Genomic DNA, 72089 nt, shown 5'->3' on the forward strand with positions numbered 1-72089 from the left:
GGGCCGTATTTAAGGGGTGGTTTGGAGGGGCAATAGCCTTGCCCTGAAATATCTTAAGGGGTGCCAATATTTTTACGGAGACTATAAAAAAGTTATTAGAAAAATTTAATTCAAATATAATATTATATATTATTATTATATAAGTTATTATATTATTATAATAACTTAATATTGTTATTTGTTTCCCAATCTATAACCGCCGAATATTAAACTTCGGCCTCCGACTTCCGAGAACGGTCACGGCGGGTATTGTTTATTTTTAGCCGTATCGCCTGTATTGCCCATACCACTGGTTAGACCATAGACACAGTATTTACGGTGTGCTATGGATAAAAATAATACCCATACCCATAGTACGATAATAATAATATTGTTTTATCGTTTCGCGTTCATTCGTTTCTTTAAGTTATTGTAACCGTATCGGCTGTCGTCAATAATTAGACTGTGTTCTGCCTTCTGAGTAGTGCTGTTTTGATAAGACCACAGTAATACTGACTTACTAGTTGCTATGCTTAAGTTTCATTAATAACTTCATATTATATATTATACTTATACTTAAACTTATACTTATATATTGCTAATTAATATAATATAAATAATATAATGAATTAAAAAAAAAAAACTCAGTGGAGCTGCAAACAAGAAAAGAAAATTGCAAATCGAAAATAATATTTTGAAACCTCCTAAAATATTTGATTTTTTTTTCAAAAAAAGAAATAGAAGGTAAACATTTTCAGCAACTGTCAGTTATTATTTTTATGTTTTATAATCTAGTTCTAGTAGTTATATTTAATACATTTTTAAATAATTAATATTAACTTGGTTGATATTACATTTATAATAAGTTTATTGTATATTTTGTTGGTGTAAAAAAAAAATGAAGAAAATGGAAGGGCAGCTAGTGAAATTGAGAGTGTTGTATTGTCCAAGAAAACGAGTAGTCAAGTATCATACAACAACACTGGGGATATTGATAATTTACATAAACCAGGCTCCAGTGATATTCCAGTGTAATTCATATTTTTAAATATTCCTTTATAATAATATGTATTATATATATGCATTAGCATTTTATATTTACTAGCTGGAAAAATACTTGTATGAAAAATAAATTAAAATGCCAGTATTTTCAATTGTACCTAATTGTGTTTTCACCCAGTCTGAGTTATATCTATCATACGAATATGGTTTAGTTATTTATTAATATAAATTGTTATTGTCATTATAGAATTAACAATGAAGAAAATGAAGGGGCGGCTAGTGAAATGGAGAGTGTTGTATTATCCAAGAAAAACGAGTAGTTAAGTATCACACAACAACACTGGAGATATTGATGTGTTACATAAACCAGACTCCAGTGATATTTCAGTGTAAGTAATTTTACAATATTTTAAAATATTTCTGAGTCAGATATAACATTTTCATGAACATTTTAGTAGCTTACCTTTGTTGACTGGTGTAAATCTCCTATGTAAAATAAGTAAAATTATCAGCACCAACGAACACTGTTTTAAAAAATTATCAATTGAATAGATTATTAGAGAATAAATTACTTAAATTTGTAACATATAGATATAGCAAATAGCGATTATTATTAATTAATGTTTTTTGATTTGTACTAATTTGTATTTGTACTAAAAAAAACGGCAACATACTTCTCAATTAGTATTGATTCAACCCCAGATATAACTCACACTGACCAACTTTCTTTTATTATAAGGTATGTATTACAAAATGGAGAACCAGTGGAACGTTTTATTGGGTTCATTGACGATGCTGGGCATAAGGCAGAGTCGTTAACTGAGGCTATATTTTCCATATTAAAGAAATATGACTTAAACGTTCGTTTTCTTAGGGGCCAGTCTTATGATAACGCCAAAAATATGTCTGGCATATATTCCGGTGCCCAAGCAAGAATTAAAGATGTTATTCCCTTAGTTGATTTTGTTCCCTGTTCCGCCCACTCGTTGAATCTCATTGGAACGCGTCTGCTAGTTGTTGCGAAGAAGCAATCAATTTTTTTTCATTCATCCAAAACCTATATGTTTTTTTCTCATCTTCAACTTATCGCTGGAGCTTATCAAAACAAACTTAAGAAAAGTGTTAAAAATACAGTAATTCTACTCTTAAGAGTTTATCAGATACTCGTTGGTCTGCTCGAGATGATGCTTGCCATAGTTTGAAAACAAATTGGGCTGGCGTGAAAAAAACATTATTCGATTTGAAACATGATAATCTCCAGAAACCACTTACAAGGTCAGAAGCTGAGGGACTACTTCGACAACTTAATAGACTAGAAACATCATTTATGACTAAGTTTTGGAATGATGTACTTCATACATTTAATAAAACTAGTAAATTATTACAGTCTGTTAAATAGATTTGAGTACTGTAGTAGAATTGTATAATTCATTAGTTGCTTATATAAAATCTGTACGAGAAATATTTCAAACCTATGAAGATGCAGCAAAAGAAAAATGTATAGATTGTAATAAAATTCCGGAATTTGAAAATAAACAAAGAAAACGAAAAAAACTTTTTGATGAATCCAATGATCCTGGTCATACATTTGATAGCCAAAACAATTTTAAAATTAATACATTTTATGTCGTTTGTGATAATTTAACAGTTGAACTCAACAAAAGAAAATCTGCTTATGACAATATAATATCTAAATACAGCTTTATTTTAAAAATATATGAACTAGACCCTTCAGAAATACGCGAAGATGCAAAAAAATTGAGAACTATCTATAAACAAAATCTAGATGAATCTTTGAACACATTCATTTTCAAAGTGTATTAAAATTAGCTATCAACCCTCCTAAGACCCTATTAGAAATGAGTAAATTTATAAAAAAAAAACAATTAGTTACAATTTTTCCATATGTTGATGTAGCTTTAAGAATGTACTTTTGTGTAATTTGGCCTCCAACTGTTCAACTGAAAGGTCTTTTTCTACACTCCGTCGAATAAAAAGTTATTTAAGATCGACTATGTCTTCAGAAAGACTTAATTGTCTTGCAGTTTTAAACATAGAAGTTACTCTTACAAAGAGCTTAAATTCCTCTGATCTGATGAAAACATTTGCAACAAAACAAGCTAGAAAAAAATAGTTGAAATAAAAATTATATTTAATATATTTATTAGTATGTTATAAATTGTATGTACTTATATATTAGCAGGGCCTAAAATACATCTGATTTCAGGGGACACACCACACACTTATTAATTGAACTGTTACTTTTGGGCTTTGAGCAGTGCCGGCGGTATGATTTGCGAGGCCCTGTGCAAATTATAAACGCGAGGCCCCGGACCTAAATCCAAATTACCATATTTCATTGGTAAATACATAATTAAAATATTTTAGCATAGTGTAATTAATAACAAAACAGCTTTTTTTTTTTAATTTTTATTAAATATTTTATATTTTCATCACTGTCAATAGTTATTATAACATAATATATAACATAGTCAGAGTCAATACTTCTATAGGTTATTGAATTAAAGATTAAAAAATACTGAAATTAAGTATATTAAAAAACATAAGACAATAAGTATAAAATAGCCAATAAGGGTGATTAAATAATAATCGTTTAAATTAAAACATTTTTTTTCTAGCTTTCTGTGCTGCAAAAGTATCTAGAATATTTTCTAAGCTTAAACTGTCCCCTTTTTCACTTTCTATGGCGATTAATGCTAAACCAGCTAATTTGAATTGTGACTAACTATTTCTTAGAAAATTTTTTATTAATTTTAATTTTGAAAAGCTTCTTTCTGCTCCTGCTGAAGCTATCGGAATTGTTAATAAAATTCTTAGAGCAACTTCAACGTTTGAAAATGAACCCAATGGCTTTTTAACCAATGTCAGTGTCTGTAAAGCTGTCATATTATTATCAACCATTTCTCGAAGAATGAGAAGTTCTTCAAATAAATCAATAGCATCTATATCTTTATCTTCGCCATCTGTTAAAATTATTTGAAGATCTTAGCAATGTTTTCGAATTTCTTCGTCAGACATAGTTTTTAACTTGCTTACATCATACAAAAATCCAAAATTCGAATTAAAATTATTTATTTGGTTAAATCGCTTTGACATTGACATAATCGCTGAATCCAAAATAACTAAAAAATATTGAGTGCGAAAATTTTGCTGTGGATCTTGAAGGGTTTCATCAACACTTCCATAACTAAAACATCTTTTCTTTTTTCTGTAACGTACTTCATTAAATGTAGGTTCAATCTCAATAGCAATTGCTAGTTGTTTGACAGTTTCCATTGCTTTTTCAAATCCGTTGTCTCGGTATTTTTCAAGAAATACAATAAGACCTTTAAGTATGTTAGTTGAAACATCTAATTGCATATTAGGATTTTGAAAATTTTTACTTACAATATTTACTTCTGTAAGTAGTTCATACCAAATAATTAGACTTAATAAAAATTCAAAACTTCCAACTTCATTCAACAATGATAATGCTTCACTTTTAGTAATTGGGTCATCGGACGTCTGTAAAATTTCACTTAATGCATGCATCACATTTTTTACTTGAAAACGTATGGCTTTAACACTATTAATCCGGCTTTCCCATCTGGTCTCGGACCATTTTTTTACAGTGTATGGATTACAGTGAGATTTAAATATGTCCCATCTATGAGTAGACGCTGAAAATAAATTATATATTCTACCAAGATATCCAAAAAATGTAATCGCTTTGGTAGAACTCTTAGCAGAATCTCTTAAAACTAAGTTTAGACTGTGAGCAGAACATGGTACAAAGAAAGCTCTTGGATTATTTTGTAATATTCTGGACTGAACACCTTTATAGAGACCGATCATGTTTGACCCATTATCATAACTTTGCCCTCTACAATTTGACAATGTTAAACTATATTCATCTAGTTGATTTTTTAAAGTATTTGAAAGATTAAGACCTGTTGTTGAGTGTACATTGATAAACGTTAAAAAATATTCTTTGATCGATATTATGTCCTCACTATTTTCCGAATTCATAAGAACTATTCTAATAACTATTAAAACTTGTTCTTGATGATTTATATCAGGCGTAGAATCCATTATGACCGAATAATATTTGGATTGTTTAATTTTACTTAGTATGTTTTCTTTTATTTTTTCAGCTATAATTTGTATCAACTCGTCTTGAATTTGATGGCCTAAGTAGTGATCATGAGTTTCTTTGTTTTTGATTCTGTTGATATGTTCACATATTACTGGATCAATTTCGGAAAGCATTTCTATAAGTCCAAGAAAGTTTCCGTTGTTCTTTGTAAAAATTACATCTGATTTTCCACGAAACGCTAGAGAATGTTTTGTTAAATATTTAATAACTGCAATAATTCTAGTCAAAACCCCACGCCAATGTCTTTTTTCTTTATCGAAAACAGCTAAAAACTCTTTATCGATAGTTTGAGATGAGGAAAGTCTATTTTTTAGTTCTATCCATTTTGTAATATTTATATAATGATTTTTGTTTCTTTCGTGACATTTCAATAAATGTGACAGGTGTCCCCAATCATCACAACCAACATTTGCCAGGGAGGTATTTAAAGTAGGCTCAAATAGTTTGCATACGAAACAATAAACACGATCTGCAGTTTTTGAATAAAATAACCACATTCTGTCCACTATTTCACCATTACTCATGGGTTTGCAATAATGAGCGATTGAAAATGTTCTCCCACTTTTTTTTTGGAGGAGAAACACAATATCTAAAATGCTTATTGGACCTCTCTCAACAATTTGAATTTGAGTTGTATGCGACATGCTTTGTGGCCAACATGCAGGATCATGCAAATCAACAACAAGAGGTTGAACACTATCGTTTTTAGATAACAAAATAGCATAATTATTGATATCATCATTGGCTATTGAAACTGCAATATTATTAAAAAAATTGTTGTCTTTTTCTTGATTACATATTTTAATTATTGAAGTTGATTGAGCAGATGAAGAACAGGAGCTAGTAGAAATGATTGGCGCTTTTATGTCATCCAAATTCTTAATATTTAAAAAACTATTATCAAATTGATCTTTTTCAATCGTACTATAAGAGGTTGAAGTAGAAGATATATTTGAAAAACTGGAATTGATGTTGTTTATAGAAACTTCAGAATGTGGAAAAGTAAAATCATCTTTACTATTATCTTTGAAGAAGTAGTTTATTTTAAATTAAAACCCGGAAATTTATTTAAAGCACCACATTGTTTCTTTAAAAATTCTTCTTGTTTTTTTTGTTTTATTCTTTTTTTAGCACCTGAATCAAAAGTCCTCCCGATGTCTCTACTACGGCCCATTTTAATCTATCAAAAATATAATTATAAAATTATTATTTACAATCACCACCCGGCACCCAGAAAGTCAATTAAAATATTAGTATAATCAACCTATGTTACATATGTAAAAAGATGATATTGTAATAAAAATAAGAATATGTAATATACATATAATGTCCTAATTTAGTTATTATTTTAGAAAATTTAAGAAATTTCCTTGATAGATGGAAGCACATATTATGTGTTCTAACTCAAGAATACATAATTATACTATTGTTTTATTTTGTGATTATACGTCATTCCTGTACAGGGTATACAATATATTAAAGTCAAAATTACGTTAATTGACGTCTTTACTCGTCTGGGCATAATAAGAAAAATTATATACCCTTGATTTTACTTGAATATAATTATGAATTTTAGAAGTAAGTATGTAGTTTGCTAATCAAACAACTCATTCATCAAACATCTCAACAGCTCAATGCTCATAACCAATAGGTACCCATGACACCGTTCTAAAAAAAAACGCCGTAAATCGGAAAAAAAAATAAAGAAATAATACTGTATTACGTTTAATATTATAGTTAAACATGTTTTTCCTAAACAAAAATGCCGATGAAATAAACTATGATTATTTATCCAGAATTTCATGTTCATAAGTAAACAATATTGCCGCATTAGTAATAAAATATAATCGGTGCTTAGCAAAATATCAGTAAAATTCAGTAAAATATTCTGAATAATTAATAGCTTACTTAGTATAAATATCAAAAGAATGCTATCTTGGTGAAAGAAAAATTGAAAATAAAATTGAATAGTTCCATTGTATTCATCAGGTATATTTCCATAAGAAATTATGTATTTTACTTTGAAAAATATTATTTTTATGAAAATAAAACAACCAAAAACTACTAAACATAAAATGTCATTTTCCTCAAAATGGCATGGAGGGAAATTTCGGCGTTTTTTCTAAGGACGGCAATATACTTAGAATTTTTATAAACAAAATTACAAACATTATTTTTATTTATTACTTCTTGTCTTCTTATTTTAACACTATTTACTATATTACAGTATTTAATGACATAATGAAGCCATGAAGGTACTATTTATTTATTAATTCGTATATTATATTTTATTATTATTAAATAAGACTCACCAATGTTTCTTAGTTGTCAACACTTAAATGTGAATACAGCAACGAAAACAACTGACGTATGTCGAGCATTCGTACAAATAATAAAATAATGATCACATAATTCTACCATTCACAGGAAAAAGAAATGATATCAAACTATCGTAACATTATTATATATGTTATACTAAATTAGAAGGATTTTAGTTAATATTATTGGAAAATCTAATTATAGATTAATATTATTAAGACTTATGAACTATTCTATTATTATCAACCGGTCACAACCCACGGGTACGTCTATATTATAATAATGACTTCAAGTTTGTTTTGACTACGTTGTCGATCAACCGTGCGTTTGTAAATAATAAAATCAATGATTATAAATTATAATATAACACAACAAAAAATTCACATTTCATGGCCGTACCCAATATTCTTTATAGACGATTTTATGAGTTACGAGAAATATAATATTATAATATCAACGTTTTATATTATTTTAACATTTTGATAGGCCATAAAATCGCAAGGCCCCAGACCCGTTCCATAAGTGCGAGGCCCTGTGCGATTGCACTTTATGCACACCCCTCGCGCCGGCACTGGCTTTGAGAGTTTTCTATAGCAAAAATAAAACCTGTGGGGGCTATAGGCGTAGTTAGGGGGCAGTCTTGTAAAGTATTCGAATTCTATTTTAAATACTTTTATTTGTATTTTTTATTCATTAAAAAATTTATTTTTCCGATCCAGAAAAATAGTTTTAAATTTGTTATAAGACATATTATAAATCATGAACATTTATTTTATTCTTTGAACGAAATATAATATTGGCCCATGATATGATTATTTTTATAAACACCAATGTGTGTAGTAAATTGAAAAATATTTAAATATTTTTGTATGTTATCATCAATTAGAATATAATTTATGTAACAAAATAGTTTATAAGAATATTCAACGTTTTTAAAAACAAATTTGATTATGTTTAGAAAATAATATTGGGTTTGTTAAATAAACTGTGATAATAAAATATTATATGTATATTATTATGTATGTAGATCCTTTTAGTTATATTTATTATAAGACAAAATAACTATCTAAATCTTTAAAATCCGATTTATGATTATAATAATCAGTTTAGTACTTTCATTTTTTTTAAATATTTTAACTTATTTTAGACATAAAATAAACAACAATACATATTTATAATATGAAATAGTACCTATACCTAATAATATAATATTATGACAATATTCTATAAATTACGATGCTCTTATTAGTTCACTTTTCAGTAGATATTAAAGTAAAAAATATTGTCTTTCAAGTTTCAATAGACACAGCATAGAATAATTTAAATATTTTATGTACCTTCATGTTTAGTTATTTTATACTAAGGCAGGTACCTAATTACTTTAAATTGACCCATTAGCATTTCTTCTTTTTTTTATAACAAACTTGTCCATAATAAAATAAGTAGGTAATTAATTTACGTTAACAAAATAGGTAACTAGTAAATTAAAATATTAAACGTTTAATGTTTGTTATTTTTAAAAATACTAAAAACACGTTTTAAAACTTGGGACACACTTTGATTTTCAGGGGACACAAAGTGTGTCAGGGGACATGGTATTTTAGCCCCTGTATATTAGTATATTCTGTTATTTTTTACCCATTATAATAAATTAATATTAGGTATTTACCAGTCACTGTATTTGATTATTATTATTTTTTTAATTTTATTTATCTAAATACTAATGGATCACACAAATTCCTATATTAAGTATTATTTACCGAGTAGTTTTAAATTTAACTGTAAGTCGGGGCGCTAAAATGTTGTTGCCCACGGGCGCCAAAATCTTAAATACGGCCCTGATTAACTCATACAACGTGCGATAAATATAAGCCAATAAAATTACGAGGATGACTCCCATCCTATTCTGCGTTGACCGAACGAAATTCAGTTTATTGTGATCATACCTTGTTATTTCGTCATGGTAATACCTATATACTTATTATTATTAAACATCTCAAATAATATTTTTATGGTTCATATACTGTACGTATTCAAATTTATAAAACAACAAATAGTAAACTAGTATATAGTAAATAAAACTTATTCTTACTTAATAATAAATCTTATTTTACAAAATACTACAATTTCAACTCAATCATCTAATTCTAATAGATACCTAATTTGTTGGCCCCATTAATAGAAATGTTCTGGTTACATATCTGAGTGTACAGCCAATACTAAGAAACATTTAGATGAATTACATTTTTAGAACATTTTTTTTAATAATATGTCATCACCATATACTATTTGATATTTATTATTTCATTTTGTATATTAGGGCTTAAATATTTATTATGTGATTCTGATTTAAGGAATTATCAAATACATTTGTCGGCTTTTACTTTATTTTTGAAATTTCCCTCAATTTTAAATGACACTTTAATGAAGCAACGAATTTTCCAACCGAATTTCTTAATTCATTAGATCCCCCTGGATTTCCACGGTACAAGTTCCGATTGAAAATAGGAACTCCGATTATGTTGCTTCAAAATCTTAACCCTCCCAGATTGTGCAACGGAACGCAGTTGCAAGTTACGGCTATGCATAATAATGTGATCGAAGCTACAATTCTTACGGTAAAGCCGCCGGGGAGCTTGCTTTTATTCCTTCAGACTTTTCGATTGAGTTCAAAAGAGTGCAATTTCCAGTTAGAGTTTCTTTTGCAGTCACCATCAATAAGTCCCAAGGGCAGAATATGTCAATCGTTTTCAAAAGCACCAGGAAAAACTGAAATTTTTACGCCAAATCGGTGTTCGACAAAATCGATTTTGGTTTTTGGTTTTTGGTGTAACTCTAAAACAAATGAACGTTTATACATGAAAATTTCACTGGTTGTTTATATTTGCATTTTCTATACACGATACAATTTTCAAAATATTTTGATTTGTTTTGAACTGTTTAGAAACATTTTCAGTTTCCAATATTATTAGTATTTTTTTCTATGAATGCCAATAAAACTTTATTTCTTGGGTAAAAAAGCTTGAAAATGTAATACAAGGCTCGTTTATACCCTATATTGTTACAATGACATTTGAAAAATATTAAAAATCTAGAGTATCAAAAATCGAGTCTTATACGTCACCCGATATAACTTCTCTACAACTTTTAATTAAGATATTTTGCTCTAAAACTATTCAGTAAGCCGTATTATTGGAATAAAATTGGCATTTTGACTGGACATTGTCAATACTGGTTTTAGAGCAAAAATCTTCTTATAAAAGTTGAAGAGGAGAGTTGAATCTGTTAAAGTATAGGACTAGATTTTTGACATTTTAATTTATTATACCAATTATTAACAAATCAAAAAAGTGAAAACTAAAAATGCAAAACAATTTTCTAACGAACCCAATAATATACATACTATATTATTGTGATCGTTTCGCCTTAAGGTATATTAGACAACATAAAAGATTAGATAAAGAATAGTATGTAATTTAAATCAGTGTCATACATCTAATTAAAATACGCTGTTGGTATACAACAAGAAAGCAAGGCCTTGAGATCACATTCTAATGGGGATGAACAACCTCACCTAAACATGTTAAGAAAGTAATCAATGATTAGTCATACACGAGCAGATTTACATACAATAAGAAAGGGGGTGACGATCTACGATCAGATGGCCGAGCACACATAATTAATATTTAGTATACAGTAGTTAAGCCATAGTACACATTTCTGAACAACTATATAAAAAAGCCGACAGTAGAAATATGAACAATATCATAGTCATGTGAATATAATATATAATTATTATTTATAATGTAAACATATATATATATCAATAACGCATAGTATCTGAATATTAACGGATGGCATATAACATATATGGTAAAGATAATAATGGGACATGATTCTCGAATAGCCAGGCGTAAGAATGAATAGATAATATTTTGAATCACTTCCTGTGAGGTCCACAAATATTTCGATAGACTAGGGGGAAGTAGGAGAGCAGGAGGCCCTATAAAACCAGACCAGAAACAGCCTTTACATTAGACGTGTATACTCATTCTACTTGCGAGCACCTTCACGCTGAACATTGTGTTAATTTTCGGACTAAGAGAGTTTTTTTGTGACAATTAATAAATTCAACTTATACTTCAACACCTGACTATTATTATTTCAACAAAATCCTATCAATCTAATCAACATCGGTCTTGCTACCTGCAACTTTATAATTCTAAGCGGTTAAGTCAACGGCTAGGTTATAACAATTTTATGGATTTTGAAAATGAAAAATTGAAAATCGAGTCCTCTAATTTGATAATGCATAACAACCCCTTCAAAAACATTTAAACATAATTTCTTTATAATATTATATATTATTTATTGTGTTAAAAATATAAGAATTTATAAAAATTATAACTTATCTCATTAAATAGTTAGTGTATTATGCCGGGTGCCCGGGTTTACATCAAGCCAACAAAACAGCAACTTTCTGTCTCGCATCAAATCGGAGACAAAATGGATACATTTCTGCGACACAATGCTCGTGTTTCTGGAGATGTGTGGAAAATTTACGGGCCTGTTCGAAATCAAGATGGGAAGTATGAGAGACGAAAAAACGATGAACTACGTTATGGTGTCGCGTCATGAGCGCGCGCCTTAAGAGCGAGGTCATTTGGTCGCGAGCAATTTAATGGCGGTACATAAATAGCGTAAGCTTTTGAGCGTGATAACAATATTCAGTACCTACTGCAGTCTCATAGTGTTTGTTAATCAGTTTGCTTGTGCTGTTTGGGATTTACACGTGTGTGATAAATATATTATAAATTATTAAATTAATTTAATTTAGTTAATATTATACGCCATCAGTGCCGGACTTACCTCTTCAGCCGCCCTAGGCTATTAGGACAATGCCGCCTCAAAATCGTATAATATGATTGTATAATCATTTTTTTAAAACCAATATGAGCTTCATATAAGTGTTATTTTAGTGCACAATTAAAAACTTATAAAATCAAGTACTCAAGAAACAGGAGATTTAATTTTAAAATACAAATACATAAATACAAAAGTCAAGATATACACTGGTTACTTTAAAAAAATTTTCTTCGTGCCTTTTGTTGGGCGAATGTGTTGATTCTATCGTCGAAATTTAGGGCTGTCAATATTTCAGCCTCAATGTTGAGAAGCATCAAACTATTTAAACGTGTTTCTAATGTCGCCGACCTTAAACAATTTTCTATACGTTTTAAACATGAAAAGCTACGCTCGGCACTGCAATTTGTAACAGACATGCAATTGAATAATCTATACGAGATGTCTATGTTTGGAAAAACAGATGTCAGATCATGATCACGTATGTGTTGGAGTAGTTTTGACGGGGAATCTTTCTCAATACTTTTATTTTTGCAGTATAATTTAAAATGAATCAATTCATTTGCAAATGATGACTCTAAATCATCTGTAAAATAATTTCGTAAAACTTCAGCTTCTTCTCTGAGATCAGTTTCATCTAATTCGCCAAATCTTAGAAGCGCTGTAAATTTCTGAAAAATGTCTCGGTAAAGCTCATATTTATTTTCGAGCTGATCTCTTATTTTATCCATGATGGGAATAAATGTTTTTATCTTAAAATATGATCTTCCGTTAAATTCAACTTGCCCCTAATTAGTTTCGTCCGCATGGAGACGTCGATATTTTTTCCTTTTCATCTCATTTTTATACACCTTATTTATCGACATTTTTAGGGCTTTTTCCTCGTAATGATCAAAATTATTACGAATATTTTTAGCAAGATCAACGAGAGATTTATACAGATCAAGCACTTCGCTCATACTCGTACTGACGTTTTGTATCTTTTGAGCACAACATTGAAACGATCGAGTATAACATTCCATACATTCACCATAATAGCCATTTCCAAATGTTCCAGCTTTCTTCTAAGACTGTTCGCTGTGTTTTTAGTTGCTGCTTTTTCCAACAGATTCTCTTCAATTGATATCAAAGCACCATATATTTCTTCCCAAAATTTATATAGCATGTCTACCGCATTGGCTCGTGAAGACCAACGAGTGTTGGATAGGGACTTAAGCGTTATGTTTTTTGAATTCGCAAAAGATTGTAATACATTCCATCTTGCTGGTGATTCGCTAAAAAAATTATATACATTTTGATTCAAACCGAAAAATGAAATTGCTTCAGGGCAGCAATCAGCAGCATGTGTGCCCACTGTATTTAATCCATGTCCAGCACACGGTGTAAAGTGTGCCAGAGAGTTATCTTTTTTTATGAGGGCTTGAAGACCCTTGTAAATGCCACTCATAATTGCAGCATTGTCGTATGGCTGACCTCTCAAGTCATTAAAATTTATTTGCAAGGTTTTTAGAGTTTCTTTCACAGCATTATACATATCTGTACCCGTATGTCCAACATTATCGAGTAATTTTACAAAACGTTCAACTGCTACACCATTTGGTAGTACGTATCTTAAAATAAAAGCAAGCTGATCTACGTGAGAAATGTCAGGTGTAAGATCAACAATTATTGAGTAATATTTCACTTTTTTCACCTCTGCAATAATTGTCTCCCTTACTTTTTTTGCCATAAGTTCAATCAATTCTTCATAAATCGTTTTTGACAAATAACTTGTTGAGCCACTACCTTTGTTTGCGTAATTTTTAATATGTTCGTTCATAAATGGATCAAATTTAGAGAGGAATTCTAAGAGCATTAAAAAATATCCATTATTTTTGAAACCGATTTTTTCTGCGTCACCCCTAAGAGGTAGTCCACGAGAAACCAATGTTTTGACAGCAGCAACCACTCTTTTTATAACTTCTCGCCAATATGATATTTCCTTATCAAGTTGGGCAGTCAAATCATGATCAATTTTTCCCAAAACAGATCCTCTGTCTTTCAAACTTAAAATACATTTCTTATGGTCTTGTGTATTTTCATGTTGTCCAACACAAACAGTGGCGTTCTTCCAATCATTTAATCCATCCGAATTACAAAAAGAATTCTGTCCATAACAACCAAAGAGCAAACAGGGGCCACAAAAAACAGATTTCTTGCTTTCTGAGTATATAAGCCATAAACGATTGGAGATTTCTTTATTGTGCATTTTTCTTTGAAATAAAGAAGCTGACATAGATCTATATTGATTCTCATTCGCATACTTTCACCTGGAAAGCTTGAAATCTGCGTTTTTATTCTGGTTACAACCGTGTTTTGCGATATAGCCACGAAAATAATCGTTTATAACCCACTGAGCAGGATCGTCACTAAATGTAAATAAACTTTCTTGTTTTTCTTGATTAGTTTCTGTTGTAGGCGCAGACGCAGGTGGAACAAGCAGAGATGGCCTATTAAGGCCGGTTTCTGGAATGAAAACTAGAGTCAGGTTTTTAATGAAATAATAATATGCTTTTAGTGTAAAAAATTATAGATATAATGTTAGAATCTAATTGCATTGTCCGTTGTGCAATATAACTAATAAATACTGAAATTCATTGTCAAACATCGAACGTAAATGTAGACCTATACCCTTTAAAATTGTCGAACCGTTATTTTCATCGGATTTTTTAAGTTCATCGATAGATGGTGTTGGTCTAATTTCTTCAGCTGACTCTGACGAAGCACTAGGCAGATCAATTGTTTTCGTTTTAAAAAAAGTTCCCAACTTGGGCACTTTCGACAGCACTTCCTCTTCGCGTTTACATTTTTCTTTAGCTAATTTTTTGTATTGATAGCCACTCAACCTTTTCCTTCCGTCCATTAAAAAAATTATTTGACTAATCTAATAAAAGCTATGAAAATTTAATACACAAAATCATAAACCACAATCATTATCATTAATCAATAATCGATACAAAACAATATTTTCATCACTCTTGTAATAGGGAAACGCATAAACGCAAATAGGGGACTAATACAGGACAATTGAATCACATTCAGACTCAACTAATGTGCCATATGTGGTACTGTGGTGGGTACCTACCTACAATTGTTTTCCAGCTTTTACACCTCTAAGTACTGCGCATAGACATAAGTTTAAGATGTGAGGGGCTCATTGTGTAACCCATATACCTAGGTACCTCTGACTATGAAGGTAGGCATGTATGTATTTTTTTACTTACCTTAATGTTTGTGTACATAATACTTGCATGGCATTTTAAAAAGGTTGAATTAATTTGATTGGTTATACCATACCTATTATTAAATACACATAATTATATAGTGCTATTAATAATAAGTTTACTCCTTTAATAAATGTGTAAAAAATATTATATGCAGACCACTGATGATGTAAGTGTAGTAATAATGAATTATACAAATTGAAAATTGAAAATAATAACAGGACTTTTCAATAATCAATGAACTAGACTACCACATTACCGAAAGCTTTAGTACCTACCTAATTTAAATAATCTAATATAGTGCAAATATTGTTTACCTGACCAGAAATAACTTTTTTTAAATATTAATATATTTAATTGGATTTATTAAGCTAAAATAAAAAAAACCATTTAAGTAAGTTTGGATCTACGTTAGGAAATAGTCCTTTTTATTTGTTAATTAAATAATATAATATTATAATGTTTAATATTCAAATAAATAATTTAAATCCTAATTGATAAATGATAAAAAAAAAGCGGGATATTTGAAATTGGCCAATGAGAACGTGGTATTCATAAAGCGCTCTGTGACGTCCTGGGTTTCCTAATACGCCTTCCGTCCATAATATAACCATAGTGACGTATTTGAAAAGTCATAGTGCACTATGAGGATGTACACACATAATATACTTGTAAATAAATACATACGTATCGTCACTTTTTTACTTATTTAAATGTAAACTTTATTTTTTTTTAAAAATGAAGTCTCCCCCTTAAGCTTTTGCAGCTTTGCCCTACATGGAAATGTTTTCAAAATGTTAGTCGATTTTTGAACCCCGTATGGGTATTACTTCAAATAATATAATATTTATATCGCCATCATTCAAAGGAGAATAAAGTCCTGTGGATTTAACATACAGTGGAACCTCGATAAGTCGAAAACCTTGATAAGTCGAAAAAAATTCCGTCCCCTTGCGAAAACCTCGATTACTCGAAAAAAAAACTATAGATAACTCGAACATTCTGTGCTCCAAACATGACGGATAATGACAGATAATTTTATAAACATTTTTCTAACCGGCTTGTCCGTTCCGATAATTTTATCTAATCGCGTTTATTGTGTTTATTATCGTATGTATTAACTAACCTTGGCACGTAACAGTATTTTTAATTTGTATCGGTATTGCCAGTTGCGATCGATCGATTACGCGTGTGCGGTGTCTGTGTACGGTAGTGAATGTAAAAATGCCTCGTAATTTAAAAACTCTTACTATTGGAGAAAAAAAAATGTTTTTGAAGCAGTGAAAAGTGGAAGGAAGAAGAAGGACATCGCTGAAGAATTTGGAATACCAGCCAGTACACTATCAACAACTATCTAACGTCAACAATCGTGAACTGCTTTAGAATGTGTGGATTTGTACTTGAATCTGAGAAAGACGACACATTGATGCTTATAATCGAAAATACTGATACGGATGACAGAGCATGGGCGATGATAGCAAGTCGTTATAGAATCGTGGAAGAAACGTTTGACGATTTTGTTAAAATCGACCATGACGTTGCTGTTTCTGGTATTCTGACAGACGACGATATAACTGACTCCGTCCGTGGCACTGAAGATGTTGATGACATCGAAGAAGCATCATCTGAGCCTGTGCATCGTGTTTCAATGAAGCAAGCAACAGCAGCCCTCATATTGCTAAGGACATTCACCGAACAATTGAGTAATGTGGACGATAAAGTGTACTCTGCTTTAAATGTAATAGAAAATACAATTGATAATAGCAAATCTCAAATTTTAAGTCAAAGTAAAATAATAAATTATCTTTTATAAAGTTGCAACACATGTTTTATTATATTTTTTTGTAATATTTTTTTTATTTAAATAATCTGTATAATCACATTTTTTTACATTGTATATACATATATACTAAGTACATAATAATTAAAAACTTTAATACATACATACATTTTTAAAACTCTTTAAGTCGAATTTTTTTCTAAAACCTTGATAACTCGAAAACCTTAGTAAGTCGAAAACCTTGATAAGTCGAAAAAATTGCATTTCCCTTGAATTTCGACTTATCGAGGTTCCACTGTATATTTAATAAATAATCCATTATTATTTTATATGACGGGAAGCCGGATTCGAAATGGCTATCGCCATTCGCACAGAGAAAATTCATACTTATCATAAAATTACGATACTGGACATTTTAGTGATTCTTATATTATGGAAAACATAAGCTTAGCAAACAATCTTGAGATTGAAAAACCTTCACCAAGGCCCGAATGAGAACTTGAGATTGAACTATCTTCATCAAGACCCTAATCAGAAACTGACTCTTTTGCTATTCTTACGACATTACCACCAAAAAGTTCAAGTGTTTTAGATGTTTCACGAAGTAGTTCGACAAAACGGAAAAAAGATCAATCAAATAAAGATTTTGAAAGTGAGTTACTGAAACTGGAGGAACAAAAACTAACTGCTTCACTTCAATCCAATATAACTCCAGTTATAAAAGACGATGAAGATATGTTATTCCTGAAGTCACTTATCCATATTTTCACACAATGAATCCATTACAAAAACTACGCATAAGAAACCAACTCCAGACTGTATTTATTAATGAATTATCCACCCAAGTACAACAGCCACAAGAACTATATGCTTCATCTGCCTCATGCAATAATATGTATTCCACTCAAAATGTAATGTAATTATCAAAATACACGTATCCAACAGCAAATCAACCTAACTGATATCGATTTTGAAAGATACGAAGCTATACCGGTTCCCAATTTTAATTTTAATCAATGCTTTAAAACTTAGAAATTTAAGGAATATATGCACCTAACCCCTGTGCGTAGCTCTCCACCCCTCTTCAAAGGGTGGCGCGACCCTTTCACTATTTTCGTTTGTAACTCGTCAGCTTTTCAATTTACAATAAAAATACCTATGACCAAAATGAAAGACCATAAAATTTACCATAGACTTAATGTACTTTTTGTACATATATGTTGCAGTAAGTGTTATACTTTAAAAAAATATAAAAAATTTAAATTTTTTATCTTTTTTTTATTGTGTTTGAGCAAAAACCGTCAATGATACGCTGAAATGACCTATGACAAAAGTTAACGAGCAGATAATTTTACATTATATAACGTTAAATTATTTAAAAAATTTCAATTACCGTAAGTAATAGTGTTTTTTATAACTGTAGTGGCGATATAATTGAACAATTTGTCGACAATTACAAAATACAAGAATCAGAAATTTAATTACAATCTACTAAAAAAAAATTGCCGAAAGCTAAATTTTTGTATGTGAGTTGTTTATACCTAACTTATAAATATACAAAAAGTCCTGACACCTACCCCCTGTGCGTATCTCTCCACCCCTCTTTAAAGGGTGGCGCGACCCTTTCACTGTTTTCGCTTATAACTCGTCAGCTTTTCAATTTACAATAAAAATACCTATGACCAAAATTAAAGACCATAAAATTTACCATAGACTTAAGGTACTTTTTGTATATATATGTTGCGATAAGTGTTATACTTTAAAAAAATATAAAAAATAAATTTTTTTTGTCTTTTTTTTATTGTGTTTGAGCAAAAACCGTCAATGATACGCTGAAATGACTTATGACAAAAGTTAACGAGCAGATAATTTTACATAATATAACGTTAAATTATTTTAACAATTTTAATTACTGTAAGTCGTACATTTGAAATAGTCGTATGATTGTATAAAATATACAGTATAAATAATGTCATTGGATTTTATAAACGTGTATAATATATATTATCGAAGTGGTTGTATAACGTTGAATCGGAATTTTTGTGGTATGGCGAGCCAGCCGTAGTAGTTTTCAAAACAGTGTTTTAGTTCGTTGGCTTATAGGCACTCCAGTTGCAAGTACAATAACCGACCAAATAGAACAATTTACAAATACATTTCATTTTACGCCAGAGCAACATGTTGATCAACGTGATTCTCGCATGAAAATCGATAACAAACATATCGGTATACTTTCAAATTGGTTAAACATACATAGCCCTTTTCCGGAATTACACGAAATTATGTCTATTTCAACAGGAGTTGTAGGGAATGAACAAATTAATTGTTATCAAGCACAAGAAGTGGGCTAACAGACGATGAAAAATGTTATAGGTGATAATTTTAGTGATATCAAGTTACAACGAGCAAATCGCGTTGTCTCTTTAGATTTTGCAAGAGAACTAACGGTTTGTATTAGAGATGAAATTTTATCAATTGACCCTTTGTTACTCTTCCAAAGAATAATGATAAGAGTTAAGACTGAAGAAGAGCTCAAAGAATGTTTTGAATACGAATTATCACCTATTCCACTTTCATTGTTCGACGAATCAGGTCAAATGCGGGAAACAAAAAAATCGATTTTATATGATGTGTTTCTAACTACAACAAACACATATAATGTTTTGGACAAAAATGTTGTTGTAGTAATCGATGGAGGTTTCTTATTGCATCGCGTTGTATGGGCAGTATGGCCATCAACTTCGACGTATGGCAATATCATAGAAAATTATGTAAACTACGTGAAAAGACACTATGGATCTAATTGCGTAGTTGTCTTTGATGGATACGCAAATACCGAACTAAATATTAAAAATTCAGAGAGGCAGCGACGAAAAAATATGTATACGAGTACAAACATAATTTTTGAAGAGTCGATGGATGTACTAACTACCCAAGAAAAATTTTTATCCAATACTGAGAATAAAATGAGGCTTATCACAATGTTGACCGAAAAGTTTTTAACTTCGGGCATTCTTGTTCGCCAAGCCGAAGATGACGCAGATTTACTTATTGTCAATACAGCTGTACGAAACACCGACGATAATATACAAGTAGTGGTTATAGGTGAGGATATTGATTTACTTATACTGTTATTAACATTAAGTCCTCCAAAAAACACAATAATATTTGAAAAACCGGGTAGAGGAAAAATAGAAACAAGATCTTATGCTGTTGGAAGTCTACAAGAACATTTTAAAAACGAGATTCAATATTTTATGTTTATCCATGCGATTGGTGGATGTGATACTACTTCGGCATTATTTCAACAAGGTAAAATAAAACACCTGAAAACAGTTCAAAAACACCCGGAATTACACAATTCATTATTAATATTTAATAATGAATCTTCATCGGCGGAAGAAATTGAACGTGCCGGAGAAAAATATCTTTTAACATTATATAAAGCTCCAGCCCACTTTACGTCTTTGAATAAATTAAGACATGATATTTTTCAAACAACCGCAGCCTCTAACAAAAAACAAGTTCAACTAGCTAGACTTCCACCTACTGTCGATGCGGCAAGAGAACATTCACATCGAGTTTATTTGCAAATACAGTTGTGGCGTGGCAATAAATTAGATCCACAGAATTGGGGCTGGAAAGAATATAATGGTAAACTAAATCCAGTTTTCACGAAAAAGTCACCAGCACCGGATACTCTTTTGAATGTGATTAGTTGTGCCTGCACAAAAACATATGAACAAAATTGTAGCTGTCGAAAAGCAGGATTGCTATGTTCAGTCATATGCAAGCATTGTCAAGGAGGTTCGTGTTTGAATCAGCAACCGATCATAGATGATGAAGAAGAAGACAATTTTGAGGACTATATTGACGAAATAAATCTAATTGAAAATCAAAAAGAAGAAACCAACACACCGACAATAAAAAAAAATTCTACCCACATAATTTAATTAATAAGGTACAGTATGATTTTAATAATTCAATACATAATACAATATAAATATGAAAATATTAAGTATATTAATTCATTTTGTTTCAGGAACACAACCCCATTACACCATTCCAGGACCTACACCATTTTTTAAATTTAGTTTCATAACTTAGTCTGAAAAAATAAAAATTAATGTATAATTTTAAATTTTTGTATTTATTTTAAAAATGATTGTAATTAATAGTTATTTCATAATTCAATTTTTCTTTATATTTCACTTCTATAGATATGTATGTCAAATAAAATAATGTATTCTTATTGTAAATTGTATGGTCTTTAATGTTGGTCAAAAGTATTTTTATAGTAACTTGAAAAGCTGACGAGTTATAAGCGAAAACAGTGAAAGGGTCGCGCCACCCTTTAAAGAGGGGTGGAGAGATACGCACAGGGGGTAGGTGTCAGGACTTTTTGTATATTTATAAGTAAGGTATAAACAACTCACATACAAAAATTTAGCTTTCGGCAATTTTTTTTTAGTAGATTGTAATTAAATTTCTGATTCTTGTATTTTGTAATTGTCGACAAATTGTTCAATTATATCGCCACTACAGTTATAAAAAACACTATTACTTACGGTAATTGAAATTTTTTAAATAATTTAACGTTATATAATGTAAAATTATCTGCTCGTTAACTTTTGTCATAGGTCATTTCAGCGTATCATTGACGGTTTTTGCTCAAACACAATAAAAAAAAGATAAAAAATTTAAATTTTTTATATTTTTTTGAAGTATAACACTTACTGCAACATATATGTACAAAAAGTACATTATGTCTATGGTAAATTTTATGGTCTTTAATTTTGGTCATAGGTATTTTTATTGTAAATTGAAAAGCTGACGAGTTATAAACGAAAATAGTGAAAGGGTCGCGCCACCCTTTGAAGAGGGGTGGAGAGCTACGCACAGGGGGTAGGTGTCAGGACTTTTAGTATATTCATCAGTGAGGTATAAACTAAAAAAAAAACCAAAATCCTGCTTTCGTGGAATTAGTTCCGAACTTTTTTCTAATTTGACTGGACTATAAATGATAATTCATATTATTAAACTTCGTAAAGAAGAATTTTTTTCAAATAAAATCATAAAAATGTTAAAAATTATTATTATTAATTTATTATTATTTAAATGATTTATACAATTTCGGTGATTTTATATAATACATTATCTATATATTATGTCAATTATTATCCGTCTATCGTAAATAATTGTTTCTGTTGTCTGTTCCTTGTGCGTTATCCGTTGTACCAAATGTACGTTTGCAAGAACGAGATCTATTCAGAAATAAATACTATTCATAATCATTAATCTTTATTTCAGAAGAAAATTCCGGTGATTCAAATGACTCATTTCATAATAAGCCAATATTAGTAGGTGAAGAAATTGAAACTTGTGTTAGTTCTATTACAATAAAATCAAGTGAAATAATTCAGGATATTTCATCCGATATTCATGAACCTACATCTTCAACTAGTTTTGAAACATTTTTTCAACTTATAAATTGTAACGATCCACCTTCTTTGCCCCCAATTACGGATAGCGTTAGAGTTTACCTTGTAACGCAAGAACCAGATCAAGGTAAAGATGCTGATTTTAGTAAATCTATGTCAGACGATGGTCGTCGATTTTCCCCTTATTGGTTTAAAAAAACTTTACCGAACAATGAAGTTATAGATAGAAATTGGTTGATTTATTCTAAAAATAGTAAAGCCGTATTCTGTTTTCCATGCTGTTTATTTAAATCAAATACCTTAAAAACAGCAAGTATTGCATGTACAAACGAGGGTTTTTCGGATTGGAAAAATATTAATCGTATTTTAGATCACGAGAAATCGGCTGATCATAGAAATCATTTCTTACAATGGAAATCTCTTGAAAATAGGTCGAAAAACTCTCAATGCATTGACGATAAATTACAAAAGGTGATTTTGCTAGAAAAAGATCGATGGCGTATGACGCTTCGTATAATTTTAGACGCAATTTTATTTTGCACAAAAAATAATTTAGCATTTAGAGGATCCAGCACAACAGTAGGAAATAAACATTCTGGTATTTTTCTTAATTGAATAGAATTACTTAGCAAATATGGTAATATTCTAAAACAACATCTTGTAAATCATAACAAGGGAGCTATCAGTTATATATCTCCAAAAATACAAAATGAATTTATCTGTTTGTTGGGACAAACAGTTCGAAATAAAATATTATCTAAAATAAAAAAAAGCAAAATATTTTTCTTTGCTGTTTGACTGCACTCCCGACGTGTCACATAATGAACAAATGGCTGAAGTGATTTGTTATGTTGATATTGACAATGGAAAAATTACAGTTGAAGAAAGTTTTATAGATTTCATAAACACGGAGGAAAAAACTGGGGACGGGTTGGCTATGGAAATATTAACAAAATTAAAAGCTGATGAACTTGATGTACAAAATGTACGGGGACAGGGGTATGACAATGGAGCTAACATGTCAGGAAAATACCATGGCGTTCAGGCAGTCATATTAAATAAAAACAATTTAGCCACATTCATTCCATGCGCTGCACATTGCCTTAACTTAAGTGGTGTACATGCAGCAACAGCTAATGTTAAGATACAATTTTTTTTCGATGTGATTCAGAAAATATATACGTTTTTTGTCAAATCGGATACATTAAAAATTTCATTGAAAGGTCATTCAGATACCAGATGGGCTTCAAAAGCACAAGCTGTTAAGGCCATGAACTCTTATTTGGGAATAAAAGAAGTATTTAAGGTACTACAAAATATTTCTGACTCGGAACTTAATTTGGAAACAAAATCAACACCTAAAAATTTACTTCAATTGATTAATTTTGACTTTCTTTGCTTACTTAATATTTGGAATCAAATTTGAAGTAGTATAGATCGTGTTAATCAAGCTTTAGAAAACAAAAGCTTATCGTTGGAAAAAGCTTCCAATTTGCTACTCGCGCTTAAAAATGGTTTGCAGGAAATTTGTGACACAACCATGGAAGACAATTTTACAACTGCAACAAAAGTTGCAGAAGAGTTACAAATATCGACAACTTTAAAGGAAACAAGAACAAAAAAAAGAAAAAGATTAGAACTTTATGAAACAGATGATGACGTGATAAATATCTCTGCAGAACAAAACTTTCGAATTACTATTATAGACTCAATACATAATCTTCTTAAGCTAGGGACACACTGTTCACACACCACGTGTTAACATGTCTTTACACGCCACGTGTTAACATGTCTTTACACACCACGTGTTAACACGCCGATAATTTTAAACCGCGTGTTAACCCGTTTATTTTTAAATATTATTCTGTTTTGTGATTATATTTATAACGCAACGTGTTCCCACTCGATTCCACGCCACGCGTTTCAAACAATTTTGAAAAACGTGTGACGTGTGATAGTAAAATACGACATTTTACTCCAGACATCGGTTGATGGCAGGCTTGCAATTGGTTAATCATTTATTTTCAGTTAGTTTCTTAAATATAATACATTTTTTATAATGTCTTCATTTGAAGAGTCGTTAATTGAAAATGTCCGCGAACACAAGTCTTTATACGATGTTTTTTCCGCCGATTATAAAGATCAGAACATTCGTAAAGAGGCATGGGAAGAGATTGATAAAAATCTTAAAATGTCAGGTAAGATATTAATATTTTAAAATATAAATATTTAAATAACTCTTTTTTAAACATCGAATTAATAATATTATTAATAATATGAAATAATACTTGTATATTGAATATTGATACAAATTGATATATTATACACGTTAAACCTATGATACTACCTATGAAATTATTATACACCATATTAAAAACAAATGTATACATGTTTATTATTTTTTTATTTATTGTATACAAATAATAAGGAATAATTTTTAATTTAAAATAATTTGAACAAGGAACACATTTTGTTATTTAGAATCGTTGATCAAATATTAATTCGTCCTCTCCGAATCATCTCGTACTGCCATGGTACTGCCCCAACAGATGACAAAAAAAAATCTTTATACTTCTCGCGTATTTCAAATGATTTTTGAGTGCTATTCCCTCTTAACGGTTCCATATTTTCAAGAACTTCGGTACTTTCATAATTATTTGTTTCATCCAATTGAAAATCATGGCTTTCGCATAACATATTATGAAGACAACATGCAGCAAGTACTATGTTGTCTACGGACTTAGGTTGCACTTGAATATTTGTTCTGAATACTCGCCAACGATTTGAAAGTATTCCAAACGCGTTTTCCACTACACGTCTTGCATGAGATAGTCGGTTGTTAAAAATTTTGTTTCCTTCATTACCACCCAAAGTTACCCTACTATATGGTCTCATAAGATATGGCTTCAAGGGAAATGCCTCATCTGCAACAATTACGTATGGCATTGGGTCTCCATTTTCTTCAATTGGTGTATCAGGTGGAACATCTAATGTATCATTTTCTAACGCTTTCCCTAACGCTGATTTAGCAAATACATTTCCATCAGAATTCCGACCATAAGAACCCACATCAATAGTTATAAACCTATAGTGAGCATCTACCAAAGCAAGTAAGACGATCGAATTTACTCCTTTATAATTAAAATATGCCGATCCACCATTTATAGGACATTGAATATTAATGTGTTTACCGTCAAGAGATCCTATACAATTGGGAAAATTCCTATTTCTTTATATTCCCTGCTAATATTTTGCCAATCATCTTTGGTGGGTTTCGGCATGTAGATGGGTCTTAATGTTTTCCAAATAACCTCACAGACTTCTTCAACGATTTCTCTGGTTGTGCTAAACCCCAGACGAAAACTGAAGGCTAAAGACCTATAAGATTCCCCGGTGGCCAAAAATCTGTAAATATTAAAAAGTTTAAATAAGAATGTTATACTTAAAATTTAATATTAAAATAATAATTTATTTATAATTAGTTAAATATAAGATATTTTTTTACACTAAAAAATTAGCTACAAAATATAATAGGAAAAAGGTATGATGACCTAAAAACTAAAAATGAATGGCAATACAAAATTACCTTAATAATTTTCAAATATATTACAACTATAATAATTATTTATTATTCAAAGATATAAGAATAATGCAAAATATATATTGAACAATAAATGTGTTTTCACCGTAATGTATATAGTATTATTTACGACTATTATTTACAATTCAATTTTAATATAAAATTATTAATATTAATTATTAATTCGTGCTTATGAAAAATTAAAAATATTCACTTAATATGAAATAAATTCATAAGTCATCAAACAAGTAATAAAATATTTTTTGTAATAGCTGAAAAGTGTAAGTCAGAATGGACTAAATTGCGAAATTGTTTTCTAAATGCTATCAGAAGACGTAGAAGTAAGACAAGTGGTCAAGCTACCAAGAATATTCCACCTTGGAGGTTTTCCGAACAAATGGAATTTATATTGCCCTTTTTGGAAAACCGAGAGTAATATAATATAATATTATAATAGATAAATTTAATATAATATGGAGGGTGCAGTACTGTATAGGCAGACTTGACAAACTAAATAACTTTTTTTCTAATCAATATATTTTAATTTTTTTCATTCTTTTTTAATACCTAAGAGAAATAAAAATGTAAATCTGATATGAAATTATCAATTTGTAAATTTGATTATTAGAAAAATGCTGATTGTAAAAACATGTATTTAAGCTTATTGTAGTTTGTCGTTTAAAATTTTTTTAAATCTCATTATTTTTTTTAAAATACTTTAAAATACTTTTCAAATTAATAAGCTATTTCAAAAAAATTCACATTTTATATAAATGTATTAAAAAATGAACCACTTAGTTAACTCGAGTTACACCGAAAACCAAAATCGATTTAGTCGAGGTCTATTGCATAAAAATAAGAAAACTTTATATCGAATACTAATCGTACAGGTAAACACGCACACACAAAAAATAAAGTAAAAATAATAATAAATAAAATTTATATATTCAAAGCTCCGCTCAGAATCAAAAATGTTGAATTATACGTATATCTCATAAGTCAATAAATTATATATAGATTATTGATTGCAACAAAATTAATTTAATTTGTTAGGTCTTCCTGGTCCACCCTGCATAACAATAGATAAATATGCATAAGACAGTTTAATATTATTTTATTTTATTTAAATATAATTTTAGAGTATATAGTAATTTAGAAACTGGTTCCTCCCCGAGTAGTATACAGAAACCAAACGCTGATGATTTTTCCGAAAAAACTGGTAATACTTCCTTCAATTTAAGTGCTGAATCACAGCCAGATACAATAAGCAATTCAGATGTAGACAACAGTTTGGAATCCAAAAAAGAAATTTCTTTGAAAAGAAAAAAACCAGATCATGCTGGAGAGTTGGTTGATATATTGAGGGAAACTGCATCCATAAGAAAAGAAAGATATGAAAAAAGCAATTTTCTGGGCATGATGATGTGGAGCTCTTTTACCTAAGTATGGCTAAAATAGCAAAACGTTTGCCTAAGGCAAAGGAGGCTAAACTTCGTATGGAAATATGCAATAAGGTTTCGGAAGCAGAATTGGCTCACTTAGTTGAGATTGAAACAGCCACTCAACCAAACACATCATTAAACCGTCAAATGCCCAATCCAGTATTTTATGAAACTCAAAACAGTCAAAACCAACCGGTACATTTACAACCTCAAAATTTGAGTTTGCATCAAGAATAGAGTGAAAGTAGTTGGTCTACCTTCTATCCAATCACTGTCAGATGAACTTGATGAATAATCCATAATGCAGTGACAAAGTGTACCTTACTTCTTTCGACAACAAAATGGTACTGACTGACAAAAATTTGCTTGTAAAGTGTGTTACCCAATTATTTTAGCATACGATGCTATCACATGCGTTGTATTAATGTGTACAACGCTGTCTCATACGTCTTACCACGGCGTGGTATGTAAAGGCATGTTAACACGTGGCGTGTGAATAGTGTGCCCGACCTTTACTCAGATGATATGGCGGTATGAAAAAATTATGGAAATTTCAAACGATTTTGAATTTCTTTCCGGTCATTCATTAACCAATATGAATTCACACGATTTGCAAAAAGCAGCTGCTGATCTAGGATTAAAATATAATGAAGATATAAATACTGCGGAAATAGTTCAAGAAATTAAAGAAACAGAAATCGCTAGTAAATTGGATTACGAAGAAGTTATTGACAAATTTTCTGACACAAAAGCAAGGAAAATATCGTTATAAATAATGATTATTTTATTTTTATTATTATTAATTATTATTTTGAAATACCTTATAAATAAATTTGTAAAATTCGAATTGATTTGTTTCCTATAATATAAGGTTGAGAATTATAAACTTGTGGCTAAAAATATTATTTCTTGTTTAGCTCGAAACCTAATTAAAAATTTACTGATTTTCCTAATCTTATTATTTTTTTGAAAAATATTAAAAACTGTGAGTGCGTCGAGTACCTATGAGTTTCGTATTATAGTTGGTACATATATAAGAGATCAGGTCTTTTTTATTTTCTGATTTTTTTTTCATATAGTTGTTCCAAATACTCCGGGTATTAATTTTCAATTTTTATTGTTACTTAACAAAATGCAAATCCTGTTGTTTAAAAAGCCATTAAACGTTTTTATTCGTTATTGACATTTCAGTAACTGAACTGTAATCAGCTTTTAGGCTTGAAATATACCTTTAATGTCTGTTGTTTGTGAGAAATGTACATGCACAGATTATATCAGGGGCGCGATTTACGATACACGATAGTAAAATTTCAAAATAAACAATGTGTAAATATAATTTTTAAACACATTTTGAGTAGGTATAAAAACATTTATTAAATCAAGTAGTTTCTTTTTTAAATTCGTTTTAATTTAGGTTACATTGGTTAACTTGTTATTAGAAAATGTTATATACAATTACAGATCCGGACCCCCATAATTTGACTATTTTTGAGCTGTTTACGGACAATGTCAGTTTTAAATTTTTTTAGTTTTTTTTTTTAGAAATGTCAATAAAATATTAGTTGTTGGGTTGCTTCCGGAACACGGTCAGAAAAATTAAAAACGGAGCACATTACTTGCACCGCGGTCGTGCGAAAAACAGTGTCCTGGGATGGTCGGACGCCGATTACTATGTCACCGAAAGCCGTGTGCACTCTAGATTCATTTTCATATCGTAGGAAATTTTCCCGGCTTTCCGAATATATAGGTATAATGCTTCGCCACCTTCCGGAATACGGTCAGAAAAATTAAAAACGGAGCACGTTACTTGCACCGTGGTCGTGCGAAAAACAGTACCCTGGGATAGTCGAACGCCGATTATTATGTCACCGAAAACCATGTGAACTCTAAATTCATTTTCATCTAGTAGGAAATTTTCCCGGCTTTCCGAATATATAGATTCAATGCTTTGCCACCTTCTGGAAACAGTCGGAAAAATTAAAAACGGATCATAGGTACTTGCACTGCTTCAGTACGAAAAACGGTTTTATAATATAAGTATTACAACTATAATAGTTCACTTAATGCTAATGGTGAATTTCATGGCGCCATCTTGTGGCTAACGGAAATATAAAGGGCAGGCGCCTGGAATATAATAAAATGCAACCGTGCATAAAAGGTTTCTTATCTCAAGTCGTCCGAGAAATAGTGCCCTAGCTTTGGTACCCCAACTTCACACCCGTCATTTTATGGATTCACGTGATGACGCAGACTCTATAAGCAACTTTTTTTGCTTTAGGCTGTTTCTCGCCGCTCTACCTTCACATTTTTTATTAATATTTTCCATTACAACTATTTATTATTATATTAATTACAACAACAGTCTGCAATTACACAATTTATAAAATAATAATAAATAACAAAATATAAAATAAATAATAATACGAATTTACGATATCCAAACTTCTCGAAGATAAAGATAATACTAGACCGATGTTTGATAAGACGATAACAGCTGTTAATGAATTCCAGTATACTACGATTACATACTAGCGATTTGTGGTTACTAGTAATAATCATACCACGGTTGTTTTGTGATTATAAAGTGATCAATCAATCAATTATCAATTATCATAATATTTACATATTAATTTATTATATTAATATAATTATAATTATATAAATTTTATTTTTTTCGTGATGTGGCCAAGCGTGCCATGTGGATGTACCTTGCGGACCAAAAATTACAATTTAAAATTTTGAGTACGCAAATGTATACCCTGCGTACCGCAAATGACGCCTCTGATAACATTTAGAGTTTAGATACGGATATCCCACATAACGACGCCACAACTCTTGGTAGCTCTTTTGCTGATGATACTCTCTGATAGTATGATACAAATAGGGTACTGAAACAGCATCTTTTCAACTACAAACTTGGTTCTTAAAACGTAAAATAAAATTAACGAGTAAAATGTTGAGCCATGAGAACATTGTTCTATTTGTTTTTGTTTCGTTTTTAATAATTATTGATAAATATTCTTCGCATGGTCAAAAAAGCTTTTTTTTCAAAATCGTGAAAATGTGCAAATCATTTTGTTACTGGTTTAACTTGTGTGTGCGAGTGCATAAAAAACACGCATATGTTAGTATTCTACCCATATACCTACTCACTGTTTAGGCCGGGAACGAACAATAATAGACCGTGCGCCCGGTATCCACAATACTTCGTATCGCACTAAAATAATGTAATAATTACCGACCGGTATGCATGTGTATGTGTGCGTGAGTAGCGGTGCGTTGTAGTTAGATTACCGGTAAAAGCCCCAAACAATAATTCCTTTGCAACTTTGTCTCTTAATGTGGATTCACGCAATTTACATATTTTACCAAATACAGACGCTGCACCTACCACTAGATGAGATAAAATAAATATTATGAATAATATGATTTAATATATCTCATAATTTTATAATAATTAATTAAATAATATGTAATTAATTTATTATTATTTTTATTATATATCTGGGGATCTAATGGACACGAGGAATCTATTTGACACAGAGATTTAATAGACGTTGAGGATCTAATGGACGATAGAGGATCTATTTAAAAGTTTTAAATAGACATTATCCACATCGATCTTCATGATTTTGAATAAAGACAAACAAGTTTATCATAATATTTTAACGATAAATTAATAATATTGTGTTTATTAACGATAATAATGCACCTACATTTTTTTTAACTATGAATACCATCCTATCATGAAGTTGTTTCCTTTATACGCGCCTGATAATACAAAATATAATATTTATTGATTAGATCTTATATTTTTAAACATATTTAGGATTTTACACTTTTATATACAAATTTTGATAATTTCAAACTAATAGTGATATTAACCGACTTTGTTTGAAGTAATCACTCTGTGCATTTTTGTATATATAGACGTACTGTAATAGTATAATATCATATGAAAAATGTGCATGTAGACCTGAACGTAGTTTATATTATAATTGCATGTATATTTATGTGTAAACGGGGCTTTTTTGTTGTAAATAATTTTAATTTATATATATATGTATATTAAATATGTTATACTATTGTTATATTTTAAGCGATAATCAAAACTAAACGAGAAAAATGTAGGATTAGTGATTACCTACCTACCTATATAGTGTAATAGTGTAATATACGGGTATGTACCTACTTGTATTGCCATATGACGTATGTATATTATTATCATACACTATTAATAACAAATAATAATATTAACTATATAGGTAGGTATATCGTATATTATGTTCTTAAATATTGTGGTATAAAATATTAAAATATATTAAGATTAGTTGTAAACATATTTTATTGGCTATGCAATGTAATATATCGTCAACATTTTGTTGTTGCACACGTCCTCATATTGTAGATTATTATTATAACAGCTAATTTTCTTCACAGAGTGTTGCATTTTTATAATATTTTATAGTTGTATATTGTTGAGTAACCTATATTGGGTATAATAGCGCCTGTAATCAATTGTATTCATAAATTAGTAGATTATTTTTATAAATTGAGTGTTTACCTATACCTAACTAATGCGTGTGTGCAAAAATACACAATATTTTAATCAATTGTAAATTTTATTGTTGTTGGTTGTAAAAATGTACTTAGAACCTATTATTTCCAGTTACAGATTTTAGATTCTGAGTGAAGCGATGAATGTATTGATTTTACAATGATGTGTGTTTTTTTAAAAATTTTTTTTGTGTCTGTCATTACTTTTTAGGACAGTAAAAGTGCTTGGATTTTCTTCAACAGTAACTTTTCTGATAGGTCAAAAGTAAAAATTTCTTAGTAGATTTCAAATGCGACGAAAAAACAAAAAAAAAATTAAGGAAAAATGGGAATTTTTACGCAAAATCTGTTTTTGAGAAAAACGATTTTGGTTTTTGGTGCAACTCTAAAACAAATGAAATTTTGATTGAATGTTTATATTAGCATTTTCTATACACCATAACATTTTCCAAATATTTTGACTTATTTTGAGCTGTTTACGGACATTTTCAGTATCCATTTTTTTTAGTTTTTTTTTTCCATAAATATCAATAAAATTTTATCTGTTGGGTAAAAAAGCTTGAAAATTTAATAGGATGCTCCTAGGTTATTATTTCAAAGGCAGATGAAAAAATTGAAAATCCTTAGTCACAGTTTTTATTTATAAGCATTTAAAGTTCAAATCTTGACAAAATACGGAAAAATCACAATAATTAGCAAATTATTTTGAGTTGAGAAATCATAAAAAATTGTCTTTTTAAATCTAAGATTTGAAAATGTAATAGAAGATTATCCATAAGTTTGTCTACCTTTATCAAAATAAAAAATGTCTACAAGAAAGTCAAATTAAATTTTTATGAGCGTTTGAAATTCATATTTTTACAACATTTGATATTCACTCGATATTTCATGTAACGATTTTCTTATTTTGTTGTAATTAAAAAACGTATGACTGTAGATACTTGAAAATTTCACTGAATGTTTGTATTAGCATTTTTTATACACAATAACATTTTGAAAATAATTTGACTCTTTTTGAGCTGTTTATAAACATTGTCAGTATTCAATTTTTTTAGTTTTTTTTTCTATAAATATCAATAAAATTGTATTTGTTGGGTAAAAAGCGTGAAAATTGAATATAAAGCTGATATATCGTTCTAATAGCAGCTGAAAAATATTAAAAATACTTAGGCACAGTTTTTTTTTATAAGCCTTTAAAGTTCAATTTTTGACAAAATTTATCAAATTTATTATTTAATAATTATTTTGTAGTTAAAAATTTATAAAATGTTCAACTTTTATAGCTTAGGATTGAAAATTGAAAACAGGGCTCCACGTAAATAGGTTATTTATAAATTACTTTATTCACAATAATATCATCAAATATACTTAGTATTATCATAGGCTGACTGACCGTTTTCGCTCAGAATCGTTTTTCTTATACAATGATATTATATCATTGAATTCAAATTTAACACCATCCATTACAGTGACCCAATTGTAACCTACTGTACAGCAGAGCGACATCCACTTACCTACCTTTTTTAATTTTAAATGTCTAAATGTGGCATTGGTTATTCAACTAAAATTGGATGTTGGTTCATCCGAAGTTAGGTTAGGTTATAAGGGTGGGTGTCAACTGTCCGAAAATCATATTTTCGAAAGTCTTGTGTTCGAAAATGTGTGTTCGAAAGTTCATGTCACCGAAAAATTGTATCATAGAAAAACCATGTGTTCAATAAGTCATGTGCTTGAAAGGTAATTTGTTCGAATAGTTATGTTTCAATAAAATTGTCAGACTAATCTAAAGTACATTAATATGTATTTTATAAAATATAATAAAACAAACCCACATACTAATGAAAATATAATAGTAGGTATATTATATTATCTATTAAACTAATCTATTTATTTTTCTGTGCCATGATTCTGCAACGTTTGTGGTTCTTGGCAAACCAAGATTTAGACGGTCAGCTACTGACCACATTTCTGGAGGAAACATTGGTGGATTACGCATGGTTTGTTTTATTGGTCTTCCTCTCAAACGCATACCGGATTTTCCCAAAACATACGTTTCCTCAAAATATTGTGATAATTGTTGTTCGGCTTCGGTTTTAAACAATGGTTTCAATAGTGTCCACCCATCTACAATCTTACACAAATACTCATTTGTAAAGTAAATTACAGTTCAAAATTACAAAATAATAATTATATACTAACCATATTAGCTGGTAAAAATGCCAAGGCAGGTATTTGCTTTGCTAATAAATTGAATTCTGGATCGTTCGAATACCTTGAAGAGAGACCAAGACTTTGAAGTTTTTTGTAAATGTTTTGTGATAAATGGAAAAAACATGCAGAATGTGTTGCGAGAGGAAACATATCATTTAATGCGTTAATTGCACCTTTTTCAAAATCAGTAACGATTTCTAAATCTGGATTATCATTAATTTTTTGATTATTATCATTGCAGAATTCTATTAAAAGTTTAAACATTTTTACGTAAAGTTCTTCTGTTTTTGAAGTCATTAATGCATATACAAGTGGAACAAAAATGTGTTGTGTTGTGTCATTTCCTAGCTTTATTAAACCGTGAATAACATATAATTGATAAAAAATATTTGGACATACTTTAAAAGTTCCATCTGCTATCCAACAGTTCGATTCTTATAAAAATGTACAATTTTCATAAGTCGTAAACAACAAAACTTCGTTGGTTTTTTTTACTAAAAATGCATTACCTGATAATGTTTTACACAAGTATAATGGTAAGTCAATCATATCTGCTGTTTGTGGCTCCAAATAAACATCATGAGAATGGTGATTTTCAGAAAAAATACAATTTTTGTCAATATAGTGTTCATTGTTTTCACAAAAAGTCCGAATTTTTGCACCACATTGTTTTTCACAAGTCCAATAAAAAATATGTTTATCGTCTATTTTTCTTATGTAGTCTTTATTTTTTATGTATAAATAATTATTAATACTTAAAACTACACCACCATGAATACTATTTAAAATTTCTATGTTCATTTTTAAAAGCACGTTATTTTCAGCAACAAAAATCAATTGCGTATGTCCGATGTCGTACTATACTGACTATGTTCCTGTCAACTATAACGTATTCTAGATAAAATTTTAACATGTATAGTATATAATCGCATAACGCATATTGTTATACTTATCAATTACTTATCGATTACCTACTCACGCAATACGAAAAACCTGTTTTCTGTGTGAGATATTGGATCATGTTCTAGAATTCTTAGTTTCGCAGTTTTTTTTTTAAATTCTAACAAATAATCTTTCAAACAACTTGTCGAACACATGGCTTTTCTAAGATAAGATTTTTCGATAACATGAACTTTTGAACACACATTTTCGTACACATGACTTTCGAACACACGGCCGTCGAACAGGCAACCGGCACCCAGGTTATAATAGCCTCAAAATACAAGTTATATCCAGTGTTCGGTTAGATAAAGATAAAGATAAAGGTGGTTTCACACGAAGCGAATGTTCGCGCGGCGAACGCGATTTTAAATCGCCGCGAATGTTCGCCGTTCGATACTTCGATCATTCAAATATCGACCACCAAAGTATCAATATTGTTGATATTATTTATTAATTTATATTAATTTAGTATACCCAGTTGTAAAAAAGTGAATTTTCAACAGTGAGTTAATCAAGTTAATATTTTCATATTTACTATCTTAAATTTAACATTCATATTTATTCATTTATTATTAATATGAGTTACGACGTAGAAGAACTTATTATAGAAGTATCTGTGGAAGATTCTATATGGAATATAAGTAAGTTATAAATATTATTTACAATTTCTGATAGAAAATTGAATATAGTTGATACCTTTGAGAGGTCAAAATTGAAAATTCAGTAGTTTTTGAAAGTGTCTAAAAACAAAAAAAGTGAAAAAATGCTTTTTTTTACACAAAACCAATTTTTGAAAAAATCAATTTTATTATGAAACTCAAAAACAAATACCGTAGACACTTTTTACTATTTTCACCAAATATTTATATTGCGTTTTCCATATAATATGGTGATGTTTTCGATATTTTTTAACTTTTTTTAAGCTATTTATAAGCTTGAGGAATTTTTCAAATTTTGTAAATTTTTTTTGATAAAAACTTCCACTTGGTAACAAAGCTTGAAAATTTAACACAAGAGTCCTCATAAGATGCTTTAATAACCGATAAAAAATATTAAAAATATATTATGTTATTATAAAATACAATTACTTTTTATACGCATTTAAAGTTCAAATGTTGACAAAATTCATCAAAATTTCAAATTTGTAAATTATTTTTGAGTTCAAAATTCATAAAAGTTTTCTTTTCAAAGGTGACATTAAACATTTTAATGGAAGATTCTCCCAAATGTCCCTACCTAAACAAAAATTGATTATCATTTGTAATTGTATATAGGTAACTATTCTTTTATTTATATTGTTTTCATAGAAGCAAAAGAATATCATGATAAGGTAGCAAAGCACATAAGTTGGATGAAAGTGGCAACAGCTGTGTTGAAGAATTTTGAAACTCTTGAAGAGACAGAGAAGCAGAAACAAAGTAATTAATGTTTAAAATAATTATAAATAAATTATAATAATAGTTTGCATTTAAAAAATAGTATTAATAATAATGCTACCTATACATGTTGATTAATTAATTTAAATTTTTGATTCTGAGCTGAGCGATGAATGTATTGATTTTACAATGATGTGTTTTTAATTTTTTTTTTTTTGTGTCTGTCATCACCTAAATTAAGACAGTAAAAATGCTTGGATTTTCTTCAACAGTATCTTTTCTGACAGGAAAGTGAATCTAGTTGATACTTGGGTGTGGGCCAAAAGTAAAAATTTCCAAGTAGTTTTCAAAATTGTTGTAAATATTAAAATCATTTTAAGCTTTTTGACGGACAATTTCAAATTTGTTTAGTTTTTTTTTCAAGCTAAATATCAATACAATTTTATTTGTTAGTCCAAAAAGAGTGAACATTTAATACAAAGTTACTGAATTTCGAATGTCACAATAGCAGTTAAAAAATATTGAAAATACCTAGGCACAATTTTTTTTATAAGCATTTAAAGTTCAAATTTTTAACAAAATTTATCAAAATCTCTAAAATTATCAATCATTGTAGGTAAATAAAAAATGTTCAGTTTTTATAACTAAAGATCAACAATTTAAAACAAAGATTCTCATAAATAGTTCATACTTTAACCAAAAATCCAAAAAATATATAAACAAAGTTATTTTTTACAGACATTTTAAATTCAAATTTGGACGAAATTACATACTATTTACACATTTTTTTTCTACTTATGAATCACATACTTCATTAATAATATATATATATATATATATGCAGACTTTTTCTATAATACATTTTATTTACAGTCCTTATACTCAAGAAAAAGTGGAAAAACTTAAAGGATACCTATCGGAGGAAATGCATTACAAAATCAGGGCAAGCTGCCAATAAAACTAAATCATATATTTATTCCAATATTTTGGAGTTTTTGAAACCAACAATGGATAATAGAAGGTTAGTGCTTTGATAATAAATACAATTAATATTTATATTAACTCCTTGCTTATACTTAAATAACTATTAATATTTAACTTATATTATAAATATTAAGTAAACACTTGATAAATAAATACTTAATACTAATTAATTTTTTATTTTGTACGGCGCATATATTTTAATAAAAATTAAAAAAAAACATCCTTCTTTTAGGACTGAAAGTAATTTTAATGATGATACCGATGACGATAATAATGGAATTGAAGATGATGCTGAGGATGAAGAACAAGCAAATGAAGAAGTAGAAAAAGAAGTGGAAGAAGAAAGTCATTCAAAAAAGCCCAGATTAGGAACATTAAAATCAAAGAAGTATGACCAAAAAATGTCACCTTTTGAAAATCAACTTGTTGATCTTATGAAAAATAAACAAACTAACAATGATCCGGATAAATTGTTTTTACCATCGCTTTTACCAAAATTTAAATTATTAAACGAAGACCAAAAACTCAATGCACAAATAGAAGTATTAAACATATTTCAAAAAATTATAAACCCACAACCTGCACCGGCTGCACCTATTCAACACGGACAACATTTTTCCATTCCCAACATTCAACCGTTTCGTCCATCATTAGTGAATTCATATGTACAAAACCCATCATCACACCCAATTTATACCCAAACGTATTCAAATTATCCTGCCCCTAATTCCCAAAACTGTCATTCTCCATATGATGATAACGGTTCACAAAATATCTAGTTGTTACCTAAAATGTTGTACATTTGTATTTGTTTTTAACATTGTGTAGTATAATTACAAATATCATAATAATTGATTTTTATAAATGTATTTATATCTTAAATTAACTCAAAAAAGTGTTATTATTTTTTTTTTAATTGTTTTTAAATATTATAATAAGTATTGATTTTTATTTATATTTTAAATGAACCCAAAGAAGTATGGGTATAAGTATTTATTATTATTTTTTTTTTTAATTGTTTTAAATATTATTATAAAGAAAAATACATTTTCCTTTTATTTATGTTGTATGTTATATTTATGTTAGTATAATATTGTAACTAACCATTACAACTTTTATTTTTTATCAATTGAAAATTTGTAAACATTTTAATAATAATAATATTTTGATCTTGTATATATTATTAAATATAATATAATAATTAATATTAAATAATATCGTAAATATATAATAATAAAATAGTATTTTTAATTAAAGTAAATAGTAATAATAATAATATGATGTATTATATAAAAAAAAATACTATTAATTATTAAATACATAGTGTTTAATATCAAGTATGTAAATACTTAATACCTATTAAAAATAAAAATGCAACGAAACTATTCATTATTATATGTCACAAAACCTTATAACATATAACTTATAAGTTATAAGTAATCAAAAAATACATACTAAAAAACATTAAATAACAATAGTTACTAAGATTATCTAATTACTTTATTCTGCCAGCTTAAAGCGTGACTAGGATCATTAACATATTTAACAAACTCCCTCACATCTTTGGCACTTGTTGAAGAATTTCCCACTCCTCTTCTTTCAGTTATACACTCCAAAGGACAACTGAGAGTGTGTTCGATGTTATATCCGTCCCGATGTCGAATAAAATTATGTAAGACACAACATGCTTTTGTGATAGTAGTAGCCATATCAGGATCAACTAAAATGCTAGTTTGGAAAACTCTCCATTTTTGAGATAAAATGCCAAAGGAACATTCTATTGTTTGTCGGGCCCTTGATAGCCGGTAGTTGAATATCCTTCTTTGGTCATTTAATGACCTACCAGGAAACGGTCTTAACAAATTGTTATGTAGGGCGAAAGCTTCATCACCCACAATTACAAATGGTTGAGGTTCGCCGAAATCATCACCTGGTAAATTGTTATCTGGAGAAAAATTAATTTGGTTTGAATACAGTTTTTTCCCGAAAGACGATATTTTAAAAATGTTGCAGTCGCTTTCTTTTCCATAAGAACCAACATCTATTATTCGGAAACAATAGTTTGAATCACAGACTGCCATAAGAATAAGTGAATAATATTGTTTATAGTTATAATATAGTGTCCCACTATTTTTTGGACATTCCACCCTAATGTGTTTGCCATCAACAGCTCCAACGCAATTAGGAAATTGTGATGTTTTAAAATATCCATTTGATATTTCTAGCCAATCTTGAGTAGTAGGTGCTGCCATTTCAGTGGGTTGCAATATTTGCCAAATAACATCACATGTTTCCAAAACTATTCTGGAAATTGTTGACACACCCATCAAGAACTCAAAATGTAGCGCGGTAAAATTAGTTCCAGTAGCTAGGTATCTAAAAAGAGAAGCATTCAAATTTAGCTAATTTTAGATTAGTTTTTGAATTGCAATAAAATATGAAAATTGCTACATGAAAAATATCAAGTGAATATCCAATATTGTAATAATTTAAACTTCGGATTAAAATTTTAATTTGACATTCCCGTTGACATTTGTAATTAAAGATAGAGAGACTTATAAGTAGGTAATCTAGTAGGAATCTTGTATAACATTTTCAAATCTTAGATTTAAAAAAACAAATTTTATGAATTTCTAATCCAAAATAATTTGCACATTTTCGTAATTTTTACGTATTTTGTCAAAAGCCAAACTTTAAATGCTTGTAAAATTGTGACTATGTTTTAATATTTTTAAAATTTTGTTTGTAGGGTAAAAAACCGTGAAAATGTAATCCAAGGCGCCTGGTATATTGTTAATATAGTGTTTGAAAAATATTGAAAATACATAGGCACAATTTTTTTTATAAGCATTTAAAGTTTAAATTAAGCAAAATTTAAAATTATTTTGTAGTTAAAAATTTTATAGCTAAGGATTGAAAATTTAAAACAAGGTTTAATGTAAATAGGTTATAATATAATAATAACTTCTTTTACAATAATATCATCAAATATACTAAGTATTATCATAGGTAGGCTGACTGGGTAAACGGAAAAAAAGTACCCGGTAAAAAAGTCCCACGGGAAAAAAGTCTTCCGTTGCAGTATCTAGATAATATCTAGATAGAAGAGCTCTTATTATTTTAATTATATATTTTCTAATGTTATATGTTAATTTAATTTTTTTAAATTTTGTATTTGTCGTTATATATTTGTTGTATATTTATTTGTTTATTTATTTATTGAGTAAACACCCGAATTCTCAAGTATTATACTATATATATATAAAATGACAGAATGAAACAACGATATACAGAAATATCAAAATTACAAATAGGCCGAAAAAACAAAACAAAAACAATTATTAAGGTACAATATAAAATACTAAATATACTATAGTACCTATAGGTACATTAAAGTATATTTGTTTTTGTTTGTGCAAAATGCCAAAATAACTATGTATACAATAATAATTTTTTTTATGTTCTTTTGTTAATTATTTTCAATAAATATAACATGTATTACCTATGGGCTATGCACCTATATGATAAAAGACTGAATTTAATTCAAAATTAATTTGAAGACCTTTTTTCCGTAAAACTCTCCTACCGTGGACTTTTTTTCCGAGACTTTTTTTCCAGGGACTTTTTTTCCTAATATCAGCTGACTAATGTCTTCGCTCATAATCGTTATTCTTATACAATGATATTATATCATTGGATTCAAATTTAACACAATCCATAACAGTGACTCACTTGTAACCTACTGTACAACAGAGCGACACCCACTTGCCCACCTTTTTTGTTTTGTTTTTTCTGGCGCTTTTAAATTTTGAACTCCCGAGAAAAAAGGACATCATTATAAAATCAATATCGAATATTAAAAAAATTGGATTCACTTTCCCATCGAATAAGATACTGAAATGGAAAATCGAAGAGTTATTTCGACTAATTATCGTGTACATAGAAACAAAAAATAAAGTGACTAATTTCAAGTCACTAGTATATGTAAACTTTTATTAGGCCTATTTTACAGAACCCTACTTACGAGTTACGAATCAGTATACAATTATTATAAATATATTATTTTACCTTATCGTCACCGTTAACCTTTCTTCAGGTGTTATAGAAATACGCATATTTGTATTCTGTTTTTGTATATATTTTCCAACCAGCAAAATCTAGATTGTAAAATACATTGAACTAAATTAAAAAAAAAACTAAATCCATTGAGTTTAGTAATTTAGTTACTATTTATAAAATATTGTATAGAATGACTTAATATTATTATTTTTATTAACTTACTAGTGTATCAAATGACGTTATTGACATACGAAAGTACTTAAAAAATTCTTCAGGATATTGCCGAAGTGTCAAAAATGTGACTTGAAATTGTCCTTCTTCAATTCTTTTCATATTTAATGGGTGTACCCAATGCACTCTTTTTCTGTTAATTTTTTTCTTTTGTAATTGACTTCTTTTATGTAATGCATAAATTATACTAACGCGTTCAATAGTGTTAAATGTTTCCATTTTTGTAAAAAAATGTAATGACCAAACTGATAAAATAATATATTTTGTAAAAATACGTACAGAACGACTGCAAATGATCACTACACGCAACCACGATGTCTGAACGACTAATTTGTAAAATAAGAGCTCAATTGTTTGATTCGAAAATTGGCGGGAAATAATGTTTGCAGGCCATTCGCATCTAGCGATTAATCGCTAGTGTGAAACCAAAATAAAATGAGCGATTAAAAACCGCTGCGATTTAAAATCGCGTTCGCCGCGCGAACATTCGCTTCGTGTGAAACCGCCTTAAACTACAAATATTTTATATAAAGAAATAATATAGAAATAACCAGATTTTATTTTTTATCTAGATAAAGATTATTAATAATTTAATTAAACAATACTTTTATCTAGGTAAAATTAAGATAAATTGTATATAACAATTATAATTACACACAATAGGCCAATTCTACCATTTTTATAACAAACATAAATAAATTATGACGTGCCTTGCTAATGGGCAACATACCTAGAGAACTAGTTTAAATATATATTATACATACCTACATAACGATAAAATAATAAATCACTGCTATAAGCTGCTAAGTATAACTTCATATATTGCAAATAAATTGTCTTATTTTTAAAGTGTATAAAATAAAAGCATAATTTTAACTTTAAAAAAAAAACAGTTATATTATATACTTACTTATGTATTATATTATTATTATATATATAATATAAACATAAGAAGGTACCTACTAAAAAAAAAAAATTTTTTTTTTAAATTTTAAATCTAGAGTTTGTACAATCTGTACATACAAAAACATTTTCACGGCAAGCAGGTAAAATAAGTTTTTCTGCTATAGTGTGTGGTTTCATTTGTTTAGCTACAAGCTCTGCTACTAGATAACTAGCTTCTTGAGCTTTATCAGAAATGGTCACTATTTTTGTCATTTTTTCAGATTGTCGTGTTTCTGATTTTAGTAAACGTTGAAAATATGAAGCATTTTTATCAACCAAATGAGAATGCTTGGTGGAAAAATGACGTTTTAGTTTACTTGGAACCATTGATTCATTTGATAGTTTTTCGCCACATACTAGATACCATGGACGAGGATCGTCTACATTTCCGAACCAAGAAAATCCTATGTTTAAATAATCTTCATGATATTGACGTCTGATATTTAATTTGATTTTTTTCTCTGGTTGTTCACTCACTGAAGTGCTGTCAGTTAAACGAATTATAAATGCATCCATTATAAAAAAAAATAAGTATTATTTAAAATATACCATGTAAGACAAAAGTCATTAAAAACACAATATTCCGCGACGCGACGTATAGTTATCGGTACGCCAGCGACGGGCAAACTAATATTAAATACTATTATACATTTATACGTATTCGATTAATGATTAGCCTGTCTTTATATTTGTTTGTTATAAGTTTTCATCGAAAATCAGTAATAATACTGGAAAATACAAAATTAACTCTATTAATAGAATTTTCGCGGCACACTTCAAGGGCGCTCGTGGCCCACCAGTGTTGATGAGTGAAAAAGCCATGAACATTTTAATTCAATTTTTAACTACGTATTTATGCGAAAAAACATTTTCATCAGTCACAGCTATTAAAACTCGGTACCGGTCTACGCTTGAAATAAATAGAGCTCTCCATCTTGCAGTTACTTCATTGGAGACAAAAATCCACAAACTCATTCAAAACAAGCAAAAACAAATCTTACATAACGCTTGTTTGATACTTACCAGTTTTATATTAGCTAAATTTTTTTTTAACTTGGTATTTAAAACATGAGTATAAGTCATAAGTAGAGCTAGGATTTTGGTGACTTTTTCATTTTTTTTTCTTTAAGTGCTATACAATTCTAACGAAAAACTAAATTTATTTCATGATATTACAATTTAGAATATGTAATTTTTGTGTTCATTTTGTGTATTTTAACTAATTCTTGTTAATTTTAATCTTTTTTAATATGTGTTTTAGTACATTTTTTGGTCATTTTTTAAGTTCATTTTTTAGAGTTTAATTATGATTTATGACTCATAAGACATAAGTGGTCCGTAGAATTTAGAGTAATGGATTTAGTGGTCATTAAAGGTTGGCGACCGCTGGTATACTCTATAAATTGTGTATAATATGAATGACCTTTGACAGTAACGTACGCAGGAGTTTAGTTCGGTTAGAGTTTTACCTCAGTAAATAGTTTAGATTATTTTTTCTTAACGGGTTTTTTATAACAAATTATAGTTACTTTCAAATTTAGTCTACATTTACAGTGTTTAACGTGGTCATCTATAGAGCCTCTAATAAACGTGGTAATAATCGATGGACAACGATATACCATATATTATGGCAGACGTTAAGCATTTTTCTAGATCAGCAAAAAAAAAAAAAAAATGTAAACAAGAATATATACAATCTGTAATAATTTATATAATAAGTAATATGGGGGTACAAGTATACAAGACGGGACGGCATGATTGAAGGGGAGTTCAATGACCCTACTTCAAAAATATAATTGTTATAATTGTATTTGTAATAATGGTTTAACAACCATATACTAATAAGGTTCTGGATTTGTATTCTGAAAAAATAGTTGAAACAGGATCTAAAAGAACAAATATGTGAAGTTTCCGAAACACTCAAAATATAAACACTAGCCTGAAGTAGGTAAATATAAAACTAATAGGCATACATTAAATATTTACTCTAAGGTGGTCCTTGGCTATAGGAGAAGAAAAAAAAGTTTAATTTTATTAAAGTCTCACCCCCCTATTTTGTTTAACACCATAAAAAATTAATTTAGGTAAAATTTGGTTACGATTACTCACCTCATTCCCGTGCCCCACGGGGGTCGAAAAATGGTAAAAAATAGATATTTTATTTATTTATTTTTTTTTAATTTTATTCAAAAACTACAGTACTTACCATAGAAATGTATAGAAACTTAATTATAGAACATCATATTTTATATAAAAAGCAGTTTAACACAATTTATTGTAAATACATACAAAAAATGTCAAAATATAGTATAATGTCTCAATGTCTCATATTAACATCAACAATTTAATTATTAAATATAAATATAAATTTTGTATATATATATTTCATTTATAAGCAGATCAATAGATATAATTAAAATTCCTTTGACAAAGTGCTCTTTTTGCAATCTGGGAATTTGTGACGATACTCACTAACTACTTGCAATAAATATTGTTATTGGTTGTAAAATTATTCGTTTATTTTCTTCTGGTTCGTTCTCATGAAATTTCATTGCTTTTATCATTTTAATTTTTGTTTGAATTGATACATTGTCATCAAAAAATGCTAATGAAGCCGCTTCTGGTGTTAAGTACCATAGATGGCCACACATTTTCTTTAATGCCGACTTAGAAATATGACTCAATAGTTTCATACAATATAATATTTTTTATAAAATCTAAGTCCAGGTTTGGTGCTCGTGAAGCAACGGGAGCAAGAAACCACTGTTTTATATACAAGCGTATTATAAAAATACACAAGTCACGGAGAGCATTATTTTCTTTTAAAGTTAATTTAAATTCATTTCGAAATAAAAATATTTTTAAAGAATAAATGGCTTTTGCCATCCACCTAGCGTGGTGTATAGGTCCAGGAACTTTGAAAAATATGCCGTTTGGAGGGGTTTGACCGAGAAATATAATAGTTAGTTCTAGTAGTTCTTTATAATCATCTCGAGGTTGGTATTGTTGTAATTGATTTATACAGAATATTGCTATTTCTTATTTTCGGTCTTCCATTGATTGAAAAATATAAATATCTTCTAATCCAATATAAAAGTTTTTAACGTCAATATTTGGCCAAGATTTTTGAAAACATTTAAATATTTGTACATCTGGGGCAGATGCAATATCAAATTTTATTTCAAAAGCACTTCTCAGTACAACTTCAAAGATATGGTGTCTGCATGGTAAATATAGAATATCACGTTCTAACTTTTGCTCCAATAATATACAAGCACCTTTTAATCGACCGGTATTTGAAGCAGTAGTATCACAGCATAACGCTTGTACGTTTTCAATTAGACCACAATTCTCAAGTTCCTGATATACAGCGGTCGCTTGATTTTCTCCTGTACCAGATCTAAGTTCAGGTACCCCAAGAAGTTGGTCTGTGCCATTGTGTGATATAATTACCGGTAGGCGGTCAACCAATTGCTTTCCGGATAATGAAGGAAGAAGTTTACCATCCCAATGAACTACACAAGGACCTATTTCAGATGGATTAAAATATTTTCGAATTTTCTCCATTCTTTCTTTACGAAAACGCTCCCGAGTACATTTAATTGATGTACGATTGATTATTAATGCATCGGTATTAACACCTAACGATTCCGCAGTTGCAAGTAAAATATGAACCGCGTCTCGATCGCTAATCTTACATCTATCAAGTGCTGCGGACAGTTTGTCAGTAATAAAATTAATTTTACCTCTTAGTTGAATTAATTTTGGGTTAACTTCTTCAATTGATATTTTGTCAATTTCCTCTGAATCACTACTCGATGATGGAAAAAGAGACACACTATCAACCACTCGTCCTAAAATAAAAACAAAAATAATTTAATTAAAATGAATAAGTTAATGCATTAACAATAAACATACATCTTCAATAAAAAATAAATTACCTAAGGTTTCCATTTCTTCATAAGCTCTTTTTTTTCTTTTTATTCCATCTGTTGATTTTTTTATTATACGTTCTTCTAGTTTTTGGTTTTTTTTTATCTATTCCTAGCATACAACCCGGTCTTCCTTTGGTCCTTTGAGCAATTAAAAATTGTTTATCGCTCTCTATTTTTATTAAACTCAATGCGTCAGCATGAGCGATGTCAAATATACCATCAAACTTATTTACAAATAAGTCTTCTTTATTTTGATTGTTAGCCAATTTTGAAGTCTGGTGTTTTTGTAAATTTCTCCACTCATGGTATATTCTGCAGAATCTATACGACCAATACACGCCAGAAAAAAAACCTTATATTAAAAAAATGTTATTATTAGTTATTTTTATTATTTTCTTTTTATTGAACTTAAAAACATCGGCTTCTATGGCCATTAGTTTGACATTAACATAAAATTAGTTTGCAAAGGTATGTTTAACTTATGATATTATATGGCTTAAATTAAGTTATATAGCTAAATTTCTTTTATAAATTGTAGGATGTTGGTGATTGATTGAGGGTCAGGTCCCCGAGCGCTTCTCCGATTTGTTGTGATATGTGGTGTTTTTTCCTCGTGTCTTCGTATTTTTGGCATTCGATGATATGTGTTTGACTGTGTAGTCCACTCCACACATTTCGCATATGGAAGGATCCAGTGGTGTAGTGGGGCGTATACGCGGGTATACGGCGTATAACGACTTCTCCAGTTTTTGGTTGATGCGTATACTTATAATATAATTTGTGATACGCAGGTATACGGGTATACTGTATAGCTATAAATCAATAATATAAATAGTATTAACGAATAACCAATAATACCAAACATATTTCCTTGTTATCATGTTCATTAGGAACTGTTATTATTTTTACATTTTACACATCTATTTTTAACTTCGTTGCATGGATTTCTATTTATTATATATATATATATTATACGTCTAAAATTATAAGCTTATCGATAACGATAGCCGACGCTGAGATTCACGGTCACATGCATTACTGAAAATAATTTTGTCAAAAAATATTATTTTATGTACCGTCTACACTGTGTCACACAATCATTACATAAATATAACAATTGATCTACAAAAAATGATGTTTTCATTTATTTTTAATCATTCAAAGTTGTGATACCTAATTTATATACTACCGAGTATACATTTAAGACTATAAATATTAATAAATATTTAGGTTTTTTGACTTAAAAAGAAGTGGGGATAGGGGGGTTAAGAAATTAACATAGGTAATCATAAACAATTTAAATGTATAATCATATATTTTAGGAGTATGATTGTAAACTATAGAGACTCAATTGCGGTAAGGTAGTAGTAAAGTATATGTAATTATAAATATATCATTAGTAATAGCGTAGTATATATAGTGGTTGGGGGGGGGGGGGGGGGAGAAGCCCCCACGTTTACATATCAAGCACATTAAAACGTATACTCAGTAAAAAAATTACGACTACATCACTGGAAGGATCGTTTTTTTCCATGAGGTGCCTGTGTGTGATGAATGTATGCCCTATTGCCCTATTCGTAGACGATTTAGAATAGTTTCCTCAATATTAGTTATTACCCACATCACAAGTAGAACAACGAAAATATTACCATTTTAAAGTGATCATGATGCGAATCCGTTATCATGGTCCATAATACAATATATCACATAATATGTAATACACGAGACTACGAGAGTATATTAAAAAATATTTGGTTGGTTAAAAATTAAAATAAAGTAACTGTAATATCAGTGGAAGTATATAAGTAGTAAATTATAGGTAGTATAAATCCTAAACAAGCATTGTCGAATTTTTGCACATTGTTTATAAAAATGTAAACACACACACACACGATATTATACAAATACATTTAATATTATTATGTACACAATAGGACAATAGGTAAGTACATACACAAATAATATTATGATGATTGCGGCTATACAACGAGGAGAAGGTATATAACTACTTTTACCGCAACGCGGCACTTGTCGTGTATGTAAACTGTAAATGTTACGTAAATATCGCAGATGGCATTAATAAACATAAATAGCGATAAAAATTACAATAATAACGCTAATAACAGTAACAATTGTAGAGGTAATGATAATGATTCAAATTTTTTTCATTTCTTTTTAGAACAAACGTTGTCATCGTTTTTAATTTTCGATGGTGGCATAATATTATATGCAATTGCATAATATTTACCTAATAATATATTACTCGTTTGAGTAATCATCTCTAGATGCATCACATTGGAGTCTGTGTCGATTTGGCTTACGCCGTAAATTGAAATAATAATCAGTTAAGTAAACCACGGTATGCACATGGTTGTTGCTATCATAATATATACCTTACGTATAGCCGTATAGGTACCTATTACCTATACGTCTATATACAATATACTATATACATTATACAGTGTAATTCATTTTATTAGTATAAAGTAACTTAACTTTATTTTTTATTCTTAAGACAATGTTTACGTAAAAAGCTAATTTAATAATATTATACTTATATATATTATATAATATTACTCAGGTAATTAAACAGGGTCGGATTGGTATGTATCGGCCCATCGAGATTTTCACTTCTATACTATAAGCGGCCCATTTACATATTCCGTGGCCCAAAATTAAGTCAATAATTATTACGAGTTTATAGGTGGCCAATCGTATTTTAAATATGAATTTATTTTCACTCACACTCACAGGACCGGCCCAAACTTTAAGCCCAAACTTTAAGCGGCCCACCGAGATTTTCTCGGTAGCTCACCTAGCGAATCCGGCCCTGTACTAAGAACCTTTGCCTTTACCTTGTTTTTTTCCCATACTTCAATCACTGTATTTTAGATTCTGATCGGAGTGATGAATGTACCTATTGATTTTACAATGATGTGTGTGTTTTTTGTTATGTCTTTCTTCACCTTTTGGAGCAGTAAAATGTTTCAGAACATTTTCTGGTAGGAAAGATAATTTAGTTGGTACAAAAGTAAAAATGTACATTAGTTTTCAAAAGTGACCAGAAATACAAAAAAAATTAAGAAAAAACAGCGATGTTGTAACTCAAAAACAAATAACCGTAGATAGTTTATATTTTCACCGAGTGTTTATAATAACATTTCCTACACGCCATAACATTTAAAAAATATTTTGACTCTTTTTGAGCTAGATATATATTTTATAGGCATAAGAAAATATCAATATCTATAACTTTTTTTTTAAATGATTGACAATATAAAAATTGTAGAATTGTAAAACAACTTGAAATTTGAATACAAGGTAGGTACCTAAAAAAAGGTGGGTAAGTCACTCTGCTGTACAGTAGATTACAAATAGGTCACTGTATAATGGATGGTATTAATTTTGAATTCAATGATATAATATCATTGTATAAGAAAAACGATTCTGAGCGGAGACGGTTTGTCAGTACGGATATTTTATATTATACTAGCTGATCTCGCGAACTTCGGTGCCTGTAAAAAATGACAACTCTTTAACAAATTGTGATTGTTCAACTTCTTTTGGGTGTAACTCGTTGCAGAAGTGCAACTCAAACACCCTGGTAGGCAATCCGACTAATCGCAGACAATGTGCGACAGCATATCAAGTGGGCAATACACCTGCGGTGGATTGCAGACGCGCCGACGAGCGGCTATAAGTGTAACTCAACCACATTTGTAGGCAATGTACAACATTTTCATTTGCTTGTACGTGATCTGCCCGTATAACCAACGGCAACCAATAAAATAATAAATACTGATTTCTACTAATATTTCTCCTATAAACTAATAGCAACCATTTATAAACAAAAATTTCCAACGTAAATTTCAAAATTCCTTTTTGAGGCAGTTTGAGCACCTCCTCGGGTTGGACCGACCTGGTCCAATTGTGAATCTAAACCACCCAGGGAACCACTGAAGCTCACAAAAAAAATGTAATCTAAATCGACCCATCCGTTCTCAATTAATGAAATACTATACATTTTTGACACCATTTTATTGTTATTAATATTTTTATTACTCATTAATAAATTATTATTAATACAGTAACCGGTAAGTTGAATTAATATAATAAAATTACAACAAAATAACTAAATTCGTTTTTCTGCGTTTTTTAATATGTAATTTTGTCCAAATTTGAGAATAAAATAACTATAAAAAAAATCTGTGTTCTTATATTTTTTATATTTTTTGGTTACAAAACTTACGCGGAACCTTGTTTTAAATTTTAAATTATTAGCCATTAAAGTGTTGAATATTTTATAAATATTTTTTAACTTTTTTGAACTTTAAATGCTTATACAAAAGAATTGTGCCTATACACTTTTAATATTTTTCAACTGCTGTTGTGAAAATATATTAAGAGCCTGGTCTTAAATTGTCAAGCTTTTTGACCGAACGAATACAGTTTTATTGACATTCATAGAAAAACTAAAAAAAATATAAACAGAATATATTCGCAAACCGCTCAAAAAGAGTCAAAATATTTTCAAAATGTCAAAACATTCAGTGAAATGTTCATGTATCTACAGTTATTCGTTTTTAAATTATAACAAAATAACAAAATCGGTACCTGAGAAATCTAGTGAATATCCAATGTTGTAAAAATATGAACTTCAAGACACTCATAAAAATTTAATTTTAGTTTCTTGTAGACATTTTTTTTTTGATTAAGGTAGACAAACTTATGAGAAATCTTGAATTACATTTTAAAATCTTAGATTTAAAAAGAAAAATTCTTATGAATTTCTAACTCAAAATAATTTGCATATTTTCGTTAATATTACGTATAGGAAATGGTAATATAAACAACCAGTGAAAATTGCATGTACCTGCAGTCATAATGTTTGAGTTACATCAATAAACCAAAATCATGTTAACAAACCAATTTGTCAAAAACCGATTAAGCGTAAAAATTTCCGGTTTTCATTAATTTTTTTTTTTGTTGTTCCACCAACTATTTGTTTTAACATTTTTTATATTATATGATAACAATGTTCACACGTTTTGAGTTATTTATAGATATTTGAAATTTGAAATTTTAGATTCTGAGTGGAACGATGAATGTATTGATTTTACAATAATTTGTGTTTTTTTTTTAATTTTTAATTTTTTTTTATTTTTGTGTCTGTCATCACCTTTTATGACAGTAAAAATGTTTAGATTATCTTCAACAGTATCTTTTCTAATAGGAAAGAAAATCTAGTTGGTACTTTGGTAAACTTTGGTACTTAAGTAAAAATTTCCCTGTGGTTTTCAAAAGCGCCGTGAAAAACAAAAATAAAATTAAGGAAAAACGGGAATTTTTACACAAAATCTATTTTTGGGAAAATTGATTTTGGTTTTTGGTGCAACTCTTAAATAAATGACCGTAGGTACATGAAATTTTGACTGAATGTTAATATTAGCATTTTCTATACATCATAACATTTTCCAAATATTTTGAGCTATTTACGGACAATTTCAGTTTCCATTTTTTTTAGTTTTTTTTTCTATAAATATCAATAAAATTCTATTTTTTGGTTAAAAAAGGTTGAAAATTTAATACAAGGCTCCTAGTAAATTTTTTCAAAGGCAGATGAAAAAAATTAAAAATTCATTGTCACAATTTTTTTTTATAAGCATTTAAAGTTCAAATATTGACACAATTCGTAAAAATGACGAAAATTTGCAAATTATTTTGAGTTAGAAATTCATTAAAATTTCTTTTTTTAAATTTAAGATTTTAAAATATAATACAAGATTCCTCATAAGTTTGTCTACCTTTATCAAAAAAAAAAATGTCTAGAAGTGTCTAGTTTGAAATTCATATTTTTACAACATTAAATTTTGATATTCACTCGATATCTCGTGTAACGATTCAAATTCAAATTTTGATGATTTCGTCATCATCTCGAAATTTCACAAATTATTTTGTAGTTAAAAATGTATTAAAATGTGTTCCGTATTTATAGATATAGGTTATGTTAAGTCATACGTAACTTATACATACTTTAACCAAAAAATCTTTAAATATATTAATACAGTTTTTTTTTATAGATATTTCAAGTTAAAATTTGGACAAAATTAGATACTTCGATTAGATATGAACAAATATTTTAGTAATTTTATTGTAATTTAAAAATATTATTCGTGGGCACTTGAAACACGAATCTTCTACTAATTTCTCACCCCGCTATCTAACTATCCTAAGATCTTTTACACTAGACAAATATTTAAGTTTTGAATACCATACTTATAAGTATACTCATGTCATTCACTTGACAGTTTGGAACCGTCCGTCTATTTTATCTATGACTTGTGTGTATTGCTACAAAGCTATATAGGTTTGGGGTACTGATAAAATATGTACAAAACTAATCAGTTTAACATTTATATCAACCACTGGTGGAGAGGGGGGCTTCTATATACAATGTATATATATAATCGCTGTTATAACGTACCTACTATTTTAATTTATTCATTACTCAATGCCCTATAAATATTTTAAAGTACAAACTAATGTACCTGCAATTACGGTAAAACGTAAAGGAATTATAAAACAACAAAATAATGTATTTCATTTTTCTTAGGATATGAAAAAAAAATTAACAGTTAACGAGATGTTGTGCCATTGTGGCAAAAAATAATAAATAATAATGATAATAATAATTGTGTAATAGGTATAGTAGAAGCCATTTGTCTTCTTTGTTCTTTAAATTTAAATGATTACTTCAATATATTATTATGTTCTGTCAGAATTAATGCATGCTCGTTTTCAAATAACTGAGAAGAGGACACATTTTTTTCAGATTGTTTTGGTATAGTATAGCAACAATTTACGTAAAAGTCGTAACACGTCTAACATGTATATTTATGTAGGTATTACAAACTTGTAATATTACGTATACATGGTGGCGAAAGAAACAAATAATTTTATTTTTAACGCAATGTTTGGCTGTATAAGTCTACCTATATAGCTTATTTGCAGGATGATTTTTGAATACTATAATATATGCATAATATTATTTATTATTTATTATCTATCAGTGGCACCGGGAATATGGTTCAAGTCTGGCGACTGCCAGACCTAATTTTGGAGGTGGGTGTCGGGTGGTACAATATATTTTCTAAACATGTGTATGAATATTACGATACTTTAGTATTATATTAATATATTATAGCTATTAAACAATGAATTTGATAAGCGGAGAAAGCATCCACCATGTTTGTGCTAGTTGACAGGTAGGTAAACCTAACCTGTTTATTTTGTCATGGTATTACCATTTACCATGATGGTAAAGTGGCGCCGAAAACCAATCATGAATATGTATGAAAGCTATCACCTAAACATATACAATTTGGCTGAGTGTTGGCAATGTGTTAAATACTTAAATTTAAATTCAATGATAAATCATTAGGTACAAATGAAAGATGATTCTCAGCATAGATGGTCTATATTATATTACTAAGTTTATTTTATTATATATTTATATTGGTATATGTATAATATTGTATTAAATTATTTTACTTAATATGGAAGGTTGAATTAATTCTTGGTGAAAACATTACACGTATTAAATTATTATTAGATTATTAATTGTTTTAATTGCATTAATGTTGCAATACCGCCTACTGCCAAGTACCCATATACATGTTTATATGTTTATTGTTTAATGTTATTATCATACCTATTAGTTTATTATTTATTATTAACTTTTGAGTCAACGGTGTGAGGTTCGTGGTATACCTATAAGTACCTAACGTATTAATAACCAATAACATAAAATTAATATAAATATTTTGAAAACGTCATTATGTGTATAGTAAAATATAATAATATACATAAAAGTTTGAAATCCACACAAATAATATTTTTAAATTAAGAACAACGAAATAACTAAAATCGTTATTCTTTGTTTAAATAGCTAATTTTATCTAAATTTGAACTTAAAGTTCTATTTAATGTATTTTTGGTTCCAGTATGAACTTACTATGAGGAACTTTTTTTTTAATCGTCAAGTCCTAAGAATACCTAATGTATTTTAAATATATTTAAATCGCATAAAGAAAAATGTAGGTAGGATCTTGTATCAAATTGTTAAGTATTTTAGAAAGCCTAACATTTTTTATTTACACTTCAAAAATAGATATAAATGTCTTAAAAATGATTTAAATTCTTTGAAATTTCATTGAGTATAGACAATTATAATTTGAGTAACAGTGAAATGTTTCAAGATTCTACGACCAATCTTTGTGGAATATTAACAAAAATCGTTAAGGGTAAATCACAGTGTTAAATTTACACTAAACTTTTTCTTTTAATTGCCAGAAAATAAGTTTTGAGGGAATCTGATTTTAGATTTTCAAACTTAAGGTCATAAAAAGTTATATAAATTGTATTGTGGATAGGTACCTACATTATAATTTGTAAATTTCTGTTATTTTGATTATTGACTGAACATTTTAACTTGAATGATAAAAAAAAAATTCTGACTTGTTATATTTTATTTGCTGTAAGAATAACGTCTTATAAGGAACCTTGTATTGATTTTTCAAAGTACTAGCAAACAAAAATTTTATCATACCAAATAAAAGTTGGAAATATCATAGATCTTATAAATAGAACAAAAGGAGCCAAAATATACAAAAATTGAAAACAGTTTAATTTTTTGTTTCTACTTCCTAAGAATTATATGATAATTGAAGATGAAGATTCACTAATCACTGAAGTACTTAGACTCGTATAGTTATGTAAATTATTATAGGAGACGATTCGGTAAAAGTAACAGTGAATCATAACATTCATAACATAATAGTACTTGAGAATTATTCAAACAATTTTGTTTAGCTGAAATAACAAATTAATTTCCAAACGACCAAACGTATATACATAGTTTTTTAATGATCTAAAAACATTAGGTAAGTACCTACAACCTACCCGTACTTGTTGGCTGCTACTTACGGTTACATATATTTTCTCGATTAAAACTTATTAAAGCAATACGTATTTGTTAGATTATATAACAATGAAAGAAAGATAATAGTTTAAAAATAAAACAATACAATAAAAGTGGGTGGTCATTTTTTTGCGACAAGTTTCAATAAAGAGTGGATGGATGTTCATTAACATACATATAATCTTGTACTTCGGGGCCACTGTATCTAAATAAGAATCCTAGGTAATATTAAATTTGGCAGGCCATTATAATGTTTACGTAAGAATGAATAATAACGAGTTTTTTTTCTAATTATGTCCATAAATAAAATTTTTTTGGCGAAAGAAGTGCTCGGAGAATCATCATAGGTACTGTTATGGTAACCCATAAGGCCATAAATACTATAAATTATGATAAAATATTATTGCTTATGCAGCAATATAACAGTAATTTACTATTCAGTAAACATATAAAAACCCTGTTTCAGTAGTTATTTAGGTTTTAATCAAAAATACTGTTATATCCAAGAACCCTATATAAATAATCATAATATAATATATGATTTAATTATAGTTGAATTTAATGATGTCTGTAAGTATCTACCTTATCTTATTAAATTAAAAATTTGACTAATTAAAAAGGTTTATTAAAAGTATTTTACGTTCACTAATATAAAATATGTCCCAAGAATGATATTTCATCAATAGAATAATAATAATTATTTTTAAAGTGTGTTTTATATATAATTACCTAATAATGACTCAACAAATTTAGTTATGTCAATATCTATACCAAATAATAACGGTGAATGAATTTGATACAATTTTTATAGAATTGGGTTATGTATCGACGTATCACAACAAGCTTATAATTATTTTATTATTTTATAGAGAATTGTTGGTTATTTAAATACTTTATAAGTTAAGAATTGTATTTTTTATACTAATAGATAATCATGGCTTTCAGCGTTTTTCCTAAACCATTTTCTTTAATATAAATTATATTATTTTGTATCTTCACTTTTTATAACTTCATAATTTTAAAAGGTTTTTTTTCACAAAGTATTAACTATTTCACACATTAATACATTTAATATATATATATGTTTATATACTATAGGTAGTAGTGTATTAAATATTATAGCTAAATAATATTAATTTAAAATATCTAAAATTTGAGGATACGATTATGATTTGTTATTAATTGCTGAAACTATATTCTCTTAAGATTCTTAATATAATAATAGTTTACCAGAATGTTTGGAAATCACGAAAGATAAATGTATTTTCTTTATAATTTCTTGAAAGGGATTTGTCTCCATTTGATTAATAAAATATTTAATTATCTTATAAAATGATAATATGCAAAAATAAAAATATACCTCAACCAATTGTAGGCTCGAGGAGTTCTCATACTTTAGGTTTAAATTATTTTAAATATTTTTTAATATAATATGTAGTAATGTAGTAGGTATCTATAATCTTTATACTAAGTATATAATATATTTTTAAATACTTTTTAATTCTAGTATTCAAACACCTATTTTAAATGCATTTCAAAAGTATTTTCAACGAGTATCACACTTGTCTTGAGGTATGTAGTTAATAGTTATTAACTGCAGATCATGACTGCAGTTGTAATATTGCATTATAACATAACATTACGGTTGTATAAGCTCGTGCAATTTATATTTAATGTGAATGCGGAATGGCGATTATTGGTTTTGATAATATATCATAATATTACATATATATATATCTATATTATATCCTCGTTAATTTATTCTTATTTTTGTATACTCGTATGTATCATTTATGTTTTACCGATATATCTAGTTATAGTTTGTTGATTATGATATTATTATACCTGATACATTTCGACGCTACAGCGGTCAGTGAGAGCAGCCTGAGCGGGAGTGGTACAACAGTGAGTGAGTGTGTCGCCGATGTCGTAATACCCGGTTGACCAGTTGTTACGACACACACATTAGACTTAACGCAAATCGTTTATACACTCACTCTATATTACTTTATAACGCAACTCTCTCTGCCGTCATCGTCAATAATATAATTCGTGTAAGTACTTCTTCGGGATCAAGCGTTTTTATCTCATTATAAAAGAGTTCGTGATTTTCGATAATACATTAACTTTAAATAGTCATATACCATATGAATGGATTTTGGAGTGCAGGAGTGTGTGTGGATAGGTGCTTAGAAGGATAGATATCTCCACTTAAATTTAGGTACTTAATAACCAGCTAAGAATAACAATTATTTTTCTAAATCGATTTTATTATTTAAGTAAAACATATAAATTATTATAATTTTAAATATCTAAATCAGTTATAGTTACCTATTACAAAAATACATTGTGATAACATCAACATCACATATCTTATATAAACGTGATAAAATATTAGCGTGAAATGAATCGTGTCTTATTTTTTTAACGGTGCGACTTTGGTTTGATTTTTTTTTTATTTTATTATGTGATTAGTATTTTAGTAAGACTGCTCAGTAAAAGTAGTAAAAGTAAAAAATTCCTGTGGATTTCAAAAAAATAAAAAACCTACCAAAAAACATTAAAAAAAATTACCGTAAGCTCATAAAATTTTCACTGAATGTTTATATTAGCATTTTCTATACACGATAAAATTTTAAAAATATTTCGACTGGTTTTGAGCGGTTTACGAACATTTACAATTTCCATTTTTTTTAGTTTTTTTTTCTATAAATGTCAATAAAATGTTTTACCTATCCGCAGGTACATGCAATTTTCACTGGTTGTTTATATTACCATTTCCTATACATAATATTAACGAAAATATGCAAATTATTTTGAGTTAGAAATTTATAAGAATTTTTCTTTTTAAATCTAAGATTTTAAAATGTAATACAAGATTCCTCATAAGTTTGTCAATCTTTATCAAAAAAAAAAAATGTCTACAAGAAAGTCAAATTACATTTTTAATAGCGTCTGAAGTTCATATTTATACATCATTGGATATTCACTCGATTTCTCATGTAGAAATTTTCTTATTTTCTTGTAATTCAGAAACGAATAACTGTAGATACGTGACAATTTCTAATTTCTAACCTAACCTATAACAATATAAATATAATATAAAATAATAGCTCAGAATCGTTTTTTGTATAGGTACAATGATATTATATCATTGAATTCGAATTTAATACCTTCCATTTGACAGTGACCCTCATATAATCTACTGTACAGCAGAGAGACATCCACTTACTCACTTTTTTTAGTTTTTTTTTCTATAAATGTCAATAAAATTTTAGCTGTTGAGTCAAAAAGCGTGAAAAATCAATACAAGGCTCCTGATGAAATGTTACAATAGCAGTTAAAAAATATTAAAAATTCACAGTAGCAATTTTTTTTATTAGTATTTACACTTTAAATTTTGACAAAATTAATCAAGTTGAAATTTGTAAAATTATTTTGTAACTCAAATTTTATGACATATTCTTCTTTTATAGCTAAGAATTTAAAATAATGTTCCACGTAAGTAGGTTATTCTGTAACCAAAAAATATAAAAACACAGTTTTTTTATAGTTATTTTATGTTCAAATTTGGACTAAATTAGATATTTAAACGAAGAAAATCGATTTTAGTTTTGTTTTATATTTTAAAAATATTATTCGTGGGCACTTGAAACTTCTAAAGTATATTATTATATACAAATATGATAATAAACATATAAAATAATTCAACTTAATCGGCTTCCGTTATTAATAATAACAATATAATTTAAAATATAGTAGGCTGACAGACCGTCTCCGCTCATAATTATATTTTTACCTATTCAATGATATATTATATCGTTGAAATTAAATTTAACACTATCTATTACAGTCCTAACAAAATTGTAACCTACTGTACAGCAGAGTGACTTTCTCTTACCCACATTTTGTATGTATTTCTGTATGATTTTTCAAATGAAATATTGGCTTTAAATATAATTTTTAATATTTGTTAATAATTAATAATTATTGTTAATTTTTTATAACTTCTATACAATAAGACGTAGGTTATGCACGGTTATAATTCTATACCTAGATAACGTGTAACCACTAACCAGTTGGTGGAATCAAGCAAGCCCTGTCAAAATGGTATACATTTACAGGTTTATCTATTATACCTACTATTATTCTTACAATCGTCTACTATACTGTAACTGTAACTGTGTTGACAGTGGTGCTTTATAAAGAAGTTTTTTTTTTTTTTTATCACCGCTATGAATAAAATATAGATTAGGTATAGTGATTTTATGAACACTTTGGTTTTTTTTCTAATACAAAAATCTACTATAATATTGTAATTATTATCAATTCTTACGAGGAAAAAACAAACATATTATTATATTTATGGTCCCAAATACCGAATTGTTGTGATATGCGGATATTGCCCAATGATTTCTTTGACGTGACTACCTATTTTAAGTATTAATATAATATATTGCAACCTAATGTTTCAATAGTATATTGTAGTATTGTCTATTGACAATAGATGTTACTTGAGTCATATTATAAATTGAATTATCATTATCAAAACCATAAATATGACCAATATATTATACCAATATATATTACTTTTAGTTTTCAAAATCAATTACATACCATTTAATCGTATTTCCACTACAGGTAGAGTTTTGTATTTCTGCATGTCTTTTCTACAATATAAATGTATAGAGCTATATAGCTATAGATAGCTATTATATGTGTATAAAATATAGATAAAATAAAATAAATACTATTGATCATACTTGTAATGAATTATACGCTATACACAGGGGCGCCCGTAGAAAATCAGCTCAGTGGGTGCAAAATTAAATTTATGTTATACATACATATGTAGTCACATATTTACATTATTATATACTGATTTTTTGTTCATCAATCCCAGTTAGTATGTTGTAGTATGGCTAACCTGGCTATACAGTACCTATAAAATAAAATATATACTGTCGATAACTAATTTTTCACTGGGTCGAAAAGCTTGAAAATGTAATAAAAGGCTCCTCATAAGTTGTTATAATAGAAATTTAAAAATATTAAAGATATACATGGACACATTTTTTTATAAGCATTTGAAGTACAAATATAGACGGTATTAGTCAATATCGCACGAAACTTTGTAAATTATTTTGTAGTTTGAATGCATGCTAAATAAATTGTGATATTTTAGGAATGAAAATTAAAAATAAAGTTTCTCATAAGTAGTTATTATGGCAACCAACAAATCTAAAAAATATATAATCACTGTTAATTGTATAGACATTTTAAGTTTAAATTGGGACAAAATTAGATATTTAGAGAAAGCATAACGATGTTAGTTACTTTGTTATAAATTTAAATTAAAACCTTTATTCGCAAGAACTCAAAAGCATTTACGTACCTAAATTATAATTTTACTATACGCAATGATATTTTCAAAATATTTAAATTTCTTTTAAGCTATTATACCTACATATACCACGAACCTGTTCACACTATTCTACGGAAAGGTGGTATTGACACAAAAGTTAATAACACTATGATAGAAAGGCACCTAACTTAAACTATACTTGCCCATCCCCCCTCCCTGATTATTTTAAAAAGTACTAAAAACTTTCAATTTTGACTCCTAAAATGTTTGTACTTTATAGATCCATATTATAAACCTTATTTACCTAGATACAGTTTTTGTTTTGCTACTAACGCATCAAAGTAATGATCAAAGCATTTTTTTTAGTATAAAAATTGTCTCTAAACACAAAAAAACACCCATACCTACCTGGCTACCTAATTGTAAAAACAATACATTCATCGCCACGCTCAAAATCTAATATAATATGTGGAGTTATTGATAGTTGGAAATTAATTTAAAAAGATCATATTCAAATAATCGTTATAAATGAAATAAATATTGAGTATTTTATAATGTTATTAGTTATTCCAAAAAAATATAAAATAAATAAATAGACAAATAATAATTATATTTACATAGAACACGTGATGCGGTAGGTAGTAGTAGTGTGCACAAGTGCATATGTGTAGACGCCCACGCAAGTTGCGTGCTTACTACCTACTCTAACTGCATAGTCTCTTTGCACTTATATACAAATTATGCATGAACTGCACTGCAGCAATGTGTGCAAAAACCGGGAATAGGCAAGCTATTAAACGCCTACATAAACGCGTGCGCTGCTTGAAATTAAGTATTATAGAACACATACCATTACTTCTATATATATTACTGTGTATAATAATATAACTGAATGTTTATAATATTACATATACTTACTACTATGGCATACTACTATATAATGATAATAATAATAATAATATTATATTATACTACTTTCATTTTTTTCTTCTCGCACCGGTCGCCGCCCCGCTCACACTCACTCACTTCGCCCGCACATTCACACTGTACATCACACCCGGCCAACTGCCGATCGTCCGCTACAGTCGCTCGCCCGCGTTCGGCAGATCAGTCAGACAATTTTTTTCCATACGCGCTCGGTCGCACGCCCGCACACACGTTCTCGTATGCTTATATATAAATAAGTACAAAATACGCGTATATAATAAGCGCCGGCACCGCTGCTGCTGTTGGGACGTCGTATATCTGTCGCGTGTGTGTGTGTGTGTGTGAGTGTGGCGTGTTTTTGTGCACAAAGATAATAATAATAATATTACTATTAACTACCAGACACACCATATCACATATAATATTGTATTAAATTGTAAAGCCGTATATAATATACAGCTGCAGCGCTGCTGGTAAAGCGGTGCAACTGCAGTCGTCGCCAATAAGAGGGTTCAGCGCGGCCAGTGTAGCACGAGGGAGACCCAGCAAAACGCGGTCATCGCGACTGCACTTCATTCGCGATCAACTGCAAGTGTCGGCGAAGTCGCGCCGGAAAACACAAACGTTTGGCTGATAAAAGGTATATTTTATTTATTATTATCATCATTTGTGTATATGACATATAATATAGTGTTTCGAATGTATACTTATTATCTATAGGAGCTTCTAGTAGAAGTGCATAAAGCACACGGACGTGTATTACAATTTATATTTATTTGTATAGTAACAAATAATCAAAATAGACAATAGGTATGATTTATATAATACATACCTACCTATAATATATTATATACACACGCTGCATTATTGTAATATTATTGATTGAGTAGTGCATAAAATGTTTCGATTGTTTCGTTATGTAAAGTCGTGTAGAAACATTAAATGAGTCAAGCGTGTTTACATAATAATAAAATCCGAAATCCGAGATGATAATCGGCCGTACAACGCGCGTGATTTATTTCCCGACTATACTTCCTGCTCGTCCGGTAATAAGTCTTTTAAATTTTACGAAATTATTAATATATAATTAACGTTTTAAATAAGGTATAGGATACAACCATAAAACCCGTTTGATTACGTGTTAAAGTCCCAGCAATAAATACAATATCGTGTACAACGGCGGACGCGAGAATCATAATATAAGAACTCGTCGGACGAGACAGCGTAGGTACGTAATAAAAACTTTAACGCGCACAGTGCACACGCTCGTGTATAAGACGACCACGAGCGTAATAAACACGTTGTGGCGCGAAACAGTTCTTTTTTCATTCGCCGTTACGTGATTCTAATTAAGGATACAAACCCGATAAAATATCTTGTATACGTTTGTAATTAACGAGTTTCGGGTGACGTTTACACTCTCTAAGTCTTATACAAATTCGTAATGACGAGCACATTATTATTTGTTTACGGCCAAAAGCTCAAAAAGCTTCTAGCTACATCAGTTAATTTGGACTATATTACACATAAGACATGATTTAATTAATATTTTTAAATTAAATTTTTTTGAACTTCCTAATATCTTTTTAAAAATATTAGTATAAATTGGTCTTGATCATTTTTGAGTCCACTTTTAAAATTAAAAAAACTTGTATTTGTGTCGATTTGAATTTGGTTAAATAATGTCATACGATAATACGTGATATGACGTAATAAGTGTATTATATAAATAAGAGTATACTATTATGTAAGTATGTAAAATAAAAGAGCGGAAACTTGTTGTCGAGATCGAGGTGGATTTTTTTGCGTCTGTGCATTATTATAATATAATAATATACAGAGATGACGGTGCTCAGCTGACACATCGGGTGTCCGGTTTTTTATTTTTTATTTTTTCGTCTTTCACTTTTAATACATTTTTTATAACCAACATTGCCGTTTTCCCGGTGCCAATCGCACTGACATCATGACGAGTTCGTATTTATTTATTTTGTATATATTTTATAGTTTTATTTTTTATTATTAGTCATTCCGCTTGATGGTCGCCGTCGACCGTTATTGCATAATTTCTTTTCAGCGAAAAAATACACTGTGCAGTAATCATATATTTATTATCATTATTTAATAACCGGGGCACGAGACCAGTACCGTTCGCCCGTGTACGCTCACTCTCGGAGTAGGTTTCCGTTGCTGGAACGGCGATGACGACTATACGTAGGTATACACTACCCATACGTTATTATAATGTCGACGACGACTTTCACCACACCGGCAGCCCAGGCCCGCGTCGTTTCACTCTTTTATTTTAAACACATAGTATTATAACATTTATTTTTATATTTTTTTCATTATTACCTGATTGCAGTGGGTTGTAAAATAGGGTGTTTTGGGTAGGTAACATCTCAGATATGAAGGACACACTGACACCGCATGTCCACAATGCATAGTATTATGTTTTCGTTCAACTGTTCATATACCATACAGAATACAGATGTTATTTCATCATAAATGTGAATATGAAATTTCAAGAAAAATACGCGATATTATACAAGCACTTACTCGCGTATATAATATGGTACTCTCGAGCCGGAAATGGTCGGCCACCGAATTCCATATCCCGCGGAGAACTTAACAACATGCCGTGTCGTTATTGTGCGTCGCGTGGGTTTACGATAATCATGTATGTTGTACGTACCTAATTATCTCGTGTTTGAGTTTTTCACTATTCTAAAATATAATTCTATAATCTAATATCTATTGTATAGATCTTAATGCTGTTTTCTACGATATTTACTGCAAATACAAACGCTTATATAAGTTGAATTAAAGTTGTGAACAATGAATATGAAAAAAAGCTTACACCAAAGCTTACACACTATTTTTTTCAAGTACCACTCATGTGGTTTATGGGTCGGTCATGTACCACTAATGACTAGCAATAGAACTAGGTATTGAAAATTGAAAATTGAAATACATTATTATTGTTGAAAATTATTTAGGCACATTTAACAGCATATTATTTAATACCTATTTACATAAAACACAAAGTAATAGATTCGTCATAAGCATTATAGTAAAACTATTAGTTTTTAGTTTTCCGTACTATCACCACATGACTTTCCGCGTACCTATTAGTCTACTGCGTAGGTACCACAGTTTGAGAACCGCTGCCTTAGAGAAATGTAACATTTTGGGCTTTGTATTTAACAAATTTGAATAGTGTGTGACTGGAGTAGAGCGGTGTTACCGTTGGACGGAGGTAATAACAACTGATTATATGCTAAATAAAAACTACATGAATTTACTTTGCTATCATAATATATAGTCAAAAATATATATAATTAAGTAAGTACATTAATTTTCGTATTTTTCAACTTTCTACTTTTTTTTCATAATATATACAATCGAATGTTTCTTTATTATTCGTCGTAGTTAGTAAAACTGTTTTTAAAATACTTAAAAATCTCATTCGGAAATCTAAACGATACCTATACTAAGATAATATTATATACTAATTAGCTGGTAGCGTAATAGTGGTAGTACGGTTAGACCGATCTAGTGTCAGTTGTGTACATTCGTGCCTACTGAGTAAATGTATAAGTCTGTACATTTTAATATACGATAATGATTTCCGCGTGTCAAAAACACTGCGACGATAAGACAGAGCATGTACGATAGAGAGAGAGAGAGGGAGCTAGACTGCTAGAGAGACGGAACGACATATCGTAGAATGCGTATAATAATAATATAAAATTATGGTATGAGAATAATGATGAGCGGGTGTGAAGTAGACAGAGGGAAACGACGAAACGACGAGAGTGAAAACCGGACAACCACGGTGGCATCATTTTGCCACTGGCACTATCAATAACTATGTAATATTATTACTACGTTTGTTGTTGTTTCGTGTCCAGTTTACGTAATTTCACGCGTAAGCGACGACGACGACATAAAAATAAAAAATGGGCACTTATTGGCCACTATTTAAATGGATGAGCCAGTCGCCAGTGATCGTCATCGCTGAACAACATTGCCGGCGAAATGAGAATGTAAACGCCGGGCACAACGATGTAATTAAAGCGTAGGTATATTATAATAGTGGTAGGTAATACTGTAGTAGGTACCGTGGTCGCGGTTGTTTTTGAGCGCGTGTTCGATAGTCTTGAGCCGGGTTCTCGTTACACCGTGTCGTGTAAAGTTGTTTGTATTAAAATTGTATAGGTAACCTGTTACCAATATTTTTTTACCTACGTATTGAATATTATACGGGACACACATGGTGGGTGTAGTGTGAACTCGGCTTTACGTAATTTTTTTTCTGACACCGTACCGACGGTCGGCCTGCGGCGACGGCGCTACAGTACTGCTCGTCCTTGACCGACGCGAGTTCGGTTTGCGAATATCGCCGATGTACATCAAGAGGATGTAATAGTTATATGATATAAGTATATAACCGTGTACTTACATACTGCTGTATCCATCTGCTGGATTTGTATTTCGTATAACAAAATCGAAATCTTGGTGTCTAGGTTGATATTAAATAGTTTAAACACCTATTTTTTATTACCAAATTTGAAGAGGATAACCTAACGTGTAATATCCCTTTTGGCTTTTGTTACCTATATTATCCAACGAAGAAGTTACGGTGTTTTATGGTTTCTTAGATACTAATTACTATTATAATAATTTATAATATATTATTTATGCTATCGTAACTTTTTCGATAGATGATATTTTACGAAAATTATATACAATTATCATGAAAAGATTATCCTCTTTAAATTTAATGTTGAAATTAATAGAATAAATTGGATTATTTAGTACGTAAAATTTGCTATTTTATGCTTTTTGTAAGATGGAGACAACTGGTAGGTACTGGTATAAGTGAATAATGTTATCTTAAAAATTTAAAAAGTCGTTTCCAAATAAACTTCATAACGAATTTAAATTCAATTTTAAAAATTATATCAGATAGGTTAGTCAATATAATTGGTGAAATATTTATAAGTACTTTTAGACAAAAAAATAAGAAAATTGTTGAGTGAGTGTTAGCACTTTGCTAAAATGTGTTTGCATGTGCTGAGGCACCCCACAATTTATTTCTTTTACACTACAGTCGTACTAATAAGCATTTTCTTCGCACGCATCATACAGAAACTTAACTCGCTGACTGCTGAGCCCAAACATCAGCTGATCTTCCTTTCAGAAATAAACAATTTTACTGTAATTTATGCTGAGTATTAAAATAACATTAAATTATTTAAATTCCAGTATATGTTACTTAAAAAAAAATATATAACTCGTTAAATATTAAAATAATGATATAATTGATAAAATTATAAAAAGTATTAACGATTTTCGTACCTTAAAGTTTAAACTTAGACCACTCCGTGTGATTTTAGGTCGTCAAAGATAATGGACTCTTTAAGCCATGATTATTTTCTTATGTGCCCCCAAAATCCAGACTGTTGTGAATATATAAATTAATATACAGAGTGTGACAGAGAAAAATACACACAACAATTACAACATATAATACATACTCGTACATATTATTTAGGTACCTACTCTTAATAATAGTGAGTGGTTCAACGACCCGGGCATGTTATACGATTATATTATACTTACTTTAATATAATATAGTATATTATGCTATTAAAAGTATAACGAGCGCGAGGGAAAAAGAAACCATGGTGATTGTAGAGTACCTTGGCCAACGATCTAGATCAGCTGCGGATCATATTATCGAACTGCCACCTACTCTAATACTACCTAGCAAAAATATACGTAATGATATTATATTGATATAAATAATAAAAAAATATATAACAAATGTATATAGTATGTCTACATCGTGCAACTCAAAATGTATATCATAATATTAATACAAAATAATGCGTACGGTGATTAGCGAACGGGAAATGCCGCCTTTTACCGCCTCAGGTGAAACCAGCTCCGAAACCGCCGCCGCACCGTCGCCGTACATTCATTCATCCCGGATTATAAAATACATTACGACACTGTTAATCATTATTTTTTTTTTCTTATCCGTCCCTCGCTGCAGACAGATCGAGACGGCGACCGCACGCAGTTTCCAAATATTATCCGTCTTATTCGTTCTTTGCAAAACGCACGTTCATTATTGATTATTATTAAATACCATTGTACCGCCGGTTTCGAGCACCGTAATCATTGTAAAATACACTGCGGTTTTGTAGAAAACATAAGTATACTACCGGCTTAAACATTATGTATAGATACCTATCTGGCGCTTGGTTATAATACAGCAGATACTGTTCTGGAAAAATACATTGCGATATGTGTAACGTATACAAGTTATTGTCTTTCTTAAGTTTACTTACAATTGAATTCCGATAAATCTATAAAAAATGTTTTTCATCAGAAGTATGAACATATCATCGGGACGTTGTCTCACCGACTATATTGTTGGTAGATAAACGATAAACATGTTGTCACAGTCCACAGATTGGCTATAACCTTACAATAATTAACTGGTTTTAGAACAATTATATAGGTGAAACACCTTTTATGAAAATAGATTTTAAGTGGAGCAATGACACACGTCTGCATATTATATTTGTTTTTATATTATTTCTTAATTACATTACTAACAACAGTAATACGTAATGACCTGTAAGGTACTTTGAATTGGTATTTTAATAATATAATTACATTTTTTAAATTACATTTATCTGAAGTTGTAAAAATTGCCTATATTAAACCCCTTAAAAATGCAAATGATGCCTACTCTTCCAGCCAGTTATTCTATGAAGCACCAATACTATTTAAAACAGTCGAAAAGCTTGTTTAAAGCTCGGTCCTATAGAGTATAGGTTTTCATATATATGACCGTTCGAACTTCGAATGCCTTAATAGATCACGATTTACATTTCACAACCCTGTGTTCTTGTGTTGTAGCAAAATATATGCACAGCATCCGCTGCAACAGCAGACATTTTGAATAACTGTATTAAATATTGATAATATGAAAAAAATCGGAAGCTGTGGTAGAAAGCCTCGTGTATAAGAATGTAATATTATTATTATACAAAATGTCGTGTCGCAAACATTTATTTGATGTGCACAGACCGTAAATAACGCATAACAATAATAATTATAATAAATAATAGGTAATAATCATATTAAAATAATTATACACCTGTATATTATATTAATGGGACGTTTGCATTAATATATACCATTAACCATACACAAATGTTGCTGTGCAATAAACGGATCTTGGGCCTTTTTTTAGCATTTTAAAAACATTTTATTTAAATTTATGTACGATGTATTGATTTACAATTTAATATGATAATATTATGTCTAACAATCATACTTTGATATAATATTTGATTTCGAAGAAAAAAGTCATTCGAAATAATTAATAACTGTTCTTCCGGTTACATACACTTGATCATTACTATAGTAAAGTATAATATATAAATAAGTATTTAGTACATCTATTGTCTATAGGGTATAGGTAATTTGTTACTTATACAGACCTACAACTATGGAACGTTGTATGGCAAAAATAATAATTGTTGTATACACAACTGATTAATAATTACCTATTTATTGTATATAATTGGTGATTTAAGAAAGTAGATTTATGATTACGATTAACAGCATTTTTCATAATTAGATAGGTATATATAATACTCTGTATTAATTAGTGATTAAAATATTACCAATTACATAGGTAGGTACTTACATATATCGTATAATACTATAGTAAATTATATAGATTAACAGTGTGATACATGAGAATTATGATTTAAAAAATAAAAACAGGTTTTACAACATACAAACTAAATTTTTTTTTATTTCGTCACCCTGAATTTTTTCTTAACGCGTTTCAGATGTTTTGCTCAACAAATCGGGGCGGTGAACTTTTACTTGAAAATATATGATATTTTTTCAGATTTTATAACGAAATACCAAATATTAATAGGGAGCCAATGATGGTGTAAAAAATACAACAAATAGTGAACCGCCTTGGTTAACATGCGCTAGATGCGCATACTATAATACATTATACAGCTGCAGGTGTATTTGTTTGTCGAGTGAAAGTGTGAGCGCACTTATCCTTAGGGGCATTATCGCGGGCGTTTCCGCGGCAGTTTGCGAAAAAAATTCAACGCGTTACGACATTTTTCGTTGTTTTGCCCTCGTAAAAATATCGTAAAATAACAAATTCAGCCAATGCATATTATATTTTATCAATATGATATGCACAGTACACACATGCAGCGTAACGACCACGCCCTTTGACTGCTTTACAGACCGCAAGACCGCAAACGTTGTCATACTTTCCAATGTAATAGGTAATATCGTTATTAAAACCAATAATGGTTTTTCGTTATTATTACCCGTTTAACCTCTGCGGGTAGATAATAAGCATCTAAGGACAATCATAAATTCGAGGTGCTCGACCCGGAGTCAGAAGCCGCAATGAGGCGGTATTAAAACGGGTCGTGGGGAAATTTATTGAGTCGTCACTCGTCATAAATAAATGAATATTAATATATCAATGTAATATCAGTGTTATTCTTTATGATTATTGCATGCACTCGAAAAACGTATTAATTTTCTACGAAACATCATGTGATTATAATAGATACGAATGGCATTACGTCAGGTACGATAGTAACATGGATTTACAAATACGTAGATGTCAGTTTTGTTATATCACGTTATCCAGAAATCGGGTTACCGGTTCATAGGTACACATTACGGCATTACGCCCGTTTGTGTATGTAATTTGTATTATTATTGTACAATGATTAGCACGTATTGCGGCTGCTGCGGATGCCACCGCACTTCGACAATTCGGGTTAACGAGTAGATATTAATATTACAATATATTTGATATTGTTGCCCGTCACTTTAATGATAATAATATTGTATTATGCCTTAGTTATAAGTTATAACTAGGGCTCGGATTTATATGTAAATACAAATTTTCTCTGCGACACGATAAACTAATTTCGGCAAGTGATAAATTTGTTTCACAAGATTTTTGATAAAACGAGCTATATTTGATTTTACATATTTTTACATATTTTGTCATAAATACATGTTTTTACATATTTCTCAACTATTCAATTTTTTCTCATATATTTAGACAATTATACTGTTTTAATGTCTTTTCTTCAGAGTTCAGAATTATTGAAAGGTTATCATGACTATATATTATATCGACGATCTTTTAAATTCAACAATTTTAAAGTGCATGTTATTATTATAACTGTAATCAAGATAATTAGATAACTAAATAAATAAAAAATTTTTATTACATTTTATTTTATTATTTATTATTATAAAAATTTTACGACAATATCGGCGATCTTTTGGATTCGAAAATTTAAAAATGAATGTTATTAATTGTAATCAATTTAATTAGATAAATATAAATATTTTATTATAATTTATTATACCTATTACGAATTATAATTATAATTTTTATTTTTTTTTTGATAATACATATTTTGAATTCTTTAGCACATATTTATGTACATATTTTTGTTGTATAAATACATACTTTGGTTATATAAATACATATAAATCCGAGCCCTAGTTATAACACATTGCCATTCCTTGTGATGCATGAAATCGCCCGGTAAACCGTTCGAATCGATGGGCCGACATCGCGGTTGGTTTGACGACCTGTACATGTAGATTAATATGTAGAATGTGATCGATCTCCATTGCTAATACGAAAATGTACC

The 72089-nt window shown here is 29.2% G+C and overlaps 7 protein-coding genes across 8 annotated transcripts in view; 3 read left to right on the forward strand and 4 right to left on the reverse strand.

Moving 5' to 3' along the window:
- Window positions 1-3987: 3987 nt before the first annotated feature.
- LOC132953086 (zinc finger MYM-type protein 1-like) lies at window positions 3988-6311 on the reverse strand. The gene is made up of 2 exons (XM_061025641.1): window positions 6215-6311; window positions 3988-6161 (listed from the first exon to the last, which is right to left on the reverse strand). Exons 1-2 carry the CDS (start codon window positions 6309-6311, stop codon window positions 3988-3990), a joined length of 2271 nt encoding a protein of 756 aa, XP_060881624.1.
- A 6963-nt stretch (window positions 6312-13274) lies between these two features.
- Window positions 13275-14594, reverse strand: LOC132953092 (zinc finger MYM-type protein 1-like). The gene has a single exon (XM_061025655.1). It carries the CDS (start codon window positions 14592-14594, stop codon window positions 13275-13277), a length of 1320 nt encoding a protein of 439 aa, XP_060881638.1.
- A 10268-nt stretch (window positions 14595-24862) lies between these two features.
- Window positions 24863-26819, forward strand: LOC132934525 (transcription factor Adf-1-like). The gene is made up of 2 exons (XM_061000843.1): window positions 24863-25001; window positions 26656-26819. The coding sequence occupies exons 1-2, from the start codon at window positions 24863-24865 to the stop codon at window positions 26817-26819; spliced, it is 303 nt and encodes a 100-aa protein (XP_060856826.1).
- A 9237-nt stretch (window positions 26820-36056) lies between these two features.
- On the forward strand, window positions 36057-38674 carry LOC132953096 (uncharacterized). Its single transcript, XM_061025668.1, has 3 exons — window positions 36057-36176; window positions 37785-37932; window positions 38128-38674. Exons 1-3 carry the CDS (start codon window positions 36113-36115, stop codon window positions 38672-38674), a joined length of 759 nt encoding a protein of 252 aa, XP_060881651.1. The 5' UTR covers window positions 36057-36112.
- A 708-nt stretch (window positions 38675-39382) lies between these two features.
- On the reverse strand, window positions 39383-40222 carry LOC132953103 (uncharacterized). Its single transcript, XM_061025678.1, has one exon. It carries the CDS (start codon window positions 40220-40222, stop codon window positions 39383-39385), a length of 840 nt encoding a protein of 279 aa, XP_060881661.1.
- Window positions 40223-41959: 1737 nt separating this feature from the next.
- LOC132933776 (uncharacterized) lies at window positions 41960-42404 on the reverse strand. Its single transcript, XM_061000054.1, has 2 exons — window positions 42177-42404; window positions 41960-42052 (listed from the first exon to the last, which is right to left on the reverse strand). Exons 1-2 carry the CDS (start codon window positions 42402-42404, stop codon window positions 41960-41962), a joined length of 321 nt encoding a protein of 106 aa, XP_060856037.1.
- Window positions 42405-62447: 20043 nt separating this feature from the next.
- Window positions 62448-72089, forward strand: part of LOC132933761 (uncharacterized) — a 22369-nt gene continuing 12727 nt past the window's right edge. For both annotated transcript variants that reach the window (XM_061000039.1, XM_061000040.1), the window contains exon 1: window positions 62448-62977. The gene's annotated coding sequence lies outside the window, so the exon portion shown is untranslated. The remainder of the gene's footprint in view (window positions 62978-72089) is intronic.

The sequence above is a fragment of the Metopolophium dirhodum genome, chromosome 1, assembly GCF_019925205.1.
Source record: "Metopolophium dirhodum isolate CAU chromosome 1, ASM1992520v1, whole genome shotgun sequence".
NCBI lineage: Eukaryota > Metazoa > Arthropoda > Insecta > Hemiptera > Aphididae > Metopolophium > Metopolophium dirhodum.

Coding starts and splice junctions, on each gene's coding strand:
- LOC132953096 (XM_061025668.1), top strand. CDS start 36,113: ATGAGTTACGACGTAGAAGAACTTATTATAGAAGTATCTGTGGAAGAT. Junction 36,177..37,784: donor AGATTCTATATGGAATATAA/GTAAGTTATAAA, acceptor TTTTATTTACAG/TCCTTATACTCAAGAAAAAG. Junction 37,933..38,127: donor CCAACAATGGATAATAGAAG/GTTAGTGCTTTG, acceptor TCCTTCTTTTAG/GACTGAAAGTAATTTTAATG.
- LOC132953092 (XM_061025655.1), bottom strand. CDS start 14,594: ATGTCAGCTTCTTTATTTCAAAGAAAAATGCACAATAAAGAAATCTCC.
- LOC132953103 (XM_061025678.1), bottom strand. CDS start 40,222: ATGGGTGTGTCAACAATTTCCAGAATAGTTTTGGAAACATGTGATGTT.
- LOC132953086 (XM_061025641.1), bottom strand. CDS start 6,311: ATGGGCCGTAGTAGAGACATCGGGAGGACTTTTGATTCAGGTGCTAAA. Junction 6,162..6,214: donor ATTTTTAAAGAAACAATGTG/GTGCTTTAAATA, acceptor ACTTCTTCAAAG/ATAATAGTAAAGATGATTTT.
- LOC132934525 (XM_061000843.1), top strand. CDS start 24,863: ATGTCTTCATTTGAAGAGTCGTTAATTGAAAATGTCCGCGAACACAAG. Junction 25,002..26,655: donor TAAAAATCTTAAAATGTCAG/GTAAGATATTAA, acceptor TTTTTGTAATAG/CTGAAAAGTGTAAGTCAGAA.
- LOC132933776 (XM_061000054.1), bottom strand. CDS start 42,404: ATGGAAACATTTAACACTATTGAACGCGTTAGTATAATTTATGCATTA. Junction 42,053..42,176: donor TAACGTCATTTGATACACTA/GTAAGTTAATAA, acceptor TTTACAATCTAG/ATTTTGCTGGTTGGAAAATA.